The sequence below is a fragment of the Oreochromis niloticus genome, linkage group LG15, assembly GCF_001858045.2.
Source record: "Oreochromis niloticus isolate F11D_XX linkage group LG15, O_niloticus_UMD_NMBU, whole genome shotgun sequence".
NCBI classification, from domain to species: Eukaryota; Metazoa; Chordata; class Actinopteri; order Cichliformes; family Cichlidae; genus Oreochromis; species Oreochromis niloticus.
Window position 1 is genome coordinate 6,781,219 of NC_031980.2, and position 72,089 is coordinate 6,853,307.

A 72,089-nucleotide genomic window follows, 5' to 3' on the forward strand; every position below is an offset into this window, starting at 1 on the left:
AGAACAGATCGGGCGGCGTTGCCCTATTTCTTACATAAAGTCTGCTCCTCCAGACAAATTCAGTTCATGATCTTGTCAAGCTTTCGCTGGCAGACTGCACGCTCCGATCCGTCTCCGTATGTAACCTCTGGACAGCGGGTGTCAGCTGTGTCGGTTCTTTCTTTCCGTTTCAGCTTTTCGCGACGTCCCAGTAGCGCTCTGACTCATCCATTTCAACCGAAAAATCCACTGGAGAAGTTTTACTTCTGTCTTCTTTGACTCGCTTTTTGTTTTTTTGTTACGCACAGCTTATTGCGTATCCATGCTGAGCAACTTTACGCACCGTTTTTTTTTTTTTTTTTTTTTTCTTTTACAATGCGCGTTTCCGATCCCCACCTACTTTTTCAAAAGCGGTGAGCGACTGCAGTTTGTCTTTTACATTTTGGCCGTTTTGGAGCTCGCTGATACTGCGCGATGCACGGAGGTCCCACTCCACGGCTGCTGGAGAGGTTGTGAACAGATCGTTTCCAGTCCGAGAAGCGATGGGGCGGCTCGGTTTGATTGACAGCCCACACCAACTAACACCACCCCCTCCGCTTCCCATGGTTAATTTCAGTGGCTTCAAGCTTGAATGCTGAGGCGTGTCTTAAGAAGAATAAAAACTTTTAAATTAAAGTTCTACAAACAGTCACTTTTACTCAAAATCCCATCATTCCGGAGATGCAGCCAGCCTACACTTGTCTTCCTGCTTTGTTCTATACGCAGAGGGGACCTGGTCTCACTGGTCCAGTATCAGCTCCCCCGTGTTCAGTTTGACAGAAATCTATGCACGTTATCAAAATCGGGTACTTCGAATTCTTTCCAACCTTCCAAACAGATAAATGTGTGTAAATTACACAAATATAAAACACTACAATTCTGCATTACGCGGGGTTTCACATGCACCCTCTCTAGAGATGTTTGTTTTTTCTTCACCAGTTATGACGCAGCTCATCTTATCTCCAAAGTCACACATCGTGAAACCACAATTAATGTGCAAATTTAACAACAGTTTCTGTTTTATTTGTCCTCTTGACACCAACACGAATGTTTAATTTGAGCATTTGTCATTTGTGCGATGAAAGCTGTCGTTCATGTTCTTGACTGCGGTCCAGCTTGGGTATGGGCCACCGTCTCTCGGGTTAGTTGTCATAAAGAATCTGTCAGTGCGGAGCTGGGCGCGCATATCTGCGTCACTGCAGACGAGCCCATAAACCAGCTTATCGCAGATTACCCTCTATGTGCAGTGTCACACACGTTAACACCGACACACAGGAAGATGCGCTGTTAGCAAGTGCACTTTCACACATGAGGGTGAAAAGTGTTGTTACCCAAGAGCTGTTTTTGTGCATGCGCAAAAAAGCTAAAACACCGAAAAGAAGGAGAAACGTGATGATAACCGTGAGGCAAGTTTTGAGTAAAACTGAAGCACTGATCCAATAACATCTGTCAGAAAAAAGGAGGGATGTAAATATGAAAACGCAACATTTTACAAAAAATAAAAAATAAAACACATAAAAACTAGGAGGAGTTTCAAAACTTGCAATAATCTGACATTTGTATGTGTTTAACATCTGCTTGGTATTTTAAAGTCCGACATATGACTTGAGTGAATAATCCACGTCAGTTTACAATCTGATAGGCAGCATTGAGATCAAGTTTACTTTAACTATTCGCCTCAGTATCAGTGTCACTCGTTGATGCAGTGAAGCATATGGCAGCTGCTTTCACTTCTTTGTATTCTTGATACATTAACAGGAGCTACTTAACATTTAAATAATATGGGAAGAATCACATTTATGTGCAAATGCAAAACTTTTAGCATTAGTGTTGCTGCTGCATTACAGGAAACACTGTGCCATTATTTCCACACTGCAAATATGTATGTAACTATAGGTTGACACACAACAACAGCAGGTCAGTCACACTCGTCACTTTCCCCATTCACCAGTTAGCTCAGTTTAAGCCTTACTGCTTACTGTGAAGCAACTACTTACCTGACCTTTGACCTGCCAAGTGGATGACACCGGATTGGTTTCCGATGTCTAACGACTATCCAGGATTTCAGACAGACTGCATTCCGGGCTGCTAAACTTATCTCCATATATGGAAACAAATTTGTGCACACAAGTGTATCTTGAGGTGTGCACTAAATTGTAACCTATCTGTTTATGTGTGAATTATTATTGCACAGGCCCCTCTTTTTATTCAGGAACATGACAGTAAATGAATCAGAGAGTTTTTTATTAAAAAATTCAGATGCAGACACATGAAGAAATCTCGGCACCCTGCATTCTGATCACACTTAAAAAGTATTTTTCCATATCTTCTCCATATTCTTTTGAAATGTTTCCATGTTTTCCTATTAACCCACTATGTCTTCAGTCCCTCTATCCTTTCCTGCTCTTTGCTCATCCTCTTTCCCTTTCCTGTTTTTACCATTACTACACGTGGAAGTTCATTAAGAGATTACAGTGAAGTAGTTAGGTGAATGTGCATCCACTCGCTTCTTCTCACTCTTAACACCTCCTACTATTTTCATATATAGCATGCTGGATCATTTTAGTATCTCAAAGATTTTCCATTTAAAAAAAAAGAAAAAAATATCCACATTCAACCCACATGTACTAGCAGTGTGCAGGCCTGTTGACCACCTCCAGATGTAAGACATTGAGACATTGTCCTGGTGAAGGTCACATTGACAGGAAAATTAGCCTGGCACAATTATGATGGCAGTTCTGTGAGTAGCTGCAGACTTAGCAGCAGGGTGTAGTAAAATAAGTAAAATAAGCGTATTAATGTTGATAAGACCTCTAACCATCCAGGATATTTGCTGTTTTTTTTCTGGGTGTTGGAGAATCTCCTAAAATACCACAGGCTGCATGAAACTGCTAGGCTGAATGAAAGTATTCAAACCTGTATGCATTTATATTGCACCGTGTGAAAATGGCAAAAGTAACCAAAATACATTTGCAAGATTCAAAGCCGTCCCCAGGCAGCCAGGCATAAAAACTTTAGGCTAACAGGATAATAAGGTAACAGGATAACAAGCATAAAGTCTACTGTCTACACGGGCAGCTAAGTCAAGTGTAGGGATTTGTACGGCTATCTAAACGGTCTCTGTGGTGAGCAAATGGAGCTACAGGAAGCCTGCAGGGCAACAGCATTTATCAAATAAACTAATTACGCAATTACAAGCTAAACTTTGTCACACAGTACTTAACTGACCATTTAACACTACTGAACATTGTTTATGCTTCTATTCATTGAATGGAAGTTAGGGGGAAGAGTTTGTAATGTGCGACAAGAGTGTTTGCATTTGTTCTTGAATTGTTATTTGTGTCACCATCAGTTCTGGTGACTTCAGTGTGTTTTTTCTTTCTTTTCTTTCTGGTATGTTTGCACAAAGAACTAAATAGTTCCCCAAAGAGATAAAATAATAGAACTTTTTATGATGAGGATTATTTCCTGGAGTATTTATTTATTCTTTTGCCAGGATCAACACTACATTAAAACCTCAGTGTTGGAGCTGCTTACTGGGAGGTGATTTAGGGTCATTTCTAATTACACCAAACTCGTTTTAGTTCATGGGCCACATGCAGCCCAGTTGGTTCCCAAATGTTTCAGACCAGTAAAACAATTGCATATATATATGTATATACATATATATATATATGTATATATATATAAATCTTTCAAGTGTTACGCAGTGCGATCTAAAATTATTTACCAGAGCTAAGGCTTCTTTCAAAACCTGAAATCAAAACTAAGACACCTGCATCCCACACTTTAAACAATTTACCAGATATCAAAGGCATGAAACCTCACCGACGAGTCATATTTGTTGTCTTTATAATTCAAATGACCTGTCAAGAGATAGAAATATATTTAAATTGCCAGGCACGTTAAAAGTAGAAAAGCATTTTATTTAAAAACCAAAGTATTTAATAACGGCAATTTAATTTAAGTGGTTCATCTGAAAAGAACCACTTAAATTAAATCCTTCACTGAAAACTAAAATATAAAAAAAGCCTCCTTTGCCTTCCTAAACTGCAAAAGAATCTTGTGTCTCAGTGTTTTATTCAATTTTTTATCACATTTTTTGTCTGTCATGCCACATCAGGGCCTGCTGAAATATTTTGCATATGAGTTCCTGTTGTTTTGCCCTCAATAACTGTTACAATTTTTAACAAACACTTCACTTTAGCACTGGCGGTGATGCAATCATGCAATTGCAATCCACCCTGTTTCTACTACTTAGCATGCAACGCTCGGTTTTTAGCCCGTTGCCCGATCACGTACATATAGCACCGTAGATGTATAGCGGGTATCTGCTAATGTCGACAAAGACAAAGCTCAGCAGTATTTCCAATCAGTTTTAACCTTGACCTTAGTAAGTGACCTCTGTTGGCCTCAATCAACCCTAAAGAATATGCTCAGTAGTGTAAGCCCCCTGCTAAACTCTTCCACAGCCACTAATAAGATTCATTGCATTGCTGGAGTGTAAGTCATGCAGCGCAGCACTCGGAGAAGGTCCTCCACATGGTACTGTGCTAACGACAAGTTTAACAATTTGTTGAAAAGAAGCCCCACCAGTAAAACCACAATGAACTCTTTCCCTTCTTTTATGCATTTCATACGATTATAGATTAAGAGATTTAATGATTAAAAGTTTCCATTTTTGAATTTAACTTGTAGAGGATGTGTTCTCTTATCAGTAAAAAAAGACACACACACTAAAAAATCGACCACACTCGACTGTGTCACAGTGTCACAGAAGTGCATTGCTCAAGAAAGAAAAAGATGTAAAATGGTGTTTAAAAAACTTCAAAGTCATTCAATGACCATTTCTTTTTTTTTTTTTACATATATGATTAATTGACCACATATTAGACTTTCTTTTTGTACAAGGCTCCTGCTTTGCTCCTGGAAAAATAAAAAGAATAATGTCTGTGAGCTCGGCTGAATGTTTTAATGCAGCCCCCCAAAAGTCACAGAATAGCCCACCGCTCCACCCTCCAGTTTTTCAGACTGCTTTCTTGACTTGTCATAACAAGGGCCAGAAAACTGCTCTGATAAAATAAACAGGAAGTGAGTCGCCCAATCTGTGACTCAGCTTCCTGTATGATACCGTGGTTGGAGATGTTAATACCACAGTAAATTTCTCTGATGGTTTCTGTTATGTGTAAACAGTTGTACTGCTTGCACACACACATGCATAAACATAAAATTGTGTGCATTTGAAGCCAAAGACTAGTGACAACATGCCAACATGTTACAGTTTACACCTCATGAAGCCAGCTTTCCTAAAACAACTTTCACGGGTAGTCTAAAAAAAACAAAACAAAACTTGGTTTATTAGTTCCAGTTAATGATCATCAGTTCAACTTTAGTTAGAAACCGCCCTAAACCGGTGGTTTCCACAGTGCACAGTGCAGTAGTACACTAAAGTGAACTGATGATTTTTTAGCGTATACACTTTATTCAGCCTCTAAATGTGTTGAATATTCCCAGGTTAATGTGTTTAATCATAGGACCACACTGTAAATTCAACTGTCAGGAATTATAGACAGAAATGTGAGACATAAAGGTTTTTAAACTCCTCTGTAGATTACATGGCCTCACATGCAAATGGAAAATTATAAGAGAACATAACTTTATATTAAAATGCCACATGCCAAAAAGTTTGGAAACAGAAATGTACTTGATGTTTGTTTGTTTTTTTTAATCTACTTTTTATTATGACTGATCATTCTCACACTGAAGTCTCAGCAGCAACCAAACTGGACATAAGGTGGACTAATCAGAAGCAGTACACATATAGGAAACTCACTCTTTGTCTGATAAATTTGCTTTGATCTCCTTCTCACATTGTTCTTCTACTTTCATGGGGAAACTGGAAAACCCCTGACAAGTCCCACCAAAGGTCACGCTAACGCAGCATGAAGGTACCACAGCGCCATCTGTTGGATCACCACAAACAGACGAGCTGATCTGAGACTCAATGAGCAACTCTATTCACCCCCCATAGGTGGCGGTCTTTTCTACAAGTTAAAGTTCAGCGTATCTGTGTCAGTTTCTCAGTTTCCCACATTGCTGCACGCACAGAGACACATTGCACAGCTGTGCTCGGTAAAGAGTGTCATTCAAGAGCCAAGTTAGGTCATTTGATCCCTTAATGCGGTGTATGATGATTCTGTTATTAAAAGCTGATTGAGTGAAATGCACTAATTAAATGCACGCAGCTATGACACAATCAGTCTTTTGAAGCACGTCTCTTCTTCTCTGTGTTCATCATTTGCATCATATGTACAGAGTGACTTGTTCTGTTTAAGATAGTGCTGATGCTGGAGATACTGTGGGTATCTGCCGTGGGAAATCTGCGTGAGCACCGCTGGTGTTGCATTTGATTCTAATATTGTTCCTAACCAATTAAACTTTGATACACGAGACCTGTGTCAGCGTTATTTGCTAGCTTTGTCTGCTGCTTCTCTGTGGGTCGGATGACTCAGACGACTAGTTGCACGTGCAGCAGAGGCGAATGCTTGGGATCAACCCCGTTTTGGCTCCGCAGCGTGATTCATGGGGACAAACTGTGCAAAAGTAGGAGGAAAGAAATTCCCTTGAGATATCTGTGAGGGCACATTTCCCAGATGATAATTAAGGCTTTTGATCAGCAGCGTCTTTATGTCAGGATTTCTTGCGTGTGCATGTGAAAATTGAGTGAAAAATGATACTTCCACTGAGCTTCACTTTGAAGCATCTGTAACCGGTTAGCTGCCAGTACGAGTGAAAACCCTTTTTTCTCCAGTATCAGTGACAGGGAATGTTGAAATCTCATACAGAGGGGAAAACGAAAAACAAAGAAAAAAAAGAGGACAACAAACGCACATGTGCATTCACACCCCGCTGCTGATAGCAGTCAGTCTGCCTTATAGGCTCAACATTGACGATGTAAAGTCAAAGTTAGGTTGAGGCTTATTGGTTGGGTACTCCAGAGGAACAAAGAGGTTCTTAGTGGGAAGATCTCAGTGCAGATGCAGGTGATGTGGCAGTAATTTTGTGCCTCGGTCAGTCATTTGGCACTTTGCTCTGTCATGAAAGGTTTAGGGTGGAGATCCACTCCTCTGCTCTTCTGAGTACGTCTTGACTGAGCAGTGATTTATTTAGGGTGAGGTGTACTTTTCTCACACCCACGGAGCAGAGCAGTGGTGGGAGATGGGAGGGTGCAGGTCAGTGGATGGAAGATAAAAAGAGAAAAATGCACTCTAGTGTGTAATTGAGGTCTTGGATGAAGACATATATGAGTGAAATACAGAGCAGGAGATGGGAAGAAAGCGTGCAGTTGGATGTCTTGGAAGGGTGGGGAAGAGGAGGTTGGAAAACATAAACAAAACATTATGAGCAGAGGTGGATAAATGATAAAGAGAACCGGAGCCCCTGCAGACCACATGACTGCCTCACATTCAGCATCCAGCCTGATGTCACACAACACAGCTCTTTTCATTTACCTTACAGGGAGTGCTTTCCATCCTTCCTAATACTGGGCTGTTTCTCATGTCTCTGCTTGGCTCTGCTTTGAGCTTTTCTCTACCTTTTTCCTCTTCCTTATGAGCCAACTTTTATCTTCTGCCTACACTCCCTTCCTTCCTTCAGAGAGGTATTTATTGTATCAGTAAAAATTCTGATTAAAAGAACATCCAAAACACCCGAGGGACCTCATCCAGGTTTAACAAGCCATATAACACACATGTGGCATGAAGCCTCAGTTTGTACCTCACAGGTGTTAGCACAAGATTTCATTAGGAAACAAAGTGTGTTTCACAGCAAGTAAAATTGATACATATGTTTCAGAATCCTTTAATGCCCTGTTTTATTCATTTGAAACTGTAAATATATATATACTCCCTGGCCACTCCATCTGTTTAATGTAAATATCTTATAAGCAAATCACATGGCAGCAACCCAGTGCATTTAGATGTGTACGAATTGTGGCTGAAGTCCAAACCGAGCATTAGAAAAAGAGAGAAAATATCCAGTGACATTTAAAAACAGACAGAGAAGAGGCCTGTCTAATGTGCAGAGGCAAATTGTTCCACATTTTAGAAGCTACAACACACAGGCAGTCCCCTCTGAGGTTATGCTTAGTTTTAGGTATGTGCAGGAGTAGCTGATCAGCTGACCTGAGAGAAGAGGAGGGTGCATAAGGCTGACCATCACTTTATGACTACAGGGCACCCAGCTTCTGATGGCTGCTTCCAGCAGGATATCACTCTGTGTCACAAGTTCACATCATGTCAAACTGGTTTCTTGAACACAACAGTGAGTTCCCTCTACTCAAATGGCCTCCCCAATCATCAGATCTCAGCTAAATAAACTGCCTTTGGGAACAGGAGAGTCATATGGTGGATGTGAAGCTGACAAATCTTCATCAACTGTGTGATGCTATCATGTCAATATGGATCAAAAATATCGGAGAAATGTTGTCTTGTTGAAGCTATGACATGAAGAATTAAGGCAATAATAACAGTAATAATAAGCAACTGGTGAGTGGAGGTGTATAAGTTATTTTAAGGAAAACAATATTTTGACGTTAATGAGGTCAAAGTGATTACCGAAGTATTGATCACAGGGCCAGATGGAGGTTTTTGCAGTTTGTCTTAATCAGTGTATTTGATAACGTGAGCAACAACCCTTTGACTCTTGTCTTTGGATTCAGAAACATTGCTGAAAACCTTCCCACCACCATCCAGTGTTGTTTTCTGAAAATCTGACACTAAATGTAACAGTGATAAAGGATGTCTGTGGTTCACATCCTGATTTCAAAGCAGCTGTGTGTTTATGTGACAGTATGTTTGTAATCTTTAATACACTGAAAAAATGGCCAGAATTCAACATTTCATTGATCAATCTCGTTTCACAATCAACTCTTTCAACTATTTCTTTCTTTGCTGTTGAAAAATGTGCATTCCTGGACTCAGATAACAAAAAGTATTCTTTGCTTTTGCCTCAATAATTGTTACAGTCTGTTTGTAATCAGAGCCTTTCCTGTTTAGAGCAGAGAGGAATAATTCAGGAAGCCATCTTGGAGATGGAAGAGGGCAGGTGGAACTCTCTGGAGGTCAGACAAGAGAATGGGAGTGAAAATGTTGCACTGGAGACTGGCTGAGAAGGCTGAGATTCTCTGTGGAATGGACTGGTGGTAAGCAACAGAAACAATCCTCTCCTGAAAGCTTGGTGTCTGGCCACCGATGAAGAAACTTATCAGGAGGCTGAAGGGGCAAACAGTGACAAAGTAGGAGACAGGATCCATGTGGAGGCTTGGTAAAAGTTGGCCAACCTGAAAGGCAGGACGATGGCCAGGAGCAGCCTACTCTGGATGCAGGTGCTTGGGGAACAGGCTCAAGCAACATGGGACCCCCTGATCAAGGCAACATGTGACTTTCTGGCTGATATTATGGCTGCTAGGGACAGACCATGACTGACTCTGGCTGCTTAGGACTGCTTGAAACCCTCCAAATCCGTTTCAGGCTGCAGCAGCAGGGAAGTCACTGCAGGCTCTAGACACCCAGGCAGAGACTGTGGAGAACCCACCCCCCCCTTTAGGGTCCATACACTTGGAGTTCTTGGGCTGGGACTATGCAGAACCCACTGAAGGCTTTGGAGATTCAAGGTAGGATTGTGCAGGAGCCACTCTCACTGAAGGGTTTGGACTATACTTGGACTCTTGAGAGTCGGACAGTGCAGGGCACACACAGGACCCTCTGACACAGGAAATACGGGACCTTCTGGCTCAGGTTCCATCTAAGGTTGCACAGAACCCACCGAAGGCTCTGGACACTCATGTTGTTGCTGTACAGGATCCACTCTCATTGGAGGGTCTCTACACTTGGAATTCTCGGGGTGAAGGCTCTGAATATTCAGACTCATTGGGATGGGGCTCTACATGGCACACAGGCTCAGCTGGCTGAGACCACATGGATCCATGTGCATTTTTGGACAGCAATCTAAGAACTTGCACCCATCCTAGAAGTAAAACAAGGATATTCTTTTACCAACAGGATAGCCTAAAGAGAACTGAGGTCAAAAAGAAAACCAAAGTGTTGATCACAAATAGAAGTTTTGTGCAATTTGTCTTAATCTATCGATTAATAAATTGAGCAACAACCTTTTGGCTCCTCTATTTGGATTAAGGAATAGGCAATGTGTTGAAAACCTTCACACTACTATCCAGTATTGACAAACCGCCAGTGCCATTAATAAAGTTGTTGTTTTCTGAAAATCGGACACTGAACAGTGATAAAAGATGTCAGTGGTTCATGTCCTAATCTCAAAGCAGCTGCATGTTCGTTTGATAGTAACATTATTTCTAACGCAGTCAAAACATTTCCAAAATGTAGCATTTCACCAATCATTTGCACTTCATGATCAACTCTTTCAGCTATTTCTTTGTTTGCTGTTGAGAACGTGCATTCCTGCACTCAGATAACAACAAGTATTCTTTGCTGTTCCGTCAATAATTGTTGCAGTGTGTTTATAATCAGAACTTTCCCTGTTTAGAGCAGAGTGATAAGAAATGTGTCTTTAATCAAAAGTAATCAGCTGATGATGCTGGCATGTGCGCACTGAGCCGAGTTGGACCCACACCTTCACCAGCAGCTGATATAACACCAACCCACTTCTATTTTAAGGATCCTGTGCTGAGAATGAGATAATTAGCTCATCTCAGCTTTGTCCAGATACAAAATTATTCAAGTGACATAAAATGCATTCACTTAAGGAAAGACAGGTCACTCTGAAATACACCAGCATTTCACAATTAAATCATTCAAACTTTCCTGCCAGCTGGCTGCTGCTGTTTTTGTGAAACTCGATCATGGGAATGTGTCAAAGGCTAGTAGATAAAAAGTTAGATTAGAATCAGCAGCTGCACATTATTTCACTTTAATATTGTTCTTACTAAAAAGCTTGCGATATCTACAGTTCAAGTATGGATGTCAATGAGTGCAGAAATACGCATTATTATTCACTGGCTTGATTTTTTCCCACCTACAGCAATGAATTCACTCTCATTTCTCTGTCCAGTTTATTAAAAATAATGTAGTTTTCAGTCCACACGAAAGAAAGCAGTTAAACTGTGCATTTTAATTTCAGGAATTATTATTATTATGTTTTGTGTGTGTGTGTTTTGGCTGTTGAAAGTTTAGGATTGGAACCAAAGGACATAAAACGTGTGTTGTTTTGCTTCCAAAAAGCAAAAAAAGCGAACAAAACCCCCCAAACAAAACAAAAAAACACAAAATGCAAATTCAATTCAAATCTGAAAGGTAAGAACACACAGAAAGGTCACATATTACTTACATATAGTTACACAAGTACGATATCTTCCTGTGGCCGCCTCAGGCTGCAGGGGTTTGGAGGTGAGAGGGTTACTGAGAGAATCATACACTGAAGCGACTGAGCACAGGACATACAGAGGCCATGTAAGGACAGAGAAATTGCGAATAAAAATCAAGTGATGAGTGAAAATCTCTGGGTTTAGAGCCAGTTGTTTGTGTGTTGGCTACTTGGATACAATAACTATATTTTCCATACAGATGGATCCAGACAGGCACAAAAATGATAAAGACCGAAGAGATAAACATACAGCTGGGAGGTGGATGATTTAACTGTGTGTCATTATCTATTTGGTGTGAAGTCTCAGCTTCGCCAAGCCGTCTCCCACTGTCTCACATGGCTGAGTGAAGTTTTCTGCCTCAACCCGAAACAGTGAATCTGGCTTTTTTGTTTTGTTTTGATTTTTTAAGAAGTGGAAAGCTCTGAAAGCTTATAGCATTGTCTGACAGCACTGCTAAGCCTCAAGACTGGGGGAAATGCCAGACACACTGAGTTAAAGTCAGAGGAGATTGATAGAATCTAGCCCCATTAAAAGCAGACCTACCAGCAGTCAACCTCCTGCCTCAGTTCAATCACCACCATGGATTCATGCACTGGCTGCATGCTGGTAAACACAACTCATAGTCACCAATAGGTTTGCCAATTCCTCCCCCAGTTTAAAGGAGTGCCTTGTTAATAGAGTTATAAAAGAGACATGTGGCATGATTTAAACCTTTAAATCTGAACTGCACTGTTTCCACAGACGTTCAAATTAGTTAGTCTCTCTTTTTTGTTGCAGCTGAAACAGAAGCAACATGGAAAGGTCATTCGCTCCACTTCCTGGTCCTAAAGCTCCATCAGTCAGAGGGTGTTGTGTCTGCAGTGAGATTACAGTGGAGAATAATTGTCCTCACTTTACACTGATAGCATAAATAATATGAGGTAGCATTACTTTTCAAGGTGCTAATTCTTCATTATCTTACTTACAACCTGTTATTTAGCACAACGCCCTGAAGGCAAATGCAGTTTAACAAAGCGTGCCTTCTGCACTGTAAAAATCAGAGAGCAATACCGGTCTATAGAATTAAGTAAACTTTAACCACCATTTTTCCAAATCGACATTTTTTTTTCTTATGGAATACAATTATTGCATCTGCTATCAATATAATACGCTGATTCTTTTTTCCAAGATGTCAGGAGTTGCAATTATTGACAAAGGCTTAATTAATCAGCTTTTTCAGCTGTTAGGAAGCACTTGCAGAGTCATTATTTCCACAAAATAGAGAGAGAGAGAGATATGTGTCCAAAAGCATGCAAGCAATGATTATTACACCCACATGTGATTTTTAAAGTAGTCGATCAAAAATGAGCAAGAAAATCAGTGAGATTGCCTGCTGAATTTAGGTGAGAGGGCCTGGCTCAAACAGAGCATTCCAGTCTATCCCAGTGGTGCTCTGCAGGACCGAAGGTCAGTCTGCACACCAGGCTCAGAAACGAACTTCTTCATGGACATCGGTTTGTGCAGATTGGCCTTTAGCAAGTGCGCATTAAGATTAACAAATTACAAAGTTACAAAGTACAAACCATAAGGAAGTGCCTCCAGGAAAAAGAAAGTCCATGAAAGCATCTGGACAGGTGTTTCTGTTTGGCTCTATCGTGTCCATGTAAATGATTCAGTGTGTTGGCACTGGAGGCTTTCTGCTACGTAAACAGTGTTTTGGAGAAAGTGATCTTATGATTAAATGATTTTCACCGATTTTTCTTTTGTGAATTTTTGAGACTTCAATTTCATCAGCAGGATTTTTCCCTCCTGAAAAACCCAAATAAATTACAAAATGCATTTTTAAGCAATTAGAAAAATGCCTGATGTAGCAAATTAACTGAAATAAAAGTCATATATGGGAGCAAATTTGTCAATATAGTGATGTTTGTTGGTGGTTTAATTAACTCTCCATTTTATAAAAAAATCTATTTTTTCAAAAGCTTTCTAGCAATTATTTCAGGCTTTAAGGGGTTAAATTTGTAAGGCATTTTGTTTTTTTAATCAAACTTTCACTAACAATGCTATGGATACAGGTTTTATGTCTTGGTGACCATCCATCCAGCCATTTTTTTCCACGTGTCTAATTCAGGATCTAAGTGGATTCTATCCCAGCATTCATAAGGAGGGAGGCGGGGTCTGTCGCAGGACTAACACCGAGGGACAGACAATCATTCACACCTTTGCATTTATACATACAGTCTTTTTAGAAATGCACGTCTTTGGACTGCGGGAAGAAGGCAGAATACCCAGAGAGAACCCACAGAGGCCTAAGGAGAGCATGAAGATTTTTTAGTGAAACATGAGCAATTTGCAACTCTGAGACAAAGGGGAGTACATGGGTACTGTTTAGTGTGTTAGCTTTAGTGTTTAGCTTAACAGAGCAAGAGGCCAAAAGGCCTGAGAGAGCATTTCATGCAAGCATAAAGAAGTCATCCTTAAACCTGGTTTGCAGCAAGTACTCACTATCTTGCCATGCATCACTTTGCAGCTTTTTAGTTTTAATTTCTTTCGTGTCCCATTGGTAAACACATGGTGCTCAGATTTCTAATGCACATTGCTGAGTGACAGAATAAAGAAAAAGAGCACAGAAAAAAAACAAGTGACCCTTCCTGTGGAAGACAGAATAAATGCTAAGTATGCACCACACATTTCTGCGGGAATGGAGAAAACATGTAAAACATGTACAAAACTAACAACCAGTTCAAGGCCCACAACACATGCTTACACACACACACACACACACACACACACACACACACACACACACACACACACACACACAGTTTTGATTTGGAATAACAGAACAACAAAATCCTCCTCCTCCTGTTGGAGCGCTAACATGATGACAGAAACCACACATGTGAGCCTGTTTATGAGATCTTTGCTTATTATAGCAGTGAGACATGACATAAAGGCTTCACAGATGTTTCCTGATTCAAACATCACCACATACTGTCACAATTATTTGGATTTCAGGTCACTTTCAATTCAAATAACGACAAAGGAGAGGCAGAGTTTGTGCAATAAAGACAATTCAACCTTTGTAAATTTTCACATTTTTGTCCGCGGACGAAACAAAGTAACTGATCTTAACATTTCTGCAGGTGATTATGTCGGCTAAGTTCCTTTCATAAATTCGGAGAGACAATTCTTGCATGTTTATTTAGAATGAACTGTGGTGTAGAATAAAAAACAAACTAAACTGAAAAATATCCCACTGATAAAAGTAAATTATAATGTCTCTCTTGCCATTCAAGCACAGTGTCGTTTTGAATATGTGAAAATGTATATGAAGTTATGAAGTGGTCTTGTAACAGTAGTAGATTGTGTTTTTTTCTTTTTTAATTAAAAAAAACAACTTTTTTTTTAAAGGACAGTTATAGCAAACTGAAGTTGTAGTAGTAATGCATTGCAGAAGTGCTGATATTATTAAATAAGTAAAGATAATAGTTTTAGTGTTACTTTTCTTTATGCCAGAATATCTTTTTAACAGTAAAGAAGTAAGCAAATATCGATTAAAATACAAGATTTCTATATAAAATTACATCTAAAGACTCACTGTACACCGACGTAATCATAAATTAACAATAGTTTGTTGTAATTATCAACCAAGTTATTGATTTTACAAAAGTATTTTGCCTGTTTTATGTGTGTGTGATATATTATTTTATTACAGTAGATGTGGATTAAAGATAAAAGATTTTTAACCTAAAATCCCCAAATAAAATCCAAATAATAACAGTACTTTTCTGTGATTTTAAACTTGATATATTGCATTAATTTATACATTAACCGTAGAACTCTAACGTTGGGTGATTTTCAACCGAGCAAATTTATTTACATGATTTTCAATATGTTGCGTTTGGCTAAGTGTCAGGGGTCCCTGCATAGCTTCAGCATTGTCTTTGAAGCCTTTGAAGGCGTGGGTGTTTTCCTACCCCAACGCCTGCTTTTTCCTACAGGCATGTGTTCGGGTGATTTTCACCCGGCAATAGTGATAGAGGGTAAAGCAGGTTTTGGTGGATTTCACCCGATGATAGTGTTAGTGTATAAAATCAGGCAATCTTCCTGCATTTCAAGGGTGACAACCTTCAGGCTCACCATATTTACTGTCCCTTGTCAACCACAGCTGTCATCCTGTCGCAGGATGAGAAGTGCTTCACATTATTTTTTGAGGACCAAAAAATAATCAACGAAATTGTGACATGGCCAAACATCTGTACTGATGCTGAAGCTGTAAAGTGTCGGAAGATAACAGGTACTTTCCAGAGAACAACCCCAGCAGAGGTGCGTGCAAAAATAGGGATTTGTATCTTTAGTGGTTGCCAGATAGACAACCATTTATCTACTGAAGAAAGGCTCTCCAGTCTCCTTCCCAATGGCAGTAAACTGAAAAAACTGTCACCTGTAATGCAGAAGGCTTTTCAGGTGAGGCAGGTGCAATAGATGTCCCAGAGGGAGGGAAAAGAAGCACAGACGATCCTCTCTGCTGCTTTCATTACTCAATGTAGCTTTTTCTGGCAGGACCCAGTGCAGGAGCCATAGCACACAGTGGTAAGGATACTCTCAACAGTGCCTCTGTAGAAGGTGCTGGGGGTTGAGGCTCTTGCTCTACTCAGTTTGGAGAGGAAGTAGAGTCCTTTTTGGGCTTTACTGACCGGGTTGACCATTAATGGTGAGTGGAGCATGCAGGGTGTGAGCTCTCGTGAAGTCTACAATGACCTCTTTATTTGGCTCCACGTTCAGGGAAAGGCTGTTGTCGCTGCACCGCTCGGCCAGATGGCTCACTTCACTCTTGTAGTAGGTCTCGTCATTGTTGCTGATGTCACCTACCACAGTTGTGTCATCTGCAAATCCAATGAAGAGGTTGTAGCTGTGTAATGGTGTGCAGTCATGGGTCAGCAGAGTGAAGATACAGAGAAAATACAGAAATCTCCCGTATTATAATTTTGGAAAAATACCTATTTTATGTGATAGCAAAAAAACTGACAATCAACAGTTATTTTAGGTATTTTTCTGGCACCACAGATGTTTTGTTTTTTTTGTGTACAGTTTAGTGAATCAGGAAATGCAGGGGATTTGTGATTAGGAAGTGAGGGCACTTTTATGAAGAAGATGAAGAGTATAAAGGTGGTTGGTACACGAGGGGGGGGGGTGAAAGAAAAGTATGTGAGGGGCCAGGGGGGATTTGTGACAGAAGGACACCAGTAAGAGTGTAAGAGAAGATTTACAAGGTGTTAGTGAGACCTGCTATAATGTATATTTTGGAGATGGTGGCACTGGTTGCACATGTGCAGAGGAGGGAAAGTGAATAGTTGATGGAAGGATATTAAATATTATTGATATTAGGATATTAAGGATATTACTAGGATATTATGGAGCTGGCAGGGAGGGGAAAAAGAGGGAAACCACAGAGAAGATTAATGGATTTAGGAAGGAGGGCATGCAATGGGTTGGTGTGACAAAGGAGGATGATAGGGATAGGGCGAGATGGATAGAGTCAGATAGGATCAAATAAAAATGAACATTATTAATTTAGATGCAGATCCTTTTCTTAATGCATAACATGACACGTAACAGTTAGCTTCCCTAACCTTTTGTTAAAAAAGGATTTAGTGTCTGCTTGAAAAGACTGTCCCTCCTCCCTTTAAGCCCTCATTAAATTTTGTGGAGCCAAGAAAATATACACCTATTTGTCCAGAACAGCCCTTCCCTTGGCATGTTCTCCTCTGAGACTGCAGATTGCAGACAAAAACACGTGAGCTAAGCTGTCCATTGCACCAATGCTCTGAGTTACAGGAGGTTTGTTTACGTCTGTGAAATATGCGTGATTCAAACAGTCACACTGAAGATTGGGAATTGATTTTTAAAGTATGCCAGGCCTCATTTTAATGAAAACAAAGCATTTCTGGAAAGAATTGTTACAGTGCTCTGCTCTGTTATTTCCATGTGGTGCATACTTGATTCTCATTCGTGAAGGGGAAAAATATAGTTAATCATGTAATTTTTTCTTTCGTGCTAAACTTGCACTTCTCAGTATCAGGTTTGTCTGCAAAGACTTGGAGCTGTGAAGGGTGACTTCCAGCTTAGCCTCTTCGGCAAGCATTCATCATACTTGATCTTTGCAGTTTAAAGACATCAGGAAAGCCTGGAGAACTATTGCTCAAGAGCACTTTCAAGATTACAAGAAAGTCACGAAGAAACGAGGGCAGGCGCAAGACTTTCACACAGTACAGTATGAGCTGATACTATCAGTAAGTGAATGAAGTAATGGTGATAGGAAATGATGCAACAACAACAGCTTTGGTTGGCTTAATTAATACATTTAATATACAGAATACACAAATGCATGCATCTGTATATCTGCACGTAGATTCTTCTTCACCAGCAGTGACATGTGCTGATATTTACAGAGAGAATACAGTGTGAAACACAAGGCCATTAACCTGCCAACTCCTGCTTTTAAAAGTTATTCTTTGGACATTGGTTGTTGTTTTAATCATTTTAAGTCCAGTTCTTGAACCTAAACATTTTCATGGGCTTTTTTTTGAGCCATTTAACACCGAGCTATGAATTATTCAACTATTAAAAAGCACCCAAATAATGTATATTTCATTAATTCAGTAGGAAATTAGTCCTTTGAATTTAACCCATTCACTCAGTGAAGCAGTGGGCAGCCACCAATCCAGCACCGGGGGAGCAGTGTGTAGAGACGGTACCTTAGGGTAGCCGTTCTGTGGATTTGAACGCCCGACTTAGTAGGTAGTTCATGGGGTGAACACCCTACCTACTGAGCTATCCCTGCCCTTAACACAAAGGATGAACCAGTTTTGTGCCTACGCATAACAGACAACTGTAAAGATTTGAAATGAGACCTTTCTGCACTTTGTTACTAACAGCAAAAACAAATATGTTCTGACTTATTTATTTGATCTGACAAAAAACGCTAAGCATAACAAAGTTTTACAGGCATAAAATGGTATTTTTTCTTCACCAAAAATGTGATTCTCACAGAGCTATTAGGAAAACACTTGGTATATCTCTGCATGGTGTGCAGTGCATCCTTAAAACATTTGAGGAAACTGAACAAGTGGAGGACTGAAGAAAAAGTGGCAAGCCTAAAAACTAGATACAGTTGATGAACTCAGTCTGAAAGTCATGACCTTTGGCCACATGGCCACAGGTCTCATGGAATCATAAATTAAATCTGACAGTTTTATTTCAAATTGTCATCAGAATATAAGGCAGAGGTCAACAGAGAGGAACAACAGTGAGTGTCTGCAGCCGTCTGTAAAACACAGTGGAGGCTCTTTCATGGTTTGGGGCTTCATTTGAGCCGGTGGTGTTGGGGATCTTGTCAAAGCTGATAGAATTATGAGTGCACAAAAGCACCATTAGAATTTGCCAGAGTTCAGACTGTGTTGAAGGCGAAAGGTGGTCATACAAAATATTGACTTTCAAGCTCTGCACTGCTTAAAAAAAGCTAAGAAGCTGTCAGATTGTTTGAGCCACAATAAAAACAAGGTAAATATGAAAACATGATATGAATTTATCTCAAAGAATTTTATGGTCCTATTTGGTAGGCATGATATGGCATAATTATAGCTGTCAGTGCAAGCAGTTTCATACCTCTTAAACAAACCAATTGGAATGTCTGTGTAACTCACCCGGTGACATGTATGCACATGAAGAATTAACCAAACAGACAAACACACCCTGACAGTCATCCCGAGACATTTCTTCTGCCTGCTTCATCCCACAAACCTATTCTCCTAAACAAACCTTTTTTTTTAATGAAAAGTAATATTTTTGTCAAGATCCAAACACTGTCAGTTTACTGCCGCTCTATTTACCTTACTTTGTTGATTTGTGCTTACAGCTGGAGATCTCAGACAAACTTTATCAGATTCATATTTCTCAAGAGGTCACACTGAGCCTGAAAACTCTTAGATTGGTGCTGTGGGGGGGAGATTTTCATTTAACTGCAGTCTCCCACTAAAACTAAGAATTACAGCTGGACAGAAAACAGAAAAGCTCTATTATGAGACACAGAGTGAGCCAAGGTAAACCATCTCCTGTTCTCTTCTTTGCTTTTTCCTCAGTCATGTTTCTCTCCTCACCTCCTCTCCTGCCAGCTGTAGCCAGTTTCTTACTGGGAGAGGGGGCTGTTGTTTTTGTTTTGTTGACTCTAGAGACGGTGTTCAGGGACGGAGGAATTGAAGACAAAAAGAAAGAAGAGTTAAATAAAGGGCAGGACAGCAGAGGAGAGATTAGTAATTGAGGGATGTGGGGGAAAGAAAAGCAAATCCAAGATGCGTGAGAAGAGAGCAGTGAGCAGGCAACAATGAGTCATCAATTGTCCCAGGGCAATTAAATGCTGTTATCTCTAGCTCCCCATAGACTGGACTCCACTTACTGAATACATTTTGATAATCTTATATGGAGAACTGTGACCTTATGTCAATGGCTTGTTTCCTTATTTCTACTAATTCAATCATCCGGTTTAAAAATAGAAATATTATTTTAGGAAGACCGTGCTATAGTCAGGAGCTAGCTGGCTTAGTTTTGCACTTAAGGGGTTAAATGGTAGCATGCAGAGATCTAAGAGGGAACCAGTCTTCACACTTTATAGTCCTTTATGATTCTCCTTAAGTCGAGGATCACTTTTAGCCCCATTTGAATCATTTTAATGTCCCCTTCAAAGCTTTGTCCATATATGAAGTGAGTCACTCTCATCACTTTGTAGTTAAAGGTTAAATTGCTAGTGGACGTTCAAGCTCTGGTCATGAAGGTAAACCTCTGATGTATTTGCCAACTTGTCAATCAGTGGTATCATTCACTCCTATGGGCAGTCACTTCAGCAATCAAAGCTGATCCCACTTTGCATTGCTAACAATTGTTCTGCCTCTTGTTGTCACAAATCACTGAGTTTCATTGATATTGTGCGGTCTGTAGTCACTACATCACTTTAAGCATTCTTCTGTGACCCTTTAGATGTGTCAAGGGTGAGAATTAAATTTTCCCAATGAGAAAATTGGCTCGCATAAGAAACTGGGACTGTTGTGGATGCCCACACCAATAAACTGAACCTGGCCCCCAGCAACAGTCCCAGTTAGATGAAATAAAATAGCAAACATGACGCTGTAATAACATTTAAATTTGATGTTTTCTTGATTTTTTTAAATAGCTTATAATGGTTTTTAATAGTTTAGTTAAGTTAAGTTTGTTTGGTCCTTCCTAATTTTTTTTTCCAGTATTTTCTTTGGGAGGGCAGACAGATAATGCTGACTTTTTATAACTTTGCATTTCTGATCAGTGAGGAGTCCTTAAAGGACTTGAAACATCTATTTAGACTAAAATAAAAATTATGTTTAGTTATCAATTACCATTGGCTAAGTAAATGGTAAATGGCCTGCATTTGTATAGCGCTTTACTCAGTCCCCAAGGACCCCAAAGCGCTTTACACTACATTCAGTCATTCACCCATTCACTGGCAACGCTGCCCTGGGGCGCACTGACAGAGGCGAGGCTGCCGGACATTGGCGCCACCGGGCCCTCTGACCACCACCAGTAGGCAAACATGGGGTTAGTATCTTGCCCAAGGATATTTGGCATGCAGCCAGGAGGCAGCCTGGGATCAAACCACCGACCTTCTGATTGGTGGCTGACCTGCTCTGCCACCTGAGCTACAGCCACCCCATAGACTGACTTTTTGCTCTCAACAGATTTCACACTGCTGATTTAACATCACACTTGGGAGAAAGAAGATTTATGTAATTGTATTTTCCTTTAAGTGAGAACATCCTATTACATTTTGCCAAGAGCACAGCATTATAATTATGACTTTCTTACTATAATATTTCTTCAGAACACATGACTTCAGATGGTGCAATGATAGACAAAATTAATACACAAAGAGACATTTGTCATTTTGTTTTGTATTCAAGACTTTACATCCAAGTTTAAAAATGATTCAGCTTTGTATGTTTTCTTGCTTTGCCAGTCCAGAAAACCCCCTTTTGATTACCAAAAGTGTGTGTTACACATTGTGAAAATCTTTAATGAGCATCTTGGCAGGGGTGCACAGAGACCAGACAAGTCAAACTTGGATGGGAAAGAGTTTCTTCTGTTCCTTACAAGAGGCAGGAGAAAACCCCGCCTGGGCCCAAAGGAACAGCTGGGGGAAATACTGAATCACCAACCACATTCTCTCCCGCAGTAGTCCTGACCCTTTGGGTGGGACGGATTTAACAGTAGTGTCTAGACAGAGTTTTGTACTGAGGTTACAGGTTGAACAAGACAGCTGTCCATTAAGCCTGAGAGCATAAAAAGGAGGAAGAACCCCTGGGTGACTTGGCTAATCAAACATATCAGTGCAAATATCCTGAAACATTTCAGTGGAAGAACAATGCAGAGTTTTATTGAGAATTTCCACGAATATGATCACAGATGCTGTGGAAGTAACAAAGTGAAGCCTTTAAAAATACAAATCAATTTCTCAGGAAGTCATCTTTGCTGAACTGTGCGTTATATATACTACTATGAAGCAGACACACACACACCGTTACCTTGTAACAGTATATGTGTGTGTAACACACTTGTATAATATGATAAACTGTGGAACCAAAACTATGCAACGGTTTTGGAACAAACTAGAGCTAATTTATAAATATATCACATCAGTATTAAATATAATTGAGAATTATAGGAGATCATTTAAGTACTTTTCTGTACATTTACCCATAATAGTCAAAGGAGTTTGCAAAGAAAAGCGTCTGGACTTCTTTAAGTTGCTTGAAGACGTTTCACCTCTCATCCAAGAAGCTTCTTCAGTTCTAAGGTCAAATGGCCGAGAGTCCCAGATTTAAACCCAGTGGGAGTATCCCCCCCAAGGAGGGACAAAGGACCCCCTGGTGATCCTCTAATCACATGCGCCAAGGTGTGAAAGCGGGTGTGGGACCTAATCAGCCAGGGTTTCGGGTGAGCCCATTGTGAAACCTGGCCCCACCTTGTCATGTGAATTCCTGAGGTCAGATGGCCCAGGATGTGAGTGGGCGTTAAGGCGTCTGGGGAGGGAACTCAAAACTGGATTATAGATGGCAGACAGTTGGTGTCGTAAACCACCGCCTCTGTTCAAAGATGGTCGCTCACAGTGGACATAGATGGCCTCTTTCACTCCTCTTTCAAACCATCTGTCCTCTCTGTCCAATATGTGAATATGTAAAGAAGTCCAGACGCTTTTCTTTGCAAACTCCTTTGACTACGATGACCTGGATGACTGAGAATCTTCACAGACATTTACCCATAATGATACTATATAGTATTTGAGAAATATGTTACTTTATTGTTAAGTAACCTGAACCTGGGTCGGTCTCTAGTTAGCCAGCTGCTAGCTTTGCATTTACAGTCCAGAAACGAAGGTGCTTTCAGTGTTCTCATCAAATCCTCATGAACATAGATAAATGTAAACATTCAGAGTTCACAAAACTTTCTCTAATAAACATTTAAACTATTACAGAACATTTTAAGCTATGGTGAAGTCATTTTGTCACTAGTCATTGTGTTCCCACTCTTAATAGGAAGAACATACAGGTACTTCCTCTACCTGTGATAACTGCACTTTTGGTAAAACCATTGACCATTTTGAATTTTAAAATTCCCTTTATATGCTTTTAATGGCATGGTACAATGTGCCTGTTTTCATATTATTTTATTATGCCCATGAATAAAAACAAATGTATTAACAAAATAAAAGTGAAATGACGAGTTAATGGAAGGATAATTGAGTTTACACACATCTGCTTGCTGTATTAGAGCAGCACTCTCTATGTCCTTTCTGTTGGTAACATCACAGACAGAAGGTCATTCCTGTTGATGGAGGAGCTCCAGTGAAAACATTTATTCAATCTTTTCATTAATTGTTGTTTCTTCCGACCGGCTGATGGATTTAAAGTCCACAAAAACACCCAAACTCAATATGAGAAAATTAAAAACATGTAAAAACTGCTCTGATTGTCATCAAGCCAGTGAATGGTTGATATCAGCTGGTGTCACTGTCATAGATATGATTACTTCAACTTCCTAGCTGTCTCAGATGAATGGAGATTACATTATAATTTCAGATGAAATTCTTTGTAATTATATGTAATTTGATACTTTGATTCTATTGAATGTTTGCCTCATTCCTTTTCAACAATCATTTGTTTTTATAGCTCTGGCTGAGGATCAGATGTAATCAGCACACAATTGATTTGAGGGAAGATGTTGCTTAACCTTGAATTTCATCATTAAACCACCAATCACCAACAGTTGGCTGTGACAAATAAAGAGGACCGTGTGCGTATCAAATTATTCTCAAAAGATGTTCAACATTACGGTGCTGCTTCAGCCGTGACATCTGTTGACTTAGACAGATTTTGGGGAAATCTGAACTTCTCCACTAAATGTTCAGCATTTTTTTGGCAAAGAGTAAACAAACGATTAGAAGTAAAGGCATACAGGAGTGGATTTACGGCACTGTTTACAAATGTTACAGAGGCGAAAGCGTTCCAGGTGTCCTCACTAAACTTTAACAAGGATTTGTTATCGAGGGAAACAGCTGCAATCTCCACCACATTCATGGCACGATATGGCACCCACAGGACAAATACAGTCACTATGATGCTGGTAATCAGTCTGGTGGTCTGTGGATTGTTGAAAAAGGCTGCCCGATTCACTTTTCTGTAGAGACTGATGTATGAAAAAGCCATGACAGAAAATGACACAACTCCTACCAGGAGTCCTGTCAACAGCACAGCTACCCTCTGACCCTTGGAGGAATAGTGAGGTTTGCAACATGTCCAATGCTGATTTTTGTCCAGCCATCGAACCACTAAAGCAGGGATGGACAGGGTCATCGAAGCCAGCCAGAGTGGAGCCAGCAGCATCCTTGCTTTCACTAGATTTAAACTCCTCTTCAGGTGAACCACCTGAAGGTAACGCTGAACACTGAGCACAGTCACAGTCAGCAGACTGGCATAAATGCTGCAGTACCCAATGTACGTTATGAGCTTGCAGGCTACCAAGCTGAAGGTCCAGCCATAGAGAAAAGAGTAAATCCACAGTGGAAGGGTAACCAAGCAGAGCAGGTCTGACACAGCCAGATTCAGCATCAAACTCTGGCTCAGACTGGACATGTTCTCCCAGTTTGGCTTAAGAATGATGACAGCGATGTTCCCAGGGAATCCCAGCAGAAAGCAGATGGACAGCACCACTACAGGAACAAGACTCCTGGAGTCTAAAGTAGGATGAGGTGAATCTCCAGGAGAGGAACAGATGTTACAAGTAACCATGGTGGAGTTGACTTGTGCCATGCTGGAAACTTGGTGTGAGTGTCATGCACTAATAATGATAAATGACGAAGGTGTTCACCTTTGATGAATCAAAGGGGAACTAACAACAAGGAAACTGTGATGCTAATGCAAATGAGGATTAATCTCTTAATATCACATTGTCACAACAGATGGAACAACACCAAGGAAGCATATATTTAACATGTATAAAGACTGAGAAGTAATTTTCAGCGTTTACGTCATAGAACTGGACGTTTTCCACTTTCCTCGGAACCAGTCAGGCTATTTTGACTTCATAGAAACAAAGGTTGAAAAAACATGAGAATAACACAATAACATCTACATCTGGTGATCACATAAATGGTAAATGGTAAATGGCCTGTATTTATATAGCGCTTTACTAGTCCCTAAGGACCCCAAAGCGCTTTACACATCCAGTCATCGACCCATTCACACACACATTCACACACTTTGATTTTTCCAAAACCAAACTCATCGATTTGGTTTTGGAAAAATCAGGTTCAGCACACAGTCGATTTGACAGGAGATGTTGCTTAACCGCAAGCTACATTGTAGCCACGGCCACCCTGGGGCGCACTGACAGAGGCGAGGCTGGCGGACACTGGCGCCACCGGGCCCTCTGACCACCACCAGTCGGCAACGGGTGAAGTGTCTTGCCCAAGGACACAAGGACCGAGACTGTCCAAGCCGGGGCTCGAACCGGCAACCTTCCGATTACAAGGGGAGCTCCCAACTCTTGAGCCACGCTCGCCACATAAGAAAAAAATGTCTGCAGCAGCAACTAAATAAAACTTGTGAGTGAAACAATTTGGCAACTGCTGTTCACACAAAAAAATATACAATATTTAATAGTTAAATCCTGCTATTTTCGCAGATGCTTCAAGCATGTAGGTGTGTGATACACATCATTTGCCAGTAAAGCTTTGTGAGAGTCAAATCAGTGAGAGGGGAGGGGCATCTGATAGGAATAACGCGTAATTGCATGTAGCAGTCTTTGTTGACATAAACAGCAGGGGTTAAACTACAGGTGAGAGCTGCACTGGACTCATGTCTAGAAACACTTTGAGGTCGTTTGAAATAGATTTAAATACACACACACACACACACACACACACACATAAACGTACACTCAAAGTTCCTCGAGGCTGCTTTATATGTAAGATCTATAAATGTTTATGTTAAAATAGCTTTACATTTCTAAAAGAACGAAAAAGCAACATAAACCGAAATCTGTGTCCACGCGACTGCAACTTTGACCTCAAATGTGATGACATCACTTGCTAAAAAAAACAAAAACCTTCGTGCTGCTGGGCTGGTTCACCCCTCTGCATGCCTGGTGCTGACTTTTTTTATACATCAGAGTGGGATGTGGATGTCTATGAGGACCCTGCACGCTGCCTCTCATTGCGCTCCCCCCCTTTTTTTTCTTTGAGCTCAGCAAATGATGGACGCAGTCTGCGGGAAGTATTTCGGATAGAGAGTTTTTTTTAATCCACAGTAAGGACCATTTAGCATGGGAGTGCATATTTATTTTATCTGCAGGTAAGAATGTTTTATATTTTCCTTTTTTTTTGCATGCCGATAACAACGAAAAGGTCACATTAGCTTATTTACATTAATATGCCCTTCCTAAGAATATCTGTAAAATGTATATATTTTTAAATTTACGGGTTATGCAGATTTATTTTCATAGCTTTCACGTTGTTTCCGGCTGTTATTGACCTGCTTAACTTTGCAATAAATGCATTAGTTTGAATCCAGAAAATGTGGTTTCGGTTTTATAGGAAAGTTAATGATTATATTTCGTGATTAGATTAGAAATAATTTCCAAAGTTAACGGAAATAACTAACATGTCATTTTAATTTAAAGTGAAATCTTAAACATTTAGCTGCTGAGGTATTTTCAATTCATACATAAAGCTTGTGCGCCATCTGCTGGTCGTTTAACTCTTGGCCTCAGTGTAAAAATCTTGTGGTATTTCTCTCCAGCTCTCAAATATCTTTTTTTTTTTTTACTGTATTTTCAGCGGGATGGCCCTGACTCATTTGAAGTGTGTGCTGCTCTGTGTAGCTGCACTTTCAGCTTGTGGTGTTTTTGGCAACAGTGAGAGCAGCGAGGTGCACAGGTGGACCAGGCAGAGCCTTCCTGAGCTGCTGGCCACACGCACAGCACTTTTAAGCACACCTTTGTTCACAGGGCAGGAAGAGGAAAAAGAAGAATTAGAAAGAGGAGGGGCAAAGATGCTCTGTGGAATAGAATGTCAAAGCACCCTACCACCTGTAGACCGAACTGAGCAAGAGAGAAATCTGGGATATGAGACGTTGTATGAAAATGGCACTCGCACACATACAGACATGAGTTTGCAGGGGATCAACAACATGTCTACAAGACCACCGGCACATTCAACAGGTCTTCTCCGCAGGAAACGGCAGGTTTACGGAGCAGATGGTCGTTTTGTGATCTCAGACTCCCATTTCATCACCAACTACCCGTTCTCTGCTGCAGTCCGCATCTCTACGGGCTGCTCTGGAGTCCTGATATCTTCAAAACATGTGCTAACAGCAGCACACTGCATCCATGATGGCAGGGACTACCTGGAGGGTGCCAGGAAGGTTAGAGTAGGTTTGTTACAGCTGAAAACTCAAAGAAGAAGGGGGGCCAGGAAAAGAGGAGGGAGGAGAAGACAAGGAAGGAAAGGAGGGGCTGAGAAAGGTGAGAAGGAAGGAGAGGAGCAGCTTATGGATAAAGGTGGGGAGATGAATAGTTTAGCTGGGGAGAGAGGGAGAAAGGAAGTTGAAGGTAGAAGACGTAGAGGGAGAAAAAGGTCTGAGGAGGAAACAGCTGATGGTGGAAACAAAAAGTCTGAGAGAAGAGGGAGACGAAAAGGCCTCAATCGTGTACGCCGCAGTACTGGGGCCACACAGGAACCAGTGTTTCGCTGGACTCGAGTTAAGCAAACCAAAATCCCTCAAGGATGGATCCACACCCTGAACTCTACTAATTCTCTTTCCCCTGACTATGACTACGCCCTTCTGGAGCTGAAACGACCAGTAAAGCAAAAGCACATGGAGCTCGGAGTAGCACCCTCGACTGCACCCCTCACAAGGATCCACTTCTCAGGCTATGATGCTGACAAAAACCTGCCTGACGGCATCAGAGATGAGCGGGTGGTTTATCGCTTCTGCTCAGTGGAAAAGGAGTCTGATGATCTGATGTATCAGCACTGCGACGCGCAGGCCGGTGCTACAGGTGCAGGTGTTTACATCCGACTCAGGCAGGAAGCGGGACACACAGGCAGCAAGGGGAAGTGGAAGAGGAGGGTGATTGGAGTGTTTTCAGGCCATCATTGGGTGAAAGTGGAGGGGGGTGAGCAGAGGGACTTTAATGTTGCAGTGAGGATCACACCTCCTAAATACGCCCAGATCTGCCACTGGATCCATGGAGATCCAAGTCTTTGTAAAGAGGTCTGAAGATACAGAGAGACAGAGCAGAGGGTATGTGAGAGGCAAAGAGCTGAAGACACCTTCAAAGGGACTCAAAGATCAGGGACACTGTATAAAACCTCTAGAGAACTGTCTCATCATTGGTGCTAAACAATTAATCCTTGATAAAAAAAAATAAAAAAAATAGAGCTTTAGAAGCTTTGCATAGACGAGCCCCACAACCCACCCCCCAAATGTCATTTTAGTAGAAGTATTTTTAGAAATAATCACATCTTCTAAGTGCAATATGTCAGAATGGGGCTAAATATTTCTCAGTGTATCCAATTTTAGATGTTCTTAAGATCATTCTAGGATGAAAGAAGAAAACTTGAGGATGTTTTCTTTACAGATACATTCACAATACCGATTTACATATAAAAGAAGCAGAGTTTCCAGTAAAACATTTCCATAAAAGAATTCTTCATCAAATAATGTGAAAACATAATACCTACATGATCCATAATGCAATCCCACTGCCACAGTCTGGTTGGAGGTTAGAATAATAGTAATGTCTTTAAACTTAACTGCAACTTTTAACTGCAAAGGTTGAAGTCATGAACCTTAAGCACAGACAAGGTGCAGATGATTTTTTTTTCTTTTTATTATTTAAGTCACTTTAATTTCAATTTTAGCAACAGTTATTGTTTTCTATTTCTAAATTGTATATAATAGGATTGTGGGTTTAAAAGAGCTGTAGCTTTTAATAAACTGTAAAAATGTGAGCAAAATTACGACCTGAGATCAGCTTCTCTCTTCAATGAGAGTTTGACAAACCAACCTTGAGTTGAAGACTGCTGCATTTGTCTCTGATTCTGGATCTGTATCCTGTTCAGCCATTTATTGGGGTATTTAGAGAAGTTGGTTTTAGTTGTACTTGTTATGGTCTACATAACATATGTATGGATTTTTTATTACTGTAATTTTGTTGATTTTTGACAGTGTTGATGCAACAAACACATTTTCTTGTGTAATTCTTGCTGTAAAGAAATAAAATAAAATTGCTGATACAAATCAAAGCAGACAAGTCTGAGCCACGAGGGTCACTGAGATCTATATATTGATGTATCCTTCATATTTCATATTCATCCACATTTTGTACTCATTTGAATTTTCTTTCAAAACTTTGTTATGGCACACTGGATTAAGATACAGTGACTTTTTGGAAATAATATACAGAACATCCAGCATATACTCGAGCGCTTCAGACTTCAGCAGCAGCATATGAACCAATGTACTGATTGCTGCTTCACCACAAATCACTCAAAATAAACTGAGGCCCCTTTCTAACTACAAACACAAAACGTCCTTGTTTCTTTGATTTCCAGCTTGAACTCACTGTACATGCAGACAGAAACAAGAAAAAGAGTGCCAGATTCACCGGTTGCACTGTATAATGCAGTACCACCCAACACCAGCAAAGGGCGACACAGTACACGCTCTAGTAATCACTGCCTTTGTTACAGCTTCAGAGGTAGGTACAAACAGTGCTAACCACTGTAACAGTATATAAGCCAATGAAGCCAATGAAAAATTAGTTAACGACTTGCAGCATGGAAATTACTTTATTCACACATCATTAAAATTATCTAAAGGTATAGTTAACAGTTCCAGATAAGTTTTTTAAACGATATGTGTTGCCACTCAGAGAATATCACGTCATATGTGCTGAAAAAACAGAGAAGAAATCAAAACTGGAAGCCAAGACTTCTTTGAGGGGTTTGTTTTTTGCAAAGTTCTTTTTAAAAACAAACTCTTTTCAAACATTTGCAACATCTTCCTCTATGTCTCAGCATGTCTCAGCTTTTGTGCAGGATTGTCATTAAAATGGCTGTAAAGAACGGTACGATTGTGCACTCGTGTCGTCAACCAGCCGCAGCGCATTGTGCCAAGTTGCAAAGATCCAGACCACAGCAAGGATTGTGTCTCATGACACAGGATGTGATGTGAAAATTGTCACGCAACACAAGGGAGGTTGCAGCAGTGGGGAAAGCGACCATTGCGGTGGGTATACTGGGGCCTTTAGGCTGCTTTCAGCATTGGTAGTGTGGTTGGTTAGGTTAGGCAGCAAAACTCATCGATTTGGTTTTGGAAAAATCAGGTTTAGCACACAGTCGATTTGACAGGAGATGTTGCTTAACCTCATAGTTTATTATTAAACCACCAATCACCAACAGCTTTCTGTGATAAATAGAGTGGACTGCACCCTGTGTGCATCAGCAGGAGAGAGGAGATCTTTTCACTTAAGATACAATATTCATTATTCATAATCTTATTATGTTATCTTATTATTATCTTATTAATAATAATAATAATATTAGTGATATAACAGTGTGGTTGAATTCTGCCATGCAGGAAAATCACTGAGATGCTGGTTCTGTAGTGATATCTCTTGATTCAGGCAGGTTTTGAGCTATTCTGAACTTCTGTATTAAATTTTCAGCAATTTTTTGGCACATTGTGGACAAACGATCAGAAGTAAAGGCATACAGGAGTGGATTCACAGCACTATTTACAAATGTTAGTGCTCCAACAGTAATCCAGCTGTCTTCACAAAATGTTAGCAGGGCCTCATTTTTTAGGGAAATGGCTGCCACACCCAGCACATCAATAACAAAATATGGGACCCACAGGACAACAAAGGTCACAATGATGCTGGTAATCAGTTTTGTGGTCTGTGGATTGTTGAAAAAGGCTCCCCGATTCACCTTTCTGTAGAGACTGACGTATGAAAAAACAATGACAGAAAGGGACACAAATCCTACAAGGGCCTCTGTCAACAGTATAGCCATCCTCTGTCCCTCGGAGGAGTACTGAGGTCTGCAATATGTCCTTTGCTGATCTACTTCAACTAGCTGTTGAGCTAGTAAAGCAGGAGTGGACAGGGTCATTGCAGACATCCAGAGTGGAACCAGCAGCATCCTTGCTCTTACCTGATTTAAACTCCTCTGCAGGTGAACAATCTGAAGGTATCGCTGGACACTGAGCACAGTTACAGTCAGCAGACTGGCATAAACACTGCCATACACAAAGTATGTTATGAGTTTGCAGGGCACCAGGCTGAAGGCCCAGCTATAGAGGAAAGAGTAAATCCACAATGGAAGGGTAACTGAGCAGAGCATGTCTGACACAGCCAGACTCAGCATCAAACTCTGGCTCAGACTGGACATGTTCTCCCAGTTTGGCTTGAGAATGATGACAGCGATGTTTCCAGGGAATCCCAACAGAAAGCAGATGGACATCACCACTGCAGGAACCAGATTAGTGGAGTACCAGACAGTCCCAGGTGAATATCCAGGAGAGGAGGAGATGTTATAGGTAGCCACGGTGGAGCTGACTTGTGCCATGCTGCAAACTTGCTGTCAGTGTTGTGCACTGAGCAAGTGATGATGATGATGATGATAAATGTGCAGCCACATGAAGAAGTCGTTACTTTTGATGAAGTCAAAGAGGAACTAATAGCAAGGATACTGTGATGCTGATCCAAACATTTGCATTCATGGTTTCAGCATTTTTGCATGACTCTTTTTAAAAAAATCTTTGCATTTATTTCCATTTATTCAGAGAGCAGCAGTTTAAGAACAGCTAGAAACATAAGTCAAACTTTCACACTTTGATGTCATCGAGTTGTAGATTTTCTCCTTTTTAAGGATTTTGAGCCATTTAACATCATAGAAGCCTAGAAATGTGGTTGGACAGCTATGTTTTTTTGTTTTGTTTTTACAACAAGGAGAGCATTTATTGGGAGCTGTGGATGTGCTTATTTTATTTGCAGTTTTTGCATTTTTGTATGTAAGCATATTTGCATGTCTTTCACTAACGTTCACCTTAGATTTTTTTAGAAATAGAGTGGAACGTGAAACTGCATAAATTTTTTTCCCACCCACAAATACAAATACGTAATCCAAATTTACTTCTCATGGATTTCACACTAATTCACAATTCAGCTCATAACTCTGGAGACATAAGTTTTATAATTTATAATACAGTCTGGCTATATTAACCTACAACCAGAAATGAATGACAATTCAATATCTTGATGAAGATATCTTTTAATAAACCAGATTAGGAACAACCTGAAAGTTGATTTCTTTCATTTCATGCCATATTTTCAGTGGGAGAAATGTTTGACTCCTCATCCAAGTGACTTCTTCTTCTGCGTTTCATAGGTTCAGGTTTGTTTTGTTCGTTCTTCCCAGTTTAGGTTTTTCTTAGTTTTTGTCCCTGCCCATCTCTGCCTCTGTTTGTATTCTCACAAATTGTAATTAAAGCTCACCCGCAGTAAAGTCAGTGCCTGAAATTGGGTTCTTCTCTTACCACTCCACACGTCTGTTGTTGCAGCAGTGACAGTGCTATTAACAGCGAGTTTGGGGAAAGGCTGCAGTCACCGCACTGTAAGGTGTTGACAAATGTGCTCTTAGGCCCTTCTCAGGTCAGAAGTAACTGTTCTCTTTTCACATAAATGGCCTCCATGACTCCTTGGTCAAACCAGCATTCCTCTCTGTCCAGGATGTCTGCATTTTCATCACTAAAGCTGACCAGTAGTCTCTAAATGCACATAGACTGCAGAGTCCTGACTCGACAAGGTGGCTCTTCTGTGTTGGAGCATCGACTTAGCTCACAGCTGTTTGGTTTCTACAGTGTATAATTCATAACAAACAGTGTCTGTATCTGGAAGTCGGGATTTTAGGATTCTTGTTGCTGTAGATCCTAGTGGTGTGAATCGATTCACTCCTGATATACAGCTTGATGTCATCATTGTGGCTAACGGTTTGCTCCGATCTATAGTCATGAGTCATAGACTTTCTTATGGTTCAATTCATGTCGTGCACACATTGGTCAATCTTGTTTCATAGTCTTAAGTGATTACTCTATCTACCAGTAGCTGTTTTTTTCTGGGCCCCTCTCATGTATAGAATCACAGAAGCTTCCATGTTGTGCTGAGGCAGTTTTTTGGCTGCTAGTTTAATGGGACTGGTCCCTTCTGGGGATCCTTGGGGACCAGGACTGTCCAGCCTTCAGTTAGCCATTCTGGGTGTGTCTCATCCATTAGTAGCTGGTTCATTTGTGCTGCCAGGAGCTCATGAAGTGCAGTTAACTTTTTTAGCCAATAGGTGTGAATCATGTCAGGACCTGGTGTTGTAGTATAATATTCTATCTTGGATGTTTGCCATCATGATAGTTTCTGGAGCCTGTTTGGGGAGGTATACACAAGTTTTATGCAGCAAGACATTTGTCCATAAAGCCCATATAAAATATGCATTGTAAAACTATAACAGTATATAAACTAGTAAAACAATGATTCATCTTCAACCACCTACATCATGGAAAAAACACCATGAAATTTATTCATATATACATCTACTACTGCGAATATGTTATTCAGAGTTACAGGAGACAATTGTTTTATACATTTAGATGTATCATTACTTTGGGAAATATGCAACTTTAATTTTGACTTATAATGACGGTAATGAATCCGGGTAGGTGTAGGTGGTCTTGTTAGCCTGGTACTACCTGCCAGCGTAAAATGGATGGATATATATCTTTACATAGAAATGAAGGCTGACAACAAAGAGAATGCAATAGATCAGCACAATGACGTCTTCAGAAATGAATGTAAAAAATTAGTGTGGCATGCTGGGTTATCTAGCAACCATTGTTTAAACTCATTAACCTAATCCTATCCCTTATTATTTTTGCGATGACGGCCCCTATAACATGAGCCAAAAAATGCAAAATATGCCAGAGCTGCTTTGATAAAAGCGTCAGCACAGTGTTTTGAACCAGTGTGCTGCAGTCGAGTGAAACAGTCTTCTGAGCCTCAGCGTCTCATTTCTACTGTTAAGAATTATTTCTGAGTAGAGTTCAGTTTAGTTCACCACTTTTATGAACTCATATTTCTTAAAATAGGGTATTTTTTATCGTTGTGTATTTAGATATCATTTTGTGTTTTTTTTTAGGGTGGAATATAAAACCCATATTTTGGAAATTATACATATATGGTATTCTATGCCTGTAAGTCATTGGCTGTTTTGGGCCTGATAGATGGAAACAAGGAATGTAGCTTATTCAAAGTACCTCTCAGATTTGCCAGTTACATGCTATGATACAGTACCACTCCACACCAGTAAAGGGCGCTGCAGCACACACTCTGATCAAAATTAACATTCATATCCAAACTGTACTTTAAGTATGTCAGGATTCCTGGGTTGTTTACCCAGTATTTTCAGTTCATTCATGTTCAGTGTATTTTTCACTTGTTCTCATTTCCTGTTTTTCCTGTGCCAACTCGTTTCATGTGTCATTATCCAGATTATGTTCAGCTGTGTACTCACCGGTCTCTCATTATCATCCTCATCAGTCTGTGTATTTACGTCTTCAGTTTCCACTCGTTCACCGTCGTGTCATTGATGTTGTTTACGCCGTATGTGTGTCCAGTCCAGCCAGCCAGTTCAGTCAGTTCAGTTCAGTTCAGTTAAGTTAAGTTAAGTCAGTTGTTTCATGTTCTGCTCATCCGCTCATCATAATAAACACCAGCCTTCACCTACCTGTGAGTCCAGCGTTTGGGTCCTCCCTTTCCTCGCACCCACACACGACACCCCTGACAAAGTAAAGCGGTGGTTTCCAGCCTCTGTGGTTTAGTGCTGTTTTCCCAAAACATTTTTAGAATGTGTGCTAACACAATGTGTGTTAAGTACCCATCAGTGTCAGAGAACAAGATACATATAGTAGTTTCAAACATCAGTTAAAAAGACGGTTGATTGATAATCAGTTTTGTCAGCATTGAGGTGGTTTTATTCTCCCAGTGGCATCTTGTTTTATCGTTTTTAGTATAGGTTCTCTGTTATGTATTTTTTTTCTCATTTCTCCTTTCTACATTTTATTTTTATTTTATTTTATTTATTTATTTTGTTTTTATGTTGCTTTTAAGATCTCATATGAATATGAATGAAAATTTTCAAACTTATTAATTAACACATTTAACATTAAGGCAAGAAGCCTTTAAATGTGTTGATATTCAGTCAACTAGAGACTTTTGAGGAATACAATTTGCATCATAGTATTTTTTATATTATTTTTTATGTAACCTTTTTTTAAAAAAAGAAAAAAAAGAAAAAGGTTATAGGTCAATATAGACAGCTGTCCATAGAACATAAGAGTACATTTGATCTGACCAGAAATTAGTCCAAGAAAAGCCCTTTACTCAGAGGAAGACCCCCTTGATTTCATGGTTCACCTCACATATCAGTGCTGAAGTCACTTCTGGTTGCTCTTTAAGTTAGTGAAAAGAAAGCCAGAAGGTGACCACTGGACAGAAAATAAATTCTAACATGAGGGTGCAGACAGTAATAAAACAAATATAATCCATGTCTGAAGAAGAACAGTGCAGAGCTTTATTAAAAGTTTCCAGTGAATATAATCAGTGAGACTGTGAGTAAACAAAGTGCAGCTTTTAAAAAATACAAATGAAGTATTTAGAAAGTCTCCATTCTGGAGACCTGCAGGCTATATATAGTCCTATGAAACACATACATTTGCTTTATAACAGTAACAGGTACACAGGTTCCGTCTGAAGAAATAACTTGGAGGAGTGACAAAACATTTCTCACACTGAAAATATTACATCCAGATGAACAGAATCGACTTTGTGGGTTCTTACATGGATGGTTGAGCCTGTGTCAAGGGAGTAACAGGTTACATTACAGATTTAGATGTTAGTTACAACTATCTATCTATCTATCTATCTATCTATCTATCTATCTATCTATCTATCTATCTATCTATCGATATACATACATACATACATACATGTATACGAGCGTCCCCACAACCATCTAAAGAAACAAAAAATTTAAAATATGTAGAAGCTGCTTTGATTGTCATCAACTCAATGTATGGTGGGTATCAGCTGTTATCACTCTCATAGATATAAATATTAGAGGGAAGAAGTCAGTCTTCTAGTTGCCTCAGCAGGCTGCGTTTCACCATTGTTTGGTAAGATTAGGCAAAGCTAACTGATTTGGTTATGGAAGGATTTTATTTGGGTTACATTTACCTTCTGTATTTACTCTCAGTTGCTTTCTGTTTGTTAAAACTGATGAAACATGATATCTGGCTTACAGTTTATGTGAAAGTTGCCCAATAAAGTATGATCATGAAAGTGATCCCAACTGATGAGACACAATTAATGTGCTAAAAAAAACAAACAGGTGAGAAAAATATAAATTACCTTCATTACATTATACTCTAAGATTTACCTTACATTATACTTTGTAGTTTTCATATTATAGTTAGTATATTTTTAATGTTGTAAAAACAAACAAATATCTGTTTTGATAGGTTCTCAAATCGATTTTTTTCAGTTCAACTGTAATGAGTACTGAGCTGATTTGAGGGGAGATGTTGCTTAACCTCAGAATTAATCATTAAATCACAAATAGCCTGCTGTAAGAGAGGAGATCTTTGGACTTAAAATACTATTTTCTGTGCCAGCAGAAAAATCACAAGTTCTCAAAGCTCTCATTGAGATGTTGCTCCCACAGCTATATCTGTTGTCATTAACAGAGTTTGGGGAGCTTGGACTTTCTGTTGGAAATATTCAGCAATTTTCTGGCGCAAAGTGGACAAACGAATTGAAGTAAAGGCATACAGGAGTGGATTCATGGTACTATTTAGAAATGTTACTGATCCAACAGTGTTCCAGCTGTCTTCACAAAACTTCAGCAGGCCCTCAATTTTTAGGGAAATAGCTACCAAACTAAGCACATTAATGACAAGATATGGCATCCACAGGGCAACAAAGGTCACAATGATGCTGGTAATCAGTCTGTTGGTCTGTGGATTGTTGAAAAAGGCTGCCCGATTCACCTTTCTGTAGAGACTGATGTATGAAAAAACAATGACAGAAAGGGACACAGATCCTACAAGAGTCTCTGTCAAAACACCAGCAATCCTCTGGCCATCAGAAGAGTGTTTATTTTTGCATTTTGTCCAGTGTTGCTGTTCTACCAGCTGTCGAAATACTAACTCAGGAATGGAGAGGATCATCGCAGCCAGCCAGAGTGGAACCAGCAGCTTATTTGCTCCTACCTGAGGTAAAGTCCTCTCAAGGTGCACAACTTGAAGGTAACGCTGGATGCTCAGCACAGTTACAGTCAGCAGACTTCCATAAATGCTGCAATAAACAAAGTATGTTATGAGTTTGCAGAACACCAGGCCAAAGATCCAACCACGGACAAAATAGTAAGTCCATATTGGAAGGGTAACCAAGCAGAGCATGTCTGACACAGCCAAACTCAGCATCAAACTCTGGCTCAGACTGGACATGTTCTCCCAGTTTGGCTTGAGAATGATGACAGCAATGTTTCCAGGGAATCCCAGCAGAAAGCAGATGAACATCACCACTGCAGGAACTAAACCGGTGGTGTTCCAGGAGGGATGAGGTGAAAATCCAGGAGAGGAGATGTTATAGGTAACCATTGTGGAGGTGAGTTGTGCCATGCTGCAAACTTGCTGTCAGTGTTGTGCACTGAGCAAGTGATGATGATAAATGTGCAGTCAGGTCCACAAGGTGTTCTCTCTTGATGTAGAAAAGAGGAACTAAAAACAAGGAACCCCTAATGGTCTCTTTGGAAGTAAAGAACATTTGCATGTTTCTTTTAAACAAATGGTGAAACAGGTTTATTTAGACATGGACTGGAAGAATATTTGCAATGTTTGCAATGCTTTATAAGCATTAAGAGCTGTAACCTCTGTGTTGTTACATGAGTGACCTTTGAAAATTTTAGTCAGCTTTACATACACTGAACTGACACCAGTTTGCCTCTTCTTGAGAGTCCGTCAGAACAGTCGTGACTTCAAGACTCCTGCACTCTGGCTATGTATTCTGTTCAGTTATCTATCAGATGCTTTGGTTGGTTGGTTTTATTATACTTCATATATTAAATTTTGCCTGTTTCATAGGTAACAGGTGCCGGGTTGCAGTGCCTGTGAACAGTTGTGTAAAATGTATCATGTACCACATGCCTGAAAAACCCACAAAGGTGACAAAAAAGGTTGAATCCTCCTCAGGTATATTTTATTAACCAATTTACTGTCAACATTGTCCCTCTCAACATTTATCCGTCATCACCTTGCTGTATATATGTTGTCTCTCTAGACATCTTTCAGGATAAACAAAACACAAGCATGACCAAAACATATTATCTATTTGATACAGCAGTATGTGACAGATGCAGTTTAAACACATACATATACTTCTAACCATTTTTTTACACAAATTTGTACATATCAACTTTTAGCTTGAATATATCTTACACAGGGAAACCAAAACTAACGAAAAAAGTAACAGGACAGTCACAACGTCAAACACAACTACACTTACCTTATAATTAACCACAGTTTTTATGAGTTTGCGTACATACCTGATACCTGTGAAAACACAAAGACAAATATGACACGACAGACGTGGCTTGTTCTCACTGAATCCTCCAAAGCTACGAGGGAGACGAGCGGGACTGACGCCCCTCCTCTGTGACATCTCAGATAATGATCCATGGAGATCTAAGTCTATGTAAAGAGGTCTGAACATCTAGAGTAGCAGGTAAATGAGGAAACAAAGAGTTGATGCCATTTTTGAAGAGACTCAATAATAAGGGGTGCTGTGTGTAAAATCGCATGGTATAAATGAAGTTACTTTCTAGTCTGATCTGTTACAGTTGAGATGCGCTCCAACCTATCTGTTACAAACACCAGCATACGTGCTGGGCGCACGGCCATCGATACAAAAGTCCTTTGGATCCACTTGATTATTATGCTTAGACCTCTCGAGGGAAAGTCAAAGGCAGGGAAATTTAAGTCTGAATCATAGCATGAAATGGGGCTGATAACAGTTAAAGACATCAGAACAAAATATACGTATGTACAGTATATTATACAATAACTTAAACAATGCTGAGTGCTGAATGAATGTTTCTTTCTCAACAAACATATTTTCACATCTCTGTCTGATGATCAGCTGTAACCAGCACACAGCTGAGATGTTGCTTAACCTTAAAAATGTTATATTTACACCAATCACCAACAGCTTTAAAATGGAGAATACCACACCCTGTGTGCAACAGTAGGAAAGAGGAGATCTTTTGACCAAAAAATACATTTCTAGCATGACATGGGGAAAAACACATCACCAAAGAGCTTTCAGCTTTGAAATATTACTTCTGCACTGACATCTCTTGATGAAAACAGATTTTGAGGAATTCTGAACTTCTATATTAACTGTTGAACAACTTTTTGGCACCAGGTGCCCAAACGCTTAGAAGTAAAGGCATACAGGAGTGGATTCACGGCACTATTTATAAATGTTACTGATCCAAGAATGCGCCAGCTGTCTTCAAAAATCTTCTGCAGGCTCTCATCATTTGAGTAAATAGCTGCCACACCCAGCACAGTTACGGTACGATATGGGATCCACAAGACAACAAAGGTCACAGCGATGCTGGTAATCAGTCTGGTGGTCCGTGGATTGTTGAAAAAGGGTGCCTGATTTACTTTTCTGTAGAGACTGATGTATGAAAAAACAATGGCACACAGTGACACAGTTCCTACAAGAGTCTCTGTCAACACCACAGCCATCCTCTGCCCCTTGAGGGCGTATTGACTACTGCATGTTAAAAAGTGCAGTCTTTCCACCGGCTGTTGAAAGACTTAAGCAGGAGTGGACAGGATGATCACAACCAGCCAGAGTGGAACCAGCAGCTTCCATGCTTTAACTTCATGTAACCTCCTCTCAAGGTACACTGCCTGAAGGTATCGCTGGACACTCAGCGCAGTCACAGTCAGCAGGCTGCTGAAAATGCTGCAATACACAAAGTACATTATGAGTTTGCAAGAAACCAGGAAACATGACAGCGATGTTTCCAGGGAATCCCAGCAGGAAGCAGATTGACAGCACCACTGCACCAATCGCACCACTGGACCAGAAAGAATTAGGTAAATATCCAGGAGTGGAGGAAATGTTCAAGGTTATCACAGTAGAGTGGAGTTGTGCCATGCTGCAGGTTTGCTAACAATGTCGCGCACTGATCAAGAGATGATGATAAATATGTAGTCAAATGAGTGAAACAGAAACTGATAACAAAGACACTGTGACGCCGATGCAAACGACAAAAAAACCAAAAAAACAAACTAAATATAACATTTGCATTCAGTGTAGGATTTTACATGTCATGGCGCTTTCTTTTCTTGGAAACAACAATTTTCTTAGGCTATTTGCAGTCAGTTTGACATGATTCTACTCAAGGAACAGAAGCTGACAATATGAAACTAAGACGATGACATTTCCATATGATAATAACATGAAATTAAAACCACTGGAGCAGAACATAAATAAACCTTGAGGTGAGATTATGTTGCAAACTGTTGTTCACACAAAAATGTGCTCAATAAAACTGCATTAAACCCTTCTTGCAAATTCTTTAGGTATTAATGCATGTAGTACACATCCTTTACTATTCAAATGAAGTTTATGCACAAGTTCAATAAGGAAGATAATCACTCAACTTGCTGCTTTCCTGAATGTTTGGCTGCTTTGCTGTTCTTTTAATGATTACCACTTTTCCACGCTCAATCTCAGTAGTGAAATCATTACTGTAGTCCAATCGTCTGGTTTCAGTTGTTGCTGTCAGTCATTCTCCTTTTCAGAATCCCTTTCCATTTAACAACCTCCTTCCCATCTCCACCTTAGACACCTCAGCCAGAGCGCCATCCAGCCTCAGTCATCTTCACCACCACCAGCGTCTGTGGGGGTCCTGTCCTAAATCCTATTAGTGCATGGATTCTGTTCTTCCATGATGGGTCATCGGAGTCTAATTGGAAAGTACATTAGTTGTTCTTTCACTATAAATCATGTTCAATTCTTTCAAGGGATTTTTCCTTTTTGAAATGACACATCATCAGATGAATAAGACATGAAGAGCCTGTGTATTCATTTAACTACACCTTGGTGTGGCAGGAGACCAGTTGTCTAAGATCTGATTTGGACAGATGGCTGTATTGTTTTAAGGTTTAGGATCTGTGTCCACATGGTTTGAATTGCAATCTCAAGCAGTGGGGTCACTAAAACTACATTTATGGTGCTGATTCAGAATCAGAGAAACTTTATTCATTCCAGAGGGAAACTGAGTAACTCACCCCGTTAGACTTTTTTTGTGTGGGTTGTGGATGTCTATGGGGACCCTAAATGCAGCGCCTGTACCAATGAGTCCACTGAGCCCAAAAGGTGATGAATAACTACGTTAAATTTGAGTTTTTAAGACTTTTATTTTTATTTTAACTATTGTTTTGGTTTTGGTTTTTTATCTTTTTTTTGCTGGTAGTAATGTTGTATATTTTTGTGAAACTTTGGATTAATGCCAGATAAATTACAACCATAAATATAAAATTTGACTAAAGCCAGAAAAAAAGGTTGTGTTGTTGGAAGATAATTCAAGTACGATGATATGTTAAACGGAACACATATCATTTTAATTTAGATTGAATTTTCTGACCCACATATGAAAATAGTGCACCATCTGCTGGTCACTTAACTCTTGGCCTCACTGTAAAATGCAGACAGTGGTATTTCTCCCCATCACTTTGCTATGAATAATATATACTCAACACGTTTCTGTAGAGACTGATGTATGCAAAAACAGTGACATAAAATGACCCAAATCCTATCAGGAACCCTGTCAACAACAAAGCCATATTCCGGCCCTTTGAGCAATAGTGAGATTTGCAGCATGTTATTGCTAATCTTTTACCAGAAGAACCACTAAAACAGGATCACTGTGACCTGCCAGAGTGGAAGCAGCAGCCTGCTTGCTTCAGCTTCATCTAACTTCATCCCAATGTAGTCCATCTGAAGGTAACGCTGGACACTCACACTCACAGTCTGTATAAACATTGCAGTAGCCGAGCTACATTACCAACTTTTAGGCTGAAGGTCCAGCTGTAAAGGAAAGAGTAAAACCACACTTGAATAGTAAGCATGCACAGCAGGTCTGACACAGCCAGGAAGCAGGTAGACTTTACCGCTGTGGGAGGAGATGTTGAGTTGTTCCTTGCTGCAAGCCAGATGGCAGTGTTGTACACAGAACGACTGATAGTGATAAATGTGCACTCGGGTGAAGAAGCTGTGGTCAAATAGAAACAAATAAAAAGGAAACTTTAATGCTGAACATTTGCCTTTATGGTTTCAGGATTTTTGCATAGCTCTTTCCATGAATCTTTATTTTTAATAGATTCCTAGTGAAAACCAGTGCAAGAACACCTGGAAGTAGAAGTCAAACACTAATTTTTATACTCAAATATTTATGGCATATTGAATATTTTCTACTTTTTAAACACTTTGAGACACATGAAACTAACATGAGGACATCTCCATCTGATGATCATATAAAAAACCTCCAGAACAGAAACTAAATGAGCCTCAAGGTGGGACTTTTTTTTTGTGACCAAATTCTGTTAAGATGGCGAACTGATAAACACATACGAAACGTCCTGCTACATTTTGTAACTTTACGTGTTGCGTTCATTAAAAGGCACTTGTTCCTTGCTGAGGACTTGTGTCAGCTACCATTACATCCTGCTATTCGTGCAAATGTTTTAAGCATTCATGTGTATAATACACATCATTTACCATTACAACTATGTGGACTATTCAAGGAGAGGGTAGGAGCTTGTATAATGTATAATAACAACACCCAAACTTGATTCATAAACCAATTATCTCTTAAGATTGAGCATACATTTTCATATTTAGGAGTTCATGATATACAATTGGAGATTTTGTCGATTTTTGCCAACACCGACACCACAGTAGAAATTTAAAAAAGGGAGAAATAATTCCCAGTTTAGGTTTTTCTTAAGTTTTGTCCCTGCCCATCTCTGCTTCTGTTTGTATTCTCACGAATTGTAAATAAAGCTCATCCGCAGTAAAGTCAGTGCCTGCACTTGTGTTCTTCTCTTACCACTCCACACGTCTGTTGTTGCAGCAGTGACAGTGCTATTAACAGCGAGTTTGAGAAATGGCTGCAGTCACCGTACTGTAAGGTGTTGACAGATGTGCTCTTCGGACCTTCCTTAGTTTAGATAAGTGTTCTCTTTTCACATAAATGGCCTCCATGACTCCTTGGTCAAACCAGCATTCCTCTCTGTCCAGGATGTCTGCATTCTCATCACTAAAGCTGACCAGTAGTCTCTAAATGCACATAGACTGCAGAGTCCTGACTCGACAAGGTGGCTCTTCTGTGTTGGAGCATCGACTTAGCTCACAGCTGTTTGGTTTCCACAGTGTATAATTCATAACAAACAGTGTCTGTATCTGGAAGTCGGGATTTTAGGATTCTTGTTGCTGTAGATCCTAGTGGTGTCGTGCATGTCGTGCACACATTGGTCAATCTTGTTTCAAAGTTTAAAACTGTACAAAAACAAAAACTGTAACAGTATATAAACTAGTAAAACAATGATTCATCTTCAACCACCTACACCATGGAAAAAACACCATGATTTAGATATTAGTTACAACAAAATTGAGAAACTTGCATCATATGAGACATTGCAAAATAAAAACAGCTACAACAGAATACATCTATCTATCTGTCTATCTATCTATCTATCTATCTATCTAGAGATAGATAGATAGATATATCCACAGCGTCTACACATCATCTAAAGAAACATAAAATGTAAAATATGTAGAAGCTGCTTTGATTGTCATCAACTCAATGTATGGTGGGTATCAGCTGTTATCACTCTCATAGATATAAATATTAGCGGGAAGAAGTCAGTCTCCTAGTTGCCTCAGCAGGCTGCGTTTCACCATTGTTTGGTAAGATTAGGCAAAGCTAACTGATTTGGTTATGGAAGGATTTTATTTGGGTTACATTTACCTTCTGTATTTACTCTCAGTTGCTTTCTGTTTGTTAAAATTGATGAAACATGATATCTGGCTTAAAGTTTATGTGAAAGTTGCCCAATAAAGTATGATCATGAAAGTGATCCCAACTGATGAGACACAATTAATGTGCTAAAAAAAAAAAACAGGTGAGAAAAATATAAATTACCTTCATTACATTATACTCTAAGATTTACCTTACATTATACTTTGTAGTTTTCATATTATAGTTAGTATATTTTTAATGTTGTAAAAACAAACAAATATCTGTTTTGATAGGTTCTCAAATCGATTTTTTTCAATTCAACTGTAATGAGTACTGAGCTGATTTGAGGGGAGATGTTGCTTAACCTCAGAATTAATCATTAAATCACAAATAGCCTGCTGTAAGAGAGGAGATCTTTGGACTTTTCTGTGCCAGCAGAAAAATCACAAGTTCTCAAAGCTCTCATTGAGATGTTGCTCCCACAGCTATATCTGTTGTCATTAACAGAGTTTGGGGAGCTTGGACTTTCTGTTGGAAATATTCAGCAATTTTCTGGCGCAAAGTGGAAAAAGGAATAGAAGTAAAGGCATACAGGAGTGGATTCATGGTACTGTTTACAAATATTAGTGCTTCAACAGTGTTCCAGCTGTCTTCACAAAACTTCACCAGGCCCTCAATTTTTAGGGAAATAGCTACCAAGCTCAGCACATCAATGACAAGATATGGCATCCACAGGGCAACAAAGGTCACAATGATGCTGGTAATCAGTCTGTTGGTCTGTGGATTGTTGAAAAAGGCTCCTCGATTCACCTTTCTGTAGAGACTGATGTATGAAAAAACAATGATAGAAAATAAAACAAAACCCACCACTATCTCTGTCAACAACACAGCCATTGACTGGCTCACAGAATAGTATTGATGTTTGCAATATGTCCAGTCCGATTGTTCTACCAGCTGTCGAACCACTAAAGCAGGAATGGAGAGGATCATCGCAGCCAGCCAGAGTGGAACCAGCAGCTTATTTGCTCCTACCTGAGGCAAAGTCCTCTCAAGCTGCACAACTTGAAGGTAACGCTGGATGCTCAGCAAAGTCACAGTCAGCAGACTTCCATAAATGCTGCAATAAACAAAGTATGTTATGAGTTTGCAGAACACCAGGCCAAAGATCCAACCACGGACAAAATAGTAAGTCCATATTGGAAGGGTAACCAAGCAGAGCAGGTCTGACACAGCCAGGTTCAGCATCAAACTCTGGCTCAGACTGGACATGTTCTCCCAGTTTGGCTTGACAATGATGACAGCAATGTTTCCAGGGAATCCCAGCAGAAAGCAGATGGACAGCACCACTGCAGGAACTAAACTGGTGGTGTTCCAGGAGGGATGAGGTGAAAATCCAGGAGAGGAGATGTTATAGGTAACCATTGTGGAGGTGAGTTGTGCCATGCTGCAAACTTGCTGTCAGTGTTGTGCACTGAGCAAGTGATGATGATAAATGTGCAGTCAGGTCCACAAGGTGTTCTCTCTTGATGTAGAAAAGAGGAACTAAAAACAAGGAACCCCTAATGGTCTCTTTGGAAGTAAAGAACATTTGCATGTTTCTTTTAAACAAATGGTGAAACAGGTTTATTTAGACATGGACTGGAAGAATATTTCCAATGTTTGCAAAAGAGTTTTTATTTACCAGTAATGCAAATTTATGTATATATATATATATATATATATATATATATATATATATATATATATATATATATATATATATATATATATATATATACTGTTCCAGCATTGTTTTGAGTTTTGTGATGCTGGAATAATGTAAGATTAAATAACTTGTTGAATGCCTGTTCAAGTAAGGCAAACCTCATATTTGTTCATCAAAAGGAGGCAGGAGGAGACAAGGAGGCAAAGGGGAGGAAGAAAAGCAGGGGTGAGAGAGGTGAATAAGAAGAAGGAGAGGAGTAGCTAGTAGAAGACTTTATTGAGAACAAGACAGAAGTCATGTTGTTAAACCCAGCGGCAGTAGCAGCAACCCCTGCATCGCCCTTTCCTCTCTGGCCCCCTCTGAGAAATCCATTATCATTAATTTAAATGGAGTGAAAATGGATCCTTCTCTAAAGCTCACGTGTGAGCACTGTGATAAAATCCTGCTTTTTCCATTTGAGGCGATTGTCAGAGATCGAGCCTTGTCTGTCCAAATACAACCTTGAAACACTGATAAATGCTTTTATAACCTTTCGTCTCAATTACTGCAATGCAGTCTTCATCGGAACATTTATCCAGATGCTTTTGCTCATTCCAAAGATGCAATGTAAACTCAGAGCTGAGAGCTTTTGCAGTTACAGCTTCATAACTGTGGAACAATTTGTCATTGCTCGCCAGGCTCCTTCGCTCACTTGAAATGTTGTCTGTCATCTTAAGATCTTGAGTCCTGATGGGATACACCACCAAAGGAGGTTGAGAGGATCAGGGCTATGTACTAGAAGTGCTCAGTTGTGATCAATGTGGCAATTCCAATGAATAGCAACATCAGGAAAGAATACGAAAACTAAAGAAGAAAAATGTTCAAAATGTGCCCCAGTTGCTTTTGGAGCATTAAGAGCTGTAACCTCTGTGTTGTTACATGAGTGAACTTTGAAAATTTTAGTCAGCTTTATATACACTGAACTGACACCAGTTTGCCTCTTTTTGAGAGTCCGTCAGGACAGTCGTGACTTCAAGACTGCTGCACTTGTCTCTGACTTTAGCTATATATTCTGTTCAGTTATCTATCAGATGTTTTGGTTGGTTGGTTTTATTATACTTCATATATTAATTTTTGCCTGTTTCATATGTAAGAGGTACCGGGTTGCAATGCCTGTGAACAGTTGTGTAAAATGTACCATGTACCACATGCCTGAAAAAACCCACAAAGGCGACAAAAAAGGTTGAATCCTCTCAGCTGTATTTTATTAACCAATTCACTCTCAACATTGTCCCTCTTAACATTTATCCAGCATCACCTTGCTGTATATATGTTGTCTCTAGAGACATCATTAAAAAAAAAAAAAAACCAAGCATGACCAAAACATCTTATCAATTTGATACAAAACGTATCTTAAGTACACAAATTCAATATCCCAGACTGACAGTGGCCATATTTGCACCACAAATGCCCTTTTTACTCAAATATTGAAGACGTTTTAAGACACATCGTACTGTACAGCAGTATGTGAATAGATGCAGTTTAAACATATACATTTAACCATTTTTTACACAAATTTGTACATATCAACTTTTAGCTTGAATATATCTTCCATGGGGAAACCAAAATAAAATAAAAAACATGTACATACCAGATACCTGTAAAAACACAAAGACAAATATGACATGAAAGACGTGGCTTTTTCTCGCTGAATCCTCTAAAGCTACGACAGAGACCAGTGGGACTGACGCCCCTCCTTTGTGACATCTCAGATAATGATCCATGGAAATCTAAGTCTATGTAAAGGGGTCTGAACATCTAGAGTAGCAGATAAATGAGGAAACAAAGAGCTGATGCCATTTTTGAAGAGACTCAAGAATCAGGGTCACTGTTTATAAAATTTCCATCCCAGCTATTTCCAGACCCAAGAGTGCTGTGGCCACCCAATCTTAAATCAACGCTATAATCAAAATGCAAGAGAAACTGATGTATTTCCTTAAAGATTTGTTAAAAACCGAAAATATGAATGCTACTCAGTCATATAAGTGTTAAGCCCCATGTCTGACACCCTGCCACCAGGACACAAGCTTCAATACAGGAGCAGGAGCTTCCCTCCATAACAATAAATGGCTTTGTACAGCCATTCTTTGTTTCCCAAAAGACCCCTCTGACATGAAAAATCAGTGAGGTTTTTGTTTTATGTCACTTTAATTTGCAATTTCTTCTACATTGTAATTATTGGTTTAGCAGTAATTGTTGTGTTTTCTATGATTTAGATAAGTAAGAGAAATAAAACATTTAGGAGGACTCAAAGTAATTTAAACGTTTAATTGTATACAATACGAGTGTGGGTACTGAGAACTGTAGCTTCTGATAAATATAAAAATGTGAGCAAAATGACACAGGGAGCACCACACCCTGTGTGTAACAGCAGGAAAGAGGAGATCTTTTGACCAAAAATACCTTTCTTTCATCAGAAGGGGAAAAATACATCTCCAAAGAGCTTTCAGCTTTGAGATATTACTTCTTTACTGACATCTCTTGACAAATACAGATTTTGAGGAATTCTGAACTTCTGTATTAACTGTTGAGCAATTTTTGGGTGCATTGTGGCCAAATGATTAGAAGGCATACAGAAGTGGATTCACGGCACTATTTACAAATGTTACTGATCCAACAATGCACCAGCTGTCTTCAAAAAGCTTCCGCAGGTTCTCATCATTTGAGTAAATAGCTGCCACACCCAGCACAGTTACGGTACGATATGGGATCCACAAGACAACAAAGGTCACAGCGATGCTGGTAATCAGTCTGGTGGTCCGTGGATTGTTGAAAAAGGGTGCCTGATTTACTTTTCTGTAGAGACTGATGTATGAAGAAAGAATGGCACACAGTGACACAGTTCCTACAAGAGTCTCTGTCAACACCACAGCCATCCTCTGCCCCTTGGAGGCGTATTGACGGCTGCATGTTAAATGGTGCAATTTTTCCACCGGCTGTTGAAAGACTAAAGCAGGAGTGGACAGGATGATCACAACCAGCCAGAGTGGAACCAGCAGCTTCCATGCTTTAACTTCATGTAACCTCCTCTCAAGGTACACTGCCTGAAGGTATCGCTGGACACTCAACACAGTCACAGTCAGCAGGCTGCTATAAATGGTGCAGTACACAAAGTATATTATGAGTTTGCAAGAAACCAGGCCTAAGGTCCAGCTATTGAGGAAAGAGTAAATCAACACTGGAATGGTAAGCAAGCAGAGCAGGTCTGAAACAGCCAGGTTCAGCATCAAACTTTGACTCAGACTGGACATGTTCTTCCAGTTTGGCTTGAGAATGATGACAGCGATGTTTCCAGGGAATCCCAGCAGGAAGCAGATGGACAGCACCACTGTAGGAACCAGACCACTGGACCAAAAAGGATGAGGTGAATATCCAGGAGTGGAGGAAATGTTCAAGGTTATCACAGTAGAGTGGAATTGTGCCATGCTGCAGGTTTGCTAACAATGTCATGCACTGAATAAGAGATGAAAATAAATGTGCAGTCAAATGAGTAAAAAGGGAACTAATAACAAAGACCCTGTACCACCAATGCAAATTGTTTTTTTGTCATTTGTGTGTGACGCCAATGCAAATGACGAAAAAACAATTGGGGTTTTTTTGTTTTTTGTTTTTTGTTTTTTGACTATATCCTCCCTACTGAATAGGAGTTACTGCGTTACCAAGAAAATAAACAGATTAAACCTGCACCTCTAAAACTATACTGGCCTTGTGCTTTACCTGGTATGTACTAAAATAACAGCTTGTTTAATGTACTTCTTTAGTTCAGTCACTATTCTGCTTCCACAAAGAAGCAAAAAGTATTGTCAGGTCACCTGAAAATGGCAGCTAAGGCTAAAAAACTCTTTCAATTGAATACTTGTCTGGCCATCCTTGCACACAGAACTTCTTCAGCTGGCTAAGAATGCTGTCATTGCCCTGATGTGTCTGGATTTCTCTAAGTCACTCCACATACAAGATAATTTTTTCCTCTGGTAAACCCTCTGTTGTGTCATACACAGGAGCTCTGGACAGTACAGTACATCTCCTGTTGCGATGTCTCTACCAGCAATGTGTGATATGGTATAAGAGAACCTCATTAATTGCATGTTGTATGCTAAGAGGAAGCTCATTTAGGCCCTTGGAGCCAACCAAGGAGACTAGATGTTTGTGGTGTGTTTCAGTGTGGAATGTTTTCCCAATTAAGAATTCGGCAAACCTCTGACAGGCCCATGTTGAAGCAAGTACCTCTTTTTCGATCTGAGCATATTGCTGCTCTGTCATGCTGAGACTGCTTGAAGTGTGTGCTACCAGTTTCCACCCTAAATCATCTTGCTGCTGGTGAAGCGCCACTCCTATTCCATACAAGGAAGAATCAGCTGATATGCACATTTCAGCATTTGGGTCATACAGAGCAAGCCCTGGGGGTGTTGTCAGTTCTTTTTTGATGCCATCAAAAGCCTACTGCTGACTTGGCCCCCATGACCACAGGTTAGACTTCCTCAGCAGATCTCTTAAAGGGTCTGTTATTTCCACCAGGTGAGGAAGAAACTTCCCTAGGTGATTTACCATGCCCAGCAAGCGTCTCACCTTAGTTATGTTGCTGGGCTCCTTCATGGAACTCACAGAACACATGCTGTCAGGATCTGCGCTAACCGCCGATGCCTCATGACCTTCCCCAGGAACTGCCGAGCCTCACAGGCAGCCAGGTGGGCAGCCAGGTGGGCGTCCGACGCGCGGGACCACGAGACGCTCCAGCCTCTGGTGGAGGTGAGGCTGGTCTGGCCCGCACGTAGACCTCGGGCTTATGTACAGGCTCCCCTGTCACGGGAACCTCCATCTCCTCGTGCGGCTCCTCCTCTACTCCCGGCTGGAGCAGCCTCTCGTGTGCCTCCTCCTCCATCTCCAGCTGGTGAGGAGCCTCACGCACCTCCTTCACCTCCGGCACGTGCGGACTCTCGTGCACCTCCTCCACCTCCAGCAGTCATGGAGCCTTATGCGCCTCCTCCATCGCTCCCAGCTGGAGGATCTCCCACCCAGCTACTCCACCACTCCTTCACCGCTTCCTGACGGCGGCCGGAAGAGCTGCCTGCTCCCGCTGTGTGGCTGCCATTTCGGCCAACGTTCTTGCCAGCTCCTTCTTTCAGGTGTGTCCGCCTTCCCTGCACGCACCGCAGACCACGCCCCGCCACAAGCATGTCTTGTTGCTTCTTTACAAGCTCATTTTGTTGGGCTCTGTTAAGCACTTTCTCTAGTGTTAGATCGGAGTCCATTTGTAACTGTTCTGACAATAGTTTGCCTGTCAGGCCCACAGGAAGTCTGCCTTGCACCATTACATCATGCAAAGTCCTGTATCCACAATGTTCTGCCAGACAATGCAGTGCAGTATGGAAGCTGTCGATTGACTCACCCGTCTTAACCACTTTTCCACACTCGGAAGCTCAATCTCAATACTGAAATCATTACTCTAGTCCGATCATCTTCTCACTCGCCTTCTTTGAGCCAATCAGCCTCCGTTTCGCATGGTTTCAAATTTTGCTGTCAGTCATTCTCCTTTTCAGAATCCCTTTCCATTTAACAACCTCCTTCCCATCTCCACCTTAGACACCTCAGCCAGCGCTCCATCCAGCCTCAGTCATCTTCATCATCACCAGTGTCTGTGGGGGTCCTGTCCTAAGTCCTATTACTGCATGGATTCTGTTCTTCCATGATGGGTCATTGGACTCTAATTGCCTAGTACATTAGTTGCTCTTTCACAATAAGTCATGTTTAATTTGATTTTTCCTTCTTGAAATGACACATCATCAGATGAATGAGAAGCGAAGAGCCTGTGTATTCATTTAACTACAGCTGCACGGGCAGGAGACCAGTTGACTCAGATCTGATTTGGACTGATGGCTGTATTGTTTTAAGGCACAGGATCTCTATCCACATGGTTTGAAATGCAATCTCAAGCTGCGGGGTCACTAAAACTACATTTGTAGTGCTGATTAAGAATCAGAGAGAATTAATTCCAGAGGGAAATTGAGTGGATGTCTATGAGGACCCTAAACACAGCCCCCGTACCAATGAGTCCTTTGAGCCCCAAAAGTGATGGAACCAGTCATCTGAACTGGATTTTTTTTTTTAAATCTACAGTAATAGCAATTTTAAATTTTAGTTTTTAAGACTTATTTTGGTTTTATCTTTTGTTTTTTATTTTTTTTATTTTTTTGCTGGTAGTTGTATATTTTTGTGATACTTTTGATTAAATCTAGATTTACAAATTCAGAAGACCCTTATGAAGAGAATATCGAGGGAACAGTTTACCCTGCCTGGGATAGGGTTACCGGGGCCCCGCCCTGGAGCCAGGCCCGGGGAGGGTGCCTGAGGGCGAGCGTCTGGTGGCCGGGCCTTAGTCCATGGGGCCCGGCCGGGCACAGCCCGAAGAGGAGACATGGGCCCATCCTCCCGCAGGCCCACCTCCCGCAGGAGGCGCCATAGGGTTCGGGTGCATTGTGTGCTGGGCGGCGGCCAGGAGCGGAGGCCCTGGCGGACTGATCCCCGGCTGCCAAGACTGGCAATAGGGACATGGAATGTCACCTCTCTGGTGGGGAAGGAGCCTGAGTTAGTGCGTGAGGTTGAGAGGTACCGGCTAGATATAGTCGGGCTCACCTCTACGCATGGCTTGGGCTCTGGAACCAGTCTCCTGGAGAGGGGCTGGACTCTGTCTCAGTCTGGAGTTGCCCCTGGTGAGAGGCGGCGGGCTGGGGTGGGTATTCTAATATCCCCTCGGCTTGCTGCCAGTACGTTGGGGTTTTTCCCGGTGGATGAGAGGGTTTGTTCCCTGCGCCTTAGGGTCGGGGAACGGGTCCTGACTGTCATCTGCGCTTATGCGCCGAGTGGCAGTTCAGAGTACCCAGCCTTCTTAGGGTCCCTGGGGGGGGGGGGGTGCTGGAAGGTGCCCCATCTGGAGACTCTGTTGTCCTGCTGGGAGACTTAAATGCTCACGTGGGTAACAACAGCGAGACCTGGAGGGGCGTGATTGGGAGGAACGGCCTCCCTGATCTGAATCTGAGCGGTGTTCTGTTATTGGACTTCTGTGCAAATCACAGTTTGGCCATAACGAACACCTTGTTCGAATATAAGAGTGTCCATAAGTGCACGTGGCACCAGGACGCTCTAGGCCGCAGGTCGATGAACGATTTTGTAATCGTATCACCAGACCTGCGACCATATGTTCTGGACACTCGGGTAAAGAGAGGGGCTGAGCTGTCAACTGATCACCACCTGGTGGTGAGTTGGATCAGGTGGCGGGGGAGGACGCTGGACAGACCCGGTGCACCTAAACGCGTAGTGAGGGTGTGCTGGGAACGTCTAGCAGAGGCCCCAGTCCGCGAGATCTTCAACGCACACCTCCGGCAGAGCTTCAACAGCATTCCGAGGGAGACTGGGGACATTGAGTCCGAATGGACCATGTTCAGCGTCTCCATCGCCGAAGCTGCTGCATTGAGCTGCGGCCGCAAGGTGGTTGGTGCCTGCCGTGGTGGTAATCCCCGAACCAAATGGTGGATACCAGAGGTGAAGGGAGCCACCAGGCTGAAGAAGGAGTCCTATCGGGCTTGGTTAGCCTGTGGGACTCCGGAGGCAGCCGACAGGTATCGACAGGCCAAGCGGAATGCGGCTCGGGCAGTGGCTGAAGCAAAAACTCGGGTGTGGGAGGAGTTCAGAGAGGCCATGGAAAAAGACTTTTGGACTGCCTCGAAGAGATTCTGGCAAACCGTCAGACGTCTCAGGAGGGGAAAGCGGTGCTCTACCTGCACTGTGTATAGTGCTGGCGGAGCGCTGCTGACGTCGACTGAGAAAATTGTCAGGAAGTGGAAGGAATACTTCGAGGACCTCCTTAATCCCACTGACACATCTTCCGAGGAGGAAGCAGAGTCTGGGGATGAGGGGAATGACCCGCCAATTTCCGGGGGCGAGGTCACTGAGGCAGTTAAACAACTCCTTGGTGGCAGAGCCCCTGGTGTTGATGAGGTCCGCCCCGAGTTCCTGAAGGCTCTGGACGTTGTAGGGCTGTCCTGGTTGACACGCCTCTACAATGTTGCGTGGAGATCAGGGGCAGTACCCCTGGATTGGCAGACCGGGGTGGTGGTCCCCATCTTTAAGAAGGGAGACCGGAGGGTGTGTTCCAACTACAGGGGGATCACACTCCTCAGCCTCCCTGGGAAAGTCTATGCCAGGGTGCTGGAAAGGAGAGTTCGTCCGCTAGTCGAACCTCAGATACAGGAGGAACAATGCGGTTTTCGTCCTGGTCGCGGAACACTGGACCAGCTCTTTATCCTCTCAAGGATACTTGAGGGTGCATGGGAGTTTGCCCAACCAGTCTACATGTGTTTTGTGGACTTGGAGAAGGCATTCGACCGTGTCCCTCGGGGTGTCCTGTGGGAGGTGTTGCGGGAGTATGGGGTGTCTGACCCATTGCTACGGGCCATTCGATCCCTATACAACCGTTGCAAGAGTTTGGTTCGCATTGCCGGCAATAAGTCGGACTCGTTCCCGGTGGGTGATGGGCTCCGCCAGGGCTGCCCTTTGTCACCGGTTCTGTTCATAATTTTTATAGACAGGATTTCTAGGCGCAGCCAAGTGGCGGAGGGCTTTCGCTTCGGTGGCCTCAGAATCTCATCTCTGCTTTTTGCGGATGATGTGGTTCTGTTGGCTTCATCAGGTGAAGGCCTCCAGCTCGCACTGGAACGGTTCGCAGCCGAGTGTGAAGCAGCGGGAATGAGGATCAGCACCTCTAAATCTGAGGCCATGGTTCTCAGCCGGAAAAGGGTGGAGTGCCCACTCCGGGTCGGGGATGAGTTCCTGCCCCAAGTGGAGGAGTTCAAGTATCTCGGGGTCTTGTTCGCGAGTGATGGGAGAAGGGAGCCGGAGATCGACAGACGAATTGGTGCTGCGGCTGCAGTGATGCGGACGCTGCACCGGTCCGTCGTGGTGAAGAGGGAGCTGAGTGTAAAAGCGAAGCTCTCAATTTACCGGTCGATCTACGTCCCTACCCTCACCTATGGCCACGAGCTGTGGGTAGTGACCGAAAGAACGAGATCGCGGATACAAGCGGCAGAAATGAGCTTCCTCCGAAGGGTGGCTGGCCTCTCCCTTAGAGATAGGGTGAGAAGTTCGGCCATCCGGGAGGGGCTCAGAGTAGAGCCGCTGCTCCTCCACATCGAAAGGAGCCAGTTGAGGTGGTTCGGGCATCTGACAAGGATGCCTCCTGGGCGCCTCCTGGGTGAAGTGTTCCGGGCATGTCCCACCGGGAGGAGGCCCCGGGGCAGACCCAGGACACGCTGGAGAGATTATATCTCTCGGCTGGCCTGGGAACGCCTTGGTGTTCCCCCGGATAAGCTGGAGGAGGTGGCTGGGGAGAGGGAGGTCTGGGCTGCTCTGCTTAGGCTGCTGCCCCCGCGACCCAGCCTCGGATAAAGCGGATGAAGATGGATGGATGGATGGATGGATAGATTTACAAATTAAATTACAGATTTAAATTACAATGATGGAATGAATCTAGTAATTTTTTAAATGTTGTTTTTATTGACAAGGCAGATAAAATTCTATGTGTTTTGAATATGATGGGTTTGTCTGGCACAGACCCACCGCTCGAATGAGACAATTCTACTACAATGGCAAAAGCAAGACGCAAGTCACCAGAGCTCTTTATGTTACTCGTGCACGAGGGAGAGAACTGTGACGAGCGCCGTTCCTTCCGCTCAAACCCCAGTCACTCTTGTCTGCTCCCTCGTAGCACTGCTCTTTATTGAGGTTACATGCATACGCATAGGTTCATTAACATATGATATCTTACATAGGTATACATGTGAACAAAAAGTACCGTCTGTGTGTATGTGTAGGTATGCGTGTGTGTGTGTGTGTGTGTGTGCAGTGTTGGGGAGTAACGGAATACATGTACCGCCGTTACGTATTCAGAATACAAAATATGAGTAACTGTATTCCGTTACAGTTACCGTTTAAAAAGGTGGTATTCAGAATACAGTTACTTTGTTGAAATAAATGGATTACACTGCGGTACTTCCCTGTTTCATATTGTCGCGGGTCAGGATTGTTTGGGTTTGTTTGACAGCTATGTTCTGTTGTTCCAGGCGGCAGCGTTACGGTTGCCATGGTTACAGGGTGACGCGCTCTCTCTCTGCGTGTTTCCTGGGTGAGAGAGCGCCTTTTTGTTGTTGTTGTTGTGCTAAGCTAAAAGGCAGAATGCTACAGGCATAGCTCTAAAGAATGTAGCTTCATAGGCAGTGTAGTCCGTGCTGCAGGGAGAATGGACTACCGTACCCGTTATGTGTCTGTGAGCGAGGGAGGGAGAGAAAGGAAGTCCGAGCTGTCACGGAGCAAAAACGGGAGCTGGAAACATGTAAATATAATAATAACCACAGCAGCCAAGAAGAGTGCCTGACGAGCCCATTTGTAAGTAAGCTATTAAGACTCAACTGTACACTGTGTTCGTGTTTTCCTCCGGAAAAAATAAGTTCCGTTGGAGCAGCCTTTCAACGCCTCTCTCTGTCTCCCGCAAGCAAAGTTGACCCAGACAACAAAGTAAAGCTAGTTTTCGGCTACCAGCCCGACACGGAACCCGAAGTATTAGCCAGAGGTCCCTTTACTACGTTTCGGAGCCGCGGACCTTCAGTAACAGTAATAAATCACAGCAATAGTACATTCACGTAGTTGTAAACAGCATGATAATATATTAAGTAATCCAAAGTATTCAGAATACGTTACTCTCATTGAGTAACGTAACGGAATACGTTACAGAATACATTTTGGGGCATGTATTCAGTATTCTGTAGTGGAATACATTTTAAAAGTAACCTTCCCAACACTGTGTGTGTGTGTGCTGGCCTGGAAGTCCAGCAGTTCATCTAAACAAAAGACACTTATACTAAAACAGCCATAGATGTGTGTACAATATCATAAAACAATAAAAGAAGATACGACCTCTCTCATGACCCTAGGGTGTATGTATATATGCCAGAGCACTCTGGAATGCACACAGAGTCTCTGCAGACTACTAAGGATCACACATCCTATCACTGCACAATCGATTATACACCTCTAAGAATATATGGTTATATGTTTCTAAGCATAAATGACAATCCACAATATAAACCTAACAGAATATGTTTATTTTGTTTGCATGTGAGAACTTCTTGAATTTTGCATTTTTGTAACACAACATATTTGAATGTTTTTCAGTGCCAACATAAAAGAAAAGAACTCATATTATAATGTTAGTAGTTTTTTATAAAGGTAGAAGTCTGCATCCATATGTACTGCACTCGTTGATATTTAGATTAACATTTTATATTTTCCTACAGTTGAATTTTTTAATAATAATAATAATAATAATAATAATGGATTGGATTTCATATAGCGCTTTTAAAGGCACCCAAAGCGCTTTACAATGCCACTATTCATTCACTCTCACATTCACACCATACAAGCTCATACAAAAAGTTTGCCTTTAACCAAAAATTAACCACAAGTGTAAAATGTTAAAATCACAAGTCATGGAAAACTAGACACCAAATAAAAACAAACCATCATTCCCCTGCACGACATCCCTTCAGACGCTTTTCTATGAAAGGTAATCTGCCACCTCTCTCTGGCTGTACCTTATACACAAGTCTTGTATTCCCCACTTGTTCCAAAACCACATTCAGCTCAGCATCGCAGTAAGTACAAAGCTCTCTCTCCTGATATCAATGACAATGCTATAACTAAAAGTAAAAAAACAACCATCCTTGAATATAGAATGCTTTAAAAATAAACAAGAATTCAGAAAGAAAAGAAAAACAGAACAAGAAAAGACAACTGTCATGACAAAAAAGAAAAGAAAACGGAGATTATGCTATATGAAGTAAATATATAAAGTAAAAATTGTTTGCATGTTCAATTCAATTTAATGTGTACACTGATTCTTTTTAAAGCTTTTCCTTATTTCTTTTCCACAAACATGTAATTCCTCTGTCTGAGGACCAACTGTAATCGGCAAACAGCTGATTTGAAGGGAGATGTTGCTTAACCCCAAAGTTTATTGTTACACCAGCAATCACCAACAGCTTTCTTTGATAAATAGAGCGGACAGCACACCGTGTGTATCAGTGAGATAGAGGAGGTTTTTTGACTTAATTTCCCAATCAGTGTATGTCACTGAGTTGCGAGTTCTTCAGTAGTGGGAGCTGTGGACATAGTTTGGGAAATACTGAACCTCTGTATGAAAAGTTCAGCAGTTCTGTGGCACAGGCTGGACAAACGTAAAGTAAAGGCATACAGAAGTGGATTCAGGGCACTGTTTACAAATACTGTTGCTGCAACAGTGTCCCTAATGTCATGAGAAAACTTCAGCAGGCCTTCTTTCTTTAGGGAAATCGCTGCCACACTAATTACATTAATGACAAGATATGGCATACACAGGACAACCAAGGTCACAGTGATGCTGGTAATCAGTCTGGTGGTCTGTGGATTGTTGAAAAATGGTACCTGATTCACTTTTCTGTAAAGACTGATGTATGAAAAAACAATGACAGAAAGCGACACAAATCCTACAAGAGTCTCTGTCAACACCACAGCCATCCTCTGGCCCTCGAAGGAGTATTGATTACTGCATTTTGTCCAGTGTTTCTGATTTTCAGATAACTGTCCAAAGACTAAAGCAGGAGTGGACAGGATCATTGCAGCTAGCCAGAGCGGAAGCAGCAGCATCCTTGCTCTTACCCGATTTAAACTCCTCTGCAGGTGAACGACCTGAAGGTATCGCTGGACACTCAGCACAGTCACAGTCAGCAGACTGGCATAAAGACTGCAATACACAAAGTATGTTATGAGTTTGCAGCCCACCAGCCTAAAGGTCCAGCCATAGAAGAATGAGTAAATCCACAGTGGAAGGGTAACCAAGCAGAGCAGGTCTGACACAGCCAGACTCAGCATCAAACTCTGACTCAGACTGGACATGTTCTCCCAGTTTGGCTTGAGAATGATCACAGCAATGTTTCCAGGACATCCCAGCAGGAAGCAGATGGACATCACTACTGCAGGAACCAGACCGCTGGAGTCCAAGGAAGGATGAGGTGAATCCCCAGGAGAGGAGGAGATGTTAGAAGTAACCATGGTGGAGTTGAATTGTGCCATGCTGCGAACTTGCTGATTGTTGTGCACTGAGCAGATGAGGAAGATGATAAATGTGCACCTACATTAACAAGGCGTTATTTTTGATGACATGAAAGAGGAACTAATAACAAAGATACTGTCAGAGAATTGTGTCCTAATATGGTTGTCATTGTGTAGAAGGAGCTAGACAATTAGAAGATTTATTTTCAGCTTTTGTAATTTTACACTGCAAGCATAGCCAGCTACAAGTTCCTGTTTTTATAAGTTTAGCAGGACTGCTCACTTCTGCTTTTTACATGCTTTGTACATCGTTGTTCGTTAAAGGGTCACACCATAAATAGAGCGACTGAAAGACTGAAAGAGGTTGTGCCATAGTGATCGGAAGTGTCACACACACATACAGTCCCTTAGAACTTCTGAATGACTGTGAAAGGAACATTAATACTGAAAATATGCCATTTTCAAGCTGTTACTACTTCAAAGTTGTCGGAAGTCAGTTGTTGGTGCTTTATATCTACATCATTACCATCAAGTTTGCTGATGGCACCATGGTAGTCGGACTCATCTCAAGGTATGCAAAAGAGCATCTCTCACCAAGAACTGAGGCAGTTCAGAAGGAACATGGTAGTCCAGCATGTTACTAGGAAGAGATACTTCTTAAAGTGGCCGTGAGCATAGCTTATGTAAGAACAAAACAAAACACAGTTGCTTTGTGTATTGTATCCTTCTATCCCAAATTATTCATTTATTTGTTTATTTATTAATTCATTCATTTATGTGTTTGACTCTGGATGGGTTTCATTATTGTTCCCAACTTTTGAGTTCAGCTTTGATTTCAAAGAGTTGCCCAGGGCGGCATCGTGGTGGGGGCGCAGTGTTGGGAAGGTTACTTTTAAAATGTTTTCCACTACAGATTACAGAATACATGCCCCAAAATGTATTTTGTAACGTATTCCGTTACGTTACTCAATGAGAGTAATGTATTCTGAATACTTTGGATTACCTAATATATTATCATGCTTTTTCCAACTACATGGATGTACTATTGCTGTGTGATTTATTACTATTACTGAAGGTCCGCGACTCCGAACAGTAGTAAAGGGACCTCTGGCTAATATGTCGGGTTCCGTGTCAGGCTCATAGCCGAAAAATAGCTTTACTTTGTTGTCTGGGTCAAATTTGCTTGCGAGAGACAGAGAGAGGCGTTGAAAGGCTGCTCCAACTGAACTTATTGTTTCGGAGGAAAACACAAACACAGTGTACAGTTGAGTCTTAATAGCGTCCTTACAACTGGGCTCGTCAGGCACTCTTCTTGGCTGCAGTGGTTATTATTATATTTACATGCTTCCAGTTCCTGTTTCTGCTCGGTGACAACTTGTACTTTTCCACTCTCCTTTTTCTCCCTCCTCGCGCTCACAGACACGTAACGGGTACGGCAGTCCATTCTCCCTCCACCATGGACTACACTGCCCATGAGGCTACATTCTTTAGGGCTATGCCTGTAGCATTCTGCCTATTGCCCTCATATTAAATCATTTTTAAAAATATTTCTTCACGTCATTATGGGACGCGAGATTGAGACACAGGCATTAGGGCCTCTTAATGCGTGTTTTGTTTGGGTTTCCACCGGTGTGGAATTACCAAAAATAGAGAGGGTATAACCTAACATATTGTGGCGAGCGCAGACAAGGAGGAGACAGAGGTGTCGTTTGGTCTTGCTTCCCTGAGTTGCCAAGGAGCACAGCTGTTTATTTTCCAACAGAAACACACAGCCGCTTACCCAACTGCTCGGTATAGCTTAGCACAACAACAACAACAAAGGTCGTGTCCAAATTCATGGGCTGCATCCTCCGGAGGCCGCATTTGTAGACCGATTACGTCACGGCGACGCGCTGAAGGCTGTCCAAATTCGTAAACTCCTCTGAATGCAGCCGACAAATGCGTCCTCCTTTTCCCTGAATTTGAAGGATGGGTCGGGTGTGTCCTTCGTGGCCCACCATATCCCAGAATTCATAGCGCGGCCCAGCCAAACTCCAGTTTCCAACAATGGCGGCCGCTACTAAGTTTTAAAATTACTCTTACTAATCTTTCTGAGTCACAAAATAAATCTCCGCTACATACAGTACAGTATATAGAGAGACGAGACGACGAGGTTCCAGTTACAGTAAGTTGACAAACAATAAATATAAGATATAAGAAGACTGCTTCCAAATAGAGCACATTTCATTCATAATGTTGTAAATCCAAGCCCATTATGTATTCATGATTTGAATCCTGGGTTGTGCGAAATCCCAGAAATAGACCCTAGACAAAACGAATCTGTGAACTAAGGTGTAGGTCTATTAAGTTATGTTGTGGTGATCCTCGGTTTGGGGGATGGGTGTTCATACTGGAGTGCAAAATTAAAACCAATGGAAGATGGATAAGAAAAGTTAAAAGCCATCAGGTGCGCAGTTTAGAAAAAAGAAAAAAGAAGAGGAGGAGAAACGAGCAAAAGATACAGGTAAGCAGATGTGTCGGCTGAAGATCAGAAGAACGGGAAATGATTCATAAGTTTGTTTTGTTAGGATGACTTGGTCAACCCTTGTTTAAAGTACAGTTGTGGACTTTTATTCTCAAAGCATTTCATGTGACCTTAAAGCTCTCAACCTCTGACTGCCATATGAGTTGGTTTAGCTATAAGTCCTGGTGTGTAACTGTGTAAAGTGTGAGGAATTTATTGACAGTGGGGGTTTGCCTGAGAGTAAAAGTTGACTCAGTAAGATAAACAGGAACCCGCAGTTCCAAGCCTGGTGGGAACAGTCCCCCCAGACTGAACAATAGAATTAGGGGAAAACTACTGAAGAGGGGTGACACAGGGCAGCCCCCCACTTGCTCTATATAGGTGTGTGTATGAGGAAAGATCCTCAGATCCACTTGATGCTTGCTGTGACTGCATGTAGTAGGATCTCCCAATGCGCATTGGTAATAAAGCTTTGATAAAAAATACTCCAGCCTTATCTGACACTTCTTCTCCAGCTGGGATATCAAACGGATCGGTGCGGTCAAGAAAAAGTAAACCTCAACAGTAGCTTTGTTTATGTCAGCTCCTGAGATGTGCACCTCCTTGCTGCTTATTTTAAAGTTAGTGTTTAGTGTTGGTCATGACCACAGCAGACCCGAAGACTTGCAGCATCCTTTATTAGGACTTTCACAGTTGCTCTTACAAATACTTGGCTGCAGCTTACCAGCTGCCAGCCACACACCAACAGCAACCTCACAGGACCCAGTACAATATTTAAGTCGGCAGGGCATGATTGCGAATGTCGTGTAGGTGCGTCCGCCTTCCGTGCACGGCACCGCAGACCACGCCCCGCCACATACCTCCATCACCCGACTAAGGTCAGGGAGCTATCCGGCCGAACCTACTCCCCTCCCCGCGAGTGGGAGAGGGAATCAGCCCGGACCATCGGTGCCCCAAGCCACAGGTCCAGCGACAGCTCGGGCAACCCGCCACTTCTCCAGTGGCGACAGTGAAGCTGGTCCAGCGGTTGGTCGCGTGGCAAGCAGTTGCAGTGCATCGTCGGCGAGCCGAGCCTCACAGGCAGCCAGGTGGGCATCTGGCGCGTGGGACCATGAGGGGCTCCGGCCTCTGGTGGAGGTGAGGCTGGTCTGGCCCACACGTTGACCTCAGGCTTACGTGCAGGCTCCCCTGTCACGGGAACCTCCATCTCCTCGTGCAGCTCCTCCTCTACTCCCGGCTGGAGCAGCCTCTCGTGTGCCTCCTCCTCCATCTCCAGCTGGCGAGGTGCCTCACGCACCTCCTTCACCTCTGGCACGTGCGGACTCTCGTGCACCTCCTCCACCTCCAGCAGTCATGGAGCCTTATGCACCTCCTCCATTGCTCCCAGCTGGAGGATCTCCCACCCGGCTACTCCACCACTCCTTCACCGCTTCCTGTCGGTGGCCGGAAGAGCTGCCTGCTCCCGCTGTGTGGCTGCCATTTCGGCCAACGTTCTTGCCAGCTCCTTCTTTCAGGTGTGTCCGCCTTCCCTGCACGCACCGCAGACCACGCCCCGCCACAAGCTTGTCTTGTTGCTTCTTTACAAGCTCATTTTGTTGGGCTCTGTTAAGCACTTTCTCTAGTGTTAGATCGGAGTCCATTTGTAACTGTTCTGACGATAGTTTGCCTGTCAGGCCCACAGGAAGTCTGTCTTGCACCATTACGTCATGCAAAGTCCTGTATCCACAATGTTCTGCCAGACAATGCAGTGCAGTATGGAAGCTGTCGATTGACTCACCCGTCTTTATCACTTTTCCACGCTCGGAAGCTCAGTCTCAATACTGAAATCATTACTCTAGTCCGATCATCTTCTCACTCGCCTTCTTTGAGCCAATCAGCCTCCGTTTCGCATGGTTTCAATTTTTGCTGTCAGTCATTCTCCTTTTCAGAATCCCTTTCCATTTACCAACCTCCTTCCCATCTCCACCTTAGACACCTCAGCCAGAGCTCCATCCAGCCTCAGTCATCTTCACCACCACCAGTGTCTGGAGGGTCCTGTCCTAAATCCTATTACTGCATGGATTCTGTTCTTCCATGATGGGTCATCGGAGTATAATTGCCTAGTACATTAGTTGCTCTTTCACAATAAATCATGTTTAATTCTTCCAAGTGATTTTTCCTTCTTGAAATGACACATGTATCAGATGAATGAGAGGCGAAGAGCCTGTGTATTCATTTAACAGCTGCATGTAGCAGGAGACCAGTTGACTCAGATCTGATTTGGACTGATGGCTGTATTGTTTTAAGGCGTTGGATCTGTATCCACATGGTTTGAATTGCAATATCAAGCATTGGGGTCACTAAAACTACATTTATGGTGCTGATTCAGAATCAGAGAGACTTCATTCCAGAGGGAAATTTACTACCAGACAAAATTTTGTGTTTTGAGTATGTTTATTTTGTTTGCATGTGAGAACTTTTTGAATTTTGCATTTTTGTCACACAACATATTTGAATGTTTTTCAGTGCCAACATTGAAAAGAACCTATATTATAATGTTAGTAGTTTTTTATGAAGGTAGGAGTCTGCATCCATATATACTGCACTCGATGATATTTAGATTAACATTTTACATTTTCCTACAGTGTCATATCTGAGTCATCATACGCAGATGTGTGACCTCTGTAATGACGAAAAATCCATAAAACATTGGCTCTGGGAATCCTGACGCCTCTTGTACTGGTTTGTCTAAAAGTGGTGTCTCTTCTGTGGAAGTTTTCAATACATTTCTATGAAAGGTAATCTGCCACCTCTTACTGGCTGTACCTTATACACAAGTCTTGTATTCCCCACTTGTTCCAAAACCACATTCAGATCAGCATCCCAGTAAGTACAAAGCTCTCTCTCCTGATATCAAAGACAATGTTATAACTAAAAGTAAAAGAACAACAATCCTTGAATATAGAATGCTTTAAAAATAAACAAGAATTCAGAAAGAAAAGAAAAACAAAAAAGAAAACGGAGATTATACTATATGAAGTAATAAAGTAAAAATCGTTTCCATGTTCAATTCAATTTAATCTGTACATTGATTCTTTTTAATGCTTTTCCTTTTTTCTTTTCCACAAACATGTATTTCCTTTGTCTGAGGACCAGCTGTAATCGGCACACAGCTGATTTGAGGAGAGATGTTGCGTAACATCAAAGCTGATCATTACAGCAATCAACAACAGCCTTCTTTGATAATGTGGTGGCGCAATTGAGGGATAACCGGGGATGGTAACTAAGATGTTGACAACGCCACCTGGGGGAGGGAGTTACAACCCAGGAAAGATTTCTCTAGCCAATTTAAATGTTACACTGGCTACCAAAGCCCACAGACTCGTTATTAACGGCAGAGGTGAGGCAGGTGAATTTTTACAAATCAAAGTTTATTAAGAAGAACTACTAACAACATAGAATTATAAAATCAAAAAGGCACCTAAGGTAGCAGGGTTGAGACGGCAAAATAGTTAATTAAAACACTTTATTAACAACCGATGATTAAAACAACCAGACTCCCTACCACGATGCTACCCTAAAAACAATCACAACATGATAAAAGAATAACTAAACAAAATGGTGGAGACCGGCCACTTGAGGAGGCAACCTACAGGGAGGAGTGCCCAAGGGTGCCACCAATTACTCACCCGTGTGATTTCACTGCAGACCTCACTCACACTAAACTCTAAATGGTGCAATCTACCTATGCCCGGTGTGTACACTCACATGCATCGAGGAGGGGATTCCACCTCACGTGCCTAGCCCCTCAACAAGCGGCCGCACCTCCACTAAAGCAATAAAAGAAAGGATAAAACAAATTAGTAAAAGATCTACATAAAACAAATACACCCCAAATTACTGTTCGTTATAAAAGCATTGCATAACAAACAAAACAGCATATGACAATACAGCAGCAGTATAGTGCACACCTGCAACAAAAGAGGGAAACAGTTGTCAAAGTCCACCCTACTACATGCCACATTATGATGAACACATGAGTCCCACTTACCACTCTCTAAAGGGCAATACTAAACTGAGTAGCTTTCCTTGAGAGATCTGCAGCGCTTAGCTGCCTAATGCTCTCAGCCACCTTGGATGGACAAGACTGCCAAATGCCTCCTTCTGGTAGTGAAGCGCTACCAGAAGGAGGTTGAGACAACCAGGGCTATGTACTAGAAGTGCTCAGTTGTGATCAATGTGGCAATTCCAATGAATAGCAACATCAGGAAAGAATACGAAAACTAAAGAAGAAAAATGTTCAAAATGTGCCCCAGTTGCTTTTGGAGCATTAAGAGCTGTAACCTCTGTGTTGTTACATGAGTGACCTTTGAAAATTTTAGTTAGCTTTATATACACTGAACTGACACCAGTTTGCCTCTTTTTGAGAGTCCGTCAGGACAGTCGTGACTTCAAGACTGCTGCACTTGTCTCTGACTTTAGCTATATATTCTGTTCAGTTATCTATCAGATGTTTTGGTTGGTTGGTTTTATTATACTTCATATATTAATTTTTGCCTGTTTCATATGTAAGAGGTACCGGGTTGCAACGCCTGTGAACAGTTGTGTAAAATGTACCATGTACCACATGCCTGAAAAAACCCCACAAAGGTGACAAAAAAGGTTGAATCCTCCTCAGCTGTATTTTATTAACTAATTCACTCTCAAAATTGTCCCTCTTAACATTTATCCAGCATCACCTTGCTGTATATATGTTGTCTCTCTAGACATCTTTCAGGATAAACAAAACACAAGAATGACCAAAACATATTATCAATTTGATACAAAACACATCTCAAGCAAACAAATTCAATATCCCAGACTGACAGTAGCTATAATATCACCAGAAATGCCCTTTTTACTCAAATATTGAAGACGTTTTAAGACACATCGTACTGTACAGCAGTATGTGAATAGATGCAGATTAAACATATACATTTAACCATTTTTTACACAAATTTGTACATATCAACTTTTAGCCCGAATATATCTTCCATGGGGAAACCAAAGTAAAATAAAAAACATGTACACACCAGATACCTGTAAAAACACAAAGACAAATATGACATGAAAGACGTGGCTTTTTCTCGCTGAATCCTCTAAAGCTACGACAGAGACCAGTGGGACTGACGCCCCTCCTTTGTGACATCTCAGATAATGATCCATGGAAATCTAAGTCTATGTAAAGGGGTCTGAACATCTAGAGTAGCAGGTAAATGAGGAAACAAAGAGCTGATGCCATTTTTGAAGAGACTCAAGAATCAGGGTCACTGTTTATAAAATTTCCATTCCAGCTATTTCCAGACCCAAGAGTGCTGTGGCCACCCAATCTTAAATCAACGCTATAATCAAAATGCAAGAGAAACTGATGTATTTCCTTAAACATTTGTTAAAAACCGAAAATACGAATCCTACTCAGTCATATAAGTGTTAAGCCCCATGTCTGACCCCCTGCCACCAGGACACAAGCTTCAATACAGGAGCAGGAGCTTCCCTCCATAACAATAAATGGCTTTGTACAGCCATTCTTTGTTTCCCAAAAGCCCCCTCTGACATGAAAAATCAGTGAGGTTTATTTGGGCTTTTTTTGTCACTTTAATTTGCAATTTCTTCTACATTGTAACTATTGGTTTAGCAGTAATTGTTGTGTTTTCTATGATTTAGATAAATAAGAGAAATAAAACATTTAGAAAGACTCAAAGTAATTTAAACATTTAATTGTATACAATACGAGTGTGGGTACTGAGAACTGTAGCTTCTGATAAATATGAGCAAAATGAAACAGATAAAAGAACAAGCCTTTGAGCAGTTTCACATACAATGATTGAGTTTCCATTTCCAGTATCCATTTCTTTGCCTACAAAATGTAACACTGAAACATGTTTTGCAAAGCTGGAGTCTAGCTTAAATGTTCTTAGGCTGGGCATGGTATAAATGAAATTACTGTCTAGTCTAATCTGTTACAGTTGAGATGCGCTCCAACCTATCTGTTACAAACACCAGCGTACGTGCTGGGCGCACGGCCATCGATACAAAAGTCCTTTGGATCCACTTGATTATTATGCTTAGCCCTCTCGAGGGAAAGTCAAAGGCAGGGAAATTTAAGTCTGAGTCATAGCATGAAATGGGGCTGATAACAGTTAAAGACATCAGAACAAAATATATGTATGTACAGTGTATTATACAATAACTTAAACAATGTTGAGTGCTGAATGAATGTTTCTTTTTCAACAAACATATATTTTCAAACGTCTGTCTGATGATCAGCTGTAACCAGCACACAGCTGAGATGTTGCTTAACCTTAAAAATTTATCATTACACCACCAATCACCAACAGCTTTAAAATGGAGAATACCACAGATAGAGAGCACCACACCCTGTGTGTAACAGTAGGAAAGAGGAGATCTTTTGACCAAAAAATACCTTTCTAGCATGACATGGGGAAAAACACATCACCAAAGAGCTTTCAGCTTTGAAATATTACTTCTGCACTGACATCTCTTGACGAATACAGATTTTGAGGAATTCTGAACTTCTGTATTAACTGTTGAGCAATTTTTTGGCACCAGGTGCCCAAACGCTTAGAAGTAAAGGCATACAGGAGTGGATTCACGGCACTATTTACAAATGTTACTGATCCAAGAATGCGCCAGCTGTCTTCAAAAGTCTTCTGCAGGTTCTCATCATTTGAGTAAATAGCTGCCACACCCAGCACAGTTACGGTACGATATGGGATCCACAAGACAACAGAAGTCACAATAATGCTGGTAATCAGTCTGGTGGTCCGTGGATTGTTGAACAAGGGTGCCTGATTTACTTTTCTGTAGAGACTGATGTATGAAAAAACAATGGCACACAGTGACACAGTTCCTACAAGAGTCTCTGTCAACACCACAGCCATCCTCTGCCCCTTGGAGGCGTATTGACTACTGCATGTTAAAAAGTGCAGTCTTTCCACCGGCTGTTGAAAGACTAAAGCAGGAGTGGACAGGATGATCACAACCAGCCAGAGTGGAACCAGCAGCTTCCACGCTTTAACTTCATGTAACCTCCTCTCAAGGTACACTGCCTGAAGGTATCGCTGGACACTCAGCGCAGTCACAGTCAGCAGGCTGCTGAAAATGCTGCAATACACAAAGTACATTATGAGTTTGCAAGAAACCAGGCCTAAGGTCCAACTATTGAGGAAAGAGTAAATCAATACTGGTGTGGTAAGCATGCAGAGCAGGTCTGAAACAGCCAGGTTCAGCATCAAACTTTGACTCAGACTGGACATGTTCTTCCAGTTTGGCTTGAGAATGATGACAGCGATGTTTCCAGGGAATCCCAGCAGGAAGCAGATGGACAGCACCACTGCACCAATCGCACCACTGGACCAGAAAGAATTAGGTAAATATCCAGGAGTGGAGGAAATGTTCAAGGTTATCACAGTAGAGTGGAGTTGTGCCATGCTGCAGGTTTGCTAACAATGTCGCGCACTGAGCAAGAGATGATGATAAATATGTAGTCAAATGAGTGAAACAGAAACTAATAACAAAGACACTGTGACGCTGATGCAAATGACAAAAACCAAAAAACCAAATTAAATATAACATTTGCATTCAGTGTAGGATTTTACATGTCATGGCGCTTTCTTTTCTTGGAAACAACAGTTTTCTTAGGCTATTTGCAGTCAGTTTGACATGATTCTACTCAAGGAACAGAAGTTGACAATTTGAAACTAAGACGATGACATCTCCATATGATGATAACATGAAATTAAAACCACTGGAGCAGAACATAAATAAACCTTGAGGTGAGATTATTTTGCAAACTGTTGTTCACACAAAAATGTGCTAAATAAAACTGCATTAAACCCTTCTTGCAAATTCTTTAGGTATTAATAGACTTGTAGTCAAGACTGCCTAAACCAGGGGTCAGCAACCCTGGGCACGCGTGCCAGCTGTGGCACGCGAAGGGTTAACTGATGGCACAACCATAGCTGGACTGGCCATTGATGGTGATTTTTCGTTTTTATGGGCAGATGATTATCTTTTTGTAACGGTATAAACAATGAAAGGTGGTGGATTCGCCAGATGCCGGCCGATGTGTAAAAATAAGTCAGTTGTTTGGTGGTGGCCATGGTGGAGCTTCCACAGAGGCCAGCGGGTGGATGAGGGAAAGGGGAGGCAGGAGGAGAGACCCCAGGCGGCCGCCGGTCCGAGTGTCAGGTGAACTGAACTTCAGGTAAGAAGTTATGACCTGCAGTCTATCTGGGTCACATATAAAACAAGTTTAGGTGTGGTTTATTTTCATTGTGCTGACTTTTTACTGTCAGTTACAATAACTCGTACTGCGTACTAGCTAGTATGACCGAGTTTCTATACAGCTGGCTGGGTGCTATGATGTCTTTATGCTGCAGCTGCTTCTTCTTCACTCATTCTCTCCCCCTCCTGTTGCTACTTCAATCATCGAAACTGATCAATGATCAGCTGATCGGCTTTTCTGACGCAAGTCCCGTCTCTCTTGTTTGTTTATCGCCCACTTTGCGCCAGAAAGAGGAAACCAGCAGATGTCGCGCTAAACAACAGCAGCACGTTTAAGCGTGATCAGCTGTTGTTAGAGTTTATTTAATATTAATTTCTAGTATCAGCTGATGTTTGCTGGAGCCACAGCTGTAAAAGCTGCTGGTCGTGTTATCGGTTTGGATATGTGGTGAGAGGGAAACATGAAGATGAAACCAGGAGATGTCCTTACTGAATCATCAGAGCTGAACAGGTGATGGACAAACAGGTTTACCTTTTAGGTGACATGGATGAGTTGAAGGGAAGTTATGAACTGTTTTTGAGAGACAAATAACACCAGGATCTTTTTTTTATGTAGCTGACAGCTGGTAAATTTATTGCTAATGCAATCATATGCACATTGACTTGTGAGGAAATTATAGATGGCACTAATCATCAAAAAGGTTGCCTACCCCTGGCCTAAACCAAGACCAAGACAATACCAAGACCAGAGAGTATCGAGACCAAGACAAGACCAAGACCAAGACAGACCGAGTCAAGACCAAGACAAAGTCGAGACGAGACCAAGACCGAGACCGAGACAAAAAATCTTTAAACTGCAGCCAGATGCTGCTTCGTTTACGGGTGTCGGGCATATTTATGTGTTTTTGCGATGCACTCGCACAGCCCTCCTCACCTCTGTCTACTGTCTCACTCACTTACTGAGAGGACAGACGCACGCTCCACTTGACTGTCGCATCTCTCACCCTCTCTGTTTTTCACATAATGATATTATCCTATGTCCTCGCATGTGATTGGTCACAATATGGAGGGATTGGAGCATAGCTGAGTCACTGTGTGAGAGCTGAGCAGCGAAAGGAAATTAAGTGAGGAGCCGGCTCTCACTCAATGGGAGTCGACTCTTCTGATTCACTACAAAGCACTCTCTAAGCACGGCTCTTAGAGCTGACGCTGACACAACACATCAATCGAACGTTACGTTGTGTGTCATGGATACTGTTGACTCCAAATCTCCTGACCACTATCTCGATCGAGACCGGTCTCGAGACATCCAACTCTAGGTATTAATGCATGTAATACACATCATTTACTATTCAAATGAAATTTATGCACAAGTTCAATAAGGAAGATCTGTAATCACTCATCTTGCTGCTTTCCTGGATGTTCGGCTGCTTTTCTGTTCTTTTAATGATTACCACTTTTTCACGTTCAGTCTCAATACTGAAATCATTACTCTAGTCCAATCATCTGGTTTCAGTTGTTGCTGTCAGTCATTCTCCTTTTCAGAATCCCTTTCCATTTACCATCCTCCTTCCCATCTCCACCTTAGACACCTCAGCCAGAGCGCCACCCAGCCTCAGTCATCTTCACCACCACCAGCGTCTGTGGGGGTCCTGTCCTAAATCCTATTACTGCATGGATTCTGTTCTTCCATGATGGGTCATCGGAGTCTAATTGCCTAGTACATTAGTTGCTCTTTCACTATAAATCATGTTCAATTCTTCCAAGTGATCCTTCTTGAAATGACACATGTATCAGATGAATGAGAGGCGAAGAGCCTGTGTATTCATTTAACTACACCTTGGTGTGGCAGGAGACCAGTTGACTAAGATCTGATTTGGACTGATGGCTGTATTGTTTTAAGGTTTAGGATCTGTGTCCACATGGTTTGAATTGCAATCTCAAGCAGTGGGGTCACTAAAACTACATTTATGGTGCTGATTTAGAATCAGAGAAACTTTATTCATTCCAGAGGGAAACTAACTCGCCCCGTTAGACTTTTTTTTTTGTGGGTTGTGGATGTCTATGAGCACCCTAAATGCAGCGCCTGTACCAATGAGTCCACTAAGCCCAAAAAGTAATGGAACCAGTCATCTGAACTGGATTTAAAAATAAAAAAAACCCCACAGTAATAACAACATTAAATTTGAGTTTTTAAGACTTTTAATTTTTTGTATCTTTTGTTTTTTTAATTTTTTTTTTGCTTGTT

At 41.5% G+C, this 72,089-nt stretch overlaps 5 protein-coding genes across 5 annotated transcripts in view; 1 reads left to right on the forward strand and 4 right to left on the reverse strand.

The window, feature by feature from the left end:
• The window catches only part of LOC100711093 (terminal nucleotidyltransferase 5A), a 6,637-nt gene extending 5,993 nt beyond the window's left edge, over nucleotides 1-644 (reverse strand). The window contains exon 1 of the mRNA XM_005449627.4: nucleotides 1-644. This exon is cut by the window's left edge and continues 592 nt beyond it. The gene's annotated coding sequence lies outside the window, so the exon portion shown is untranslated.
• A 25,390-nt stretch (nucleotides 645-26,034) lies between these two features.
• On the forward strand, nucleotides 26,035-29,546 carry LOC100710559 (serine protease 23). The gene is made up of 2 exons (XM_005449626.4): nucleotides 26,035-26,331; nucleotides 26,817-29,546. The coding sequence occupies exons 1-2, from the start codon at nucleotides 26,303-26,305 to the stop codon at nucleotides 28,258-28,260; spliced, it is 1,473 nt and encodes a 490-aa protein (XP_005449683.1). The 5' UTR covers nucleotides 26,035-26,302; the 3' UTR covers nucleotides 28,261-29,546.
• A 9,994-nt stretch (nucleotides 29,547-39,540) lies between these two features.
• LOC109194772 (C-C chemokine receptor type 4-like) lies at nucleotides 39,541-45,617 on the reverse strand. The gene is made up of 3 exons (XM_019345552.1): nucleotides 45,228-45,617; nucleotides 39,985-40,227; nucleotides 39,541-39,915 (listed from the first exon to the last, which is right to left on the reverse strand). The coding sequence occupies exons 1-3, from the start codon at nucleotides 45,615-45,617 to the stop codon at nucleotides 39,541-39,543; spliced, it is 1,008 nt and encodes a 335-aa protein (XP_019201097.1).
• Nucleotides 45,618-57,831: 12,214 nt separating this feature from the next.
• LOC109194771 (leukotriene B4 receptor 1-like) lies at nucleotides 57,832-59,131 on the reverse strand. The gene has a single exon (XM_019345551.2). It carries the CDS (start codon nucleotides 59,092-59,094, stop codon nucleotides 58,114-58,116), a length of 981 nt encoding a protein of 326 aa, XP_019201096.1. The 5' UTR covers nucleotides 59,095-59,131; the 3' UTR covers nucleotides 57,832-58,113.
• Nucleotides 59,132-67,714: 8,583 nt separating this feature from the next.
• Nucleotides 67,715-69,056, reverse strand: LOC109194733 (leukotriene B4 receptor 1-like). The gene has a single exon (XM_019345490.2). The coding sequence runs from the start codon at nucleotides 69,043-69,045 to the stop codon at nucleotides 68,062-68,064; it is 984 nt and encodes a 327-aa protein (XP_019201035.1). The 5' UTR covers nucleotides 69,046-69,056; the 3' UTR covers nucleotides 67,715-68,061.
• Nucleotides 69,057-72,089: the final 3,033 nt, after the last annotated feature.

Excerpts from the sequence above, each read along its gene's own strand:
- LOC100710559 (XM_005449626.4), top strand. The coding sequence starts at position 26,303 with ATGGGAGTGCATATTTATTTTATCTGCAG. Across the intron at positions 26,332-26,816 it reads CATATTTATTTTATCTGCAG|CGGGATGGCCCTGACTCATT; the intron begins GTAAGAATGTTT and ends CTGTATTTTCAG.
- LOC109194772 (XM_019345552.1), bottom strand. The coding sequence starts at position 45,617 with ATGGTTACCTATAACATCTCCTCTCCTGGATTTTCACCTCATCCCTCC. Across the intron at positions 40,228-45,227 it reads TTGAGAGGACTTTGCCTCAG|TGGTGCTGTCAATCTGCTTC; the intron begins GTAGGAGCAAAT and ends CGATTGGTGCAG. Across the intron at positions 39,916-39,984 it reads TGATCATCCTGTCCACTCCT|GGGCAGAGGATGGCTGTGGT; the intron begins GCTTAAGTCTTT and ends TACGCCCTCAAG.
- LOC109194771 (XM_019345551.2), bottom strand. The coding sequence starts at position 59,094 with ATGGCACAATTCAACTCCACCATGGTTACTTCTAACATCTCCTCCTCT.
- LOC109194733 (XM_019345490.2), bottom strand. The coding sequence starts at position 69,045 with ATGGCACAACTCCACTCTACTGTGATAACCTTGAACATTTCCTCCACT.